At 37.2% G+C, this 59,134-nt stretch overlaps 7 protein-coding genes and 1 pseudogene across 9 annotated transcripts; 5 read left to right on the top strand and 3 right to left on the bottom strand.

Annotated features, from left to right (window-relative positions):
• The first annotated feature begins 23,442 nt into the window (after positions 1–23,442).
• LOC121266775 lies at positions 23,443–24,808 on the top strand (annotated as a pseudogene).
• A 1,565-nt stretch (positions 24,809–26,373) lies between these two features.
• On the top strand, positions 26,374–28,396 carry LOC121266909 (cytochrome P450 94A1-like). The gene has a single exon (XM_041170760.1). It carries the CDS (start codon positions 26,695–26,697, stop codon positions 28,201–28,203), a length of 1,509 nt encoding a protein of 502 aa, XP_041026694.1. The 5' UTR covers positions 26,374–26,694; the 3' UTR covers positions 28,204–28,396.
• A 518-nt stretch (positions 28,397–28,914) lies between these two features.
• On the top strand, positions 28,915–29,538 carry LOC121267950 (pre-mRNA-splicing factor 18-like). The gene has a single exon (XM_041172046.1). It carries the CDS (start codon positions 28,915–28,917, stop codon positions 29,536–29,538), a length of 624 nt encoding a protein of 207 aa, XP_041027980.1.
• LOC121268438 (exocyst complex component SEC15A-like) lies at positions 29,148–33,698 on the bottom strand. Of its 3 annotated transcripts, XM_041172717.1 has the most exons (3): positions 33,571–33,698; positions 30,341–32,768; positions 29,148–30,153 (listed from the first exon to the last, which is right to left on the bottom strand). In XM_041172717.1, exon 2 carries the CDS (start codon positions 32,738–32,740, stop codon positions 30,371–30,373), a length of 2,370 nt encoding a protein of 789 aa, XP_041028651.1. In that variant the 5' UTR covers positions 32,741–32,768; positions 33,571–33,698; the 3' UTR covers positions 29,148–30,153; positions 30,341–30,370. The 3 variants fall into 3 exon arrangements, with proteins under 3 accessions (XP_041028651.1, XP_041028650.1, XP_041028652.1); XM_041172716.1 differs by lacking the exon at positions 29,148–30,153 and having other exon boundaries at positions 30,168–32,768; XM_041172718.1 differs by lacking the exon at positions 29,148–30,153 and having other exon boundaries at positions 30,168–32,744.
• An 891-nt stretch (positions 33,699–34,589) lies between these two features.
• LOC121268584 (psbP domain-containing protein 6, chloroplastic) lies at positions 34,590–37,720 on the top strand. The gene is made up of 3 exons (XM_041172908.1): positions 34,590–34,951; positions 36,047–36,363; positions 37,461–37,720. Exons 1-3 carry the CDS (start codon positions 34,654–34,656, stop codon positions 37,629–37,631), a joined length of 786 nt encoding a protein of 261 aa, XP_041028842.1. The 5' UTR covers positions 34,590–34,653; the 3' UTR covers positions 37,632–37,720.
• Positions 37,721–40,759: 3,039 nt separating this feature from the next.
• LOC121267770 (bZIP transcription factor 17-like) lies at positions 40,760–44,073 on the bottom strand. The gene is made up of 2 exons (XM_041171826.1): positions 42,176–44,073; positions 40,760–41,374 (listed from the first exon to the last, which is right to left on the bottom strand). Exons 1-2 carry the CDS (start codon positions 43,995–43,997, stop codon positions 40,944–40,946), a joined length of 2,253 nt encoding a protein of 750 aa, XP_041027760.1. The 5' UTR covers positions 43,998–44,073; the 3' UTR covers positions 40,760–40,943.
• A 4,527-nt stretch (positions 44,074–48,600) lies between these two features.
• Positions 48,601–53,181, top strand: LOC121267715 (cAMP-regulated phosphoprotein 21-like). Its single transcript, XM_041171729.1, has 4 exons — positions 48,601–48,959; positions 50,624–51,248; positions 51,697–51,976; positions 52,922–53,181. Exons 1-4 carry the CDS (start codon positions 48,845–48,847, stop codon positions 52,970–52,972), a joined length of 1,071 nt encoding a protein of 356 aa, XP_041027663.1. The 5' UTR covers positions 48,601–48,844; the 3' UTR covers positions 52,973–53,181.
• A 1,903-nt stretch (positions 53,182–55,084) lies between these two features.
• On the bottom strand, positions 55,085–57,348 carry LOC121267714 (transcription factor MYBC1-like). Its single transcript, XM_041171728.1, has one exon. The coding sequence runs from the start codon at positions 56,922–56,924 to the stop codon at positions 55,971–55,973; it is 954 nt and encodes a 317-aa protein (XP_041027662.1). The 5' UTR covers positions 56,925–57,348; the 3' UTR covers positions 55,085–55,970.
• Between the last annotated feature and the right edge of the window lie 1,786 nt (positions 57,349–59,134).

The raw sequence follows: 59,134 nt of genomic DNA, 5'->3' as shown, positions 1-59,134 counted from the left end.
ATTTTGACTTTACACTTGATCATCCCATTAAGAATTAAATCTATTAATGCATGACATGCACATGAGATCAGGAATGTTGATATCTAAATTAATATTAATAGATAATTCATTTTTGTCCTTTAATATGTTATATGAACTTGTTTCTTTGTCAATTTCTAGAATTGGAGCTCTGTGGGTTTGGTTAGGAGGATTAAAGATGAGTGAAAGGTATTAAATTAGATAAGCAAGTTTTGGTGAATATTATAATTAATAAGATATGTTAGATGTGAATTGAGCATATGCAGCTTTTATTGATCTATTATAAAACACGTGTCACGCATCCAACGAATCTAATTATAATAGGAACTGCATCCAAACCAAACCTTTAGGCCGCCGAGAAAACCCATGCATTCCCTGCTATACAATTGATTATACTACAACCTCGTAATTATAATTATCGATCAATCAAAGTATATATTCATGACTTTATTATATATACGTAAATTAAACTTCAATATCATCCATACATGTCATCATGTGTTCATGAGTTTACACTTGCAGCTCTTTTTGAAAAACAAATGGAATATATCATGTACGTGCCTGTGATGATGATGATCAGTACGTATGAGCATGTCTCAACTATGGTCATGTATGATCATCATCAATTTCAACATTTTGATTTAATTTTTTTTTATATTGAAAAAATATAAAGAAAAAATAAAAATAAGTTTCCAAATTAATTAATTAAATCTGTTATTTTGCAGGCAACCACTTGCCCGAGATCATCACTCGAAAGTAGCCAGCTGATAAAAACACGTCTTTGATCAACTCTATAATTAACAAAAAGAAACAATCTACTTTATGAAATAGGCCCACTTTTGCACTCGTACGTGCAGTACTCGAAATGATCATGATCTTCTTCCTCTCTAGGAATTTCAAATCATCTTTTCGATGCACGATTTTCGTTCCTTCTTTAATTCCAGTCAAACTTATGTACATGAAATTAAGCAGAAAGACCCCCTTCTTTAATTAGTTCTCTATCATTTTTGCCAACCTTGCAGTCCACGATCGATTGAGGAACAAAAATCTGGCACTAATATTTCTAAATAATATATGTATGTATATATATATATATATATATGCATATCACTACAATAAAACTGCTTATTTGTGGCCAATTATTTCTTGTTAAAATGAGTGTTTTCATCGTAAATAGTCATTATCGTCACAAATAATCCGTCACGAATACTCGTTTTTCTTATAATATATATAAACTATTAATATTATTCTTTATAGCACTTGGCAGGTTTTAAAAAAAAAAAAGACGAAAATAAAAGGTTTTCTCCCTTTTATCCTGCACTAATATTACAAGGACTGATCTTTTCCACCCATACTGGCCGGCTGGCCTCTTTTTACGTCCTTGACTGAATAATGTCTCTCAATTTAGAGATCAGATTGAAACAAATGGAGGGTGTCAGTCTCTTGCGGCTAGCAAAGGTGATGATGTCCTTCAAAACATTAACATCGATCGCAAACTTTTCCATGCAAAAACTCCCATTTTCTTTTAAAAAAAGGTCTCAATTATAGAGATCACTTACTGATCTCCTGAAAGCACTGGTCGATCGGTCAAAGATTCATCATGCTGATTCGTCCAATCATGAAATCACTTAACCTTTATGAACAATCATCTAACCAATCAAAGTCTGTGCTTTAAGCCTTTTCATGTGTTAAATACAAAATCGTGCATGACTATATACTTTCCTTCAAAAAAAAAAAAAAAAAAAAGGAAGAAGAAGAAGAAGTCCATCATGCACTGGCTTTTTCCTCGAACGACGCCAAGTTTATAATTATTATCTAAAAGAGATCTAAAAACCCATTAATGAACATGAAAAAGTTATTCAACCACTGAAGAATATTGAAGCTGCTGATTGATCATCACCAGTTCTCTAATTCTTTTAATATATATCGCATAAAAGAAGAGGCACTACTTCTACTTAATTATCAAAAGCTATTGCTATTTGACGTCGATGATGATGGCGATCGTCTTTTTGGTCCGTGAAGTGTTACATGCACCATGAATATGATCGTTGGTGATTTTTTGTTCGAGTAGATCATCAGTACCGATGAAGAAACGCAAAAGCTAGCAGCTTTGAGAAGTTGGACCAAACTTATAATATAATTATTTATTTTCATGGACCACATCTTATTTGCATTCAGTGACATTGTAGATCGATGGTGATTAATTTAGATCTGATCATTAAGATCATCGTAATATCATTCCCATTAAATTCAATTTTGCCAGCAAATTATTAAACTGGTCCCGGCCAAGGAAAAGTAAAAAGAAAACGAAGTTAATTTGCCTGTAAACGAATGAATCAGGCTGATTGCACTTCGTAACTAAAGAATATATAGGACTTAATTAACTTGTAATTAATGATATGACTTTAAGAATAATGCTCGGTACAAGTCTTAGAAGTATATAAAGTCTCGTGCAAATTTTTTGTAAAAATATGGATCAGTACTCTGCCAGAATAAAGTGAACATGTTTTATATCTTTTCATGGTGAGGTCCATTTTTTTTTTTAAATGTCTACTAAGACTTGTATATTTTGAGTTATATAAATCATTACTCATGACTACAATAGTAAAGAAAAGTTAGGAGATTGTCCTTCATAAAAAGTGAGTGGAATCCACATAATTATCACCATGTCAATTATCACTAGCTACTTTATTTACCACCATCGAGCTGCTTAATTAAAGAAATATTTCAGTTTGTGCTAGCTGGTTTGTTTATCTATATATATTATATATAGGAATATGCCGACTGTTGGGGTATATGTGGAGACTAGTTTTGGAGCTGAAAATCAAGAAACCAAGTATTTACTTGATGTGCGCTCAACATGCACTCGACAATGGGCTCGAGCGAAGCTCAACCCATGAGTTCGCTCAAGTTCCGCGCGACAATGAGATCGAATGAGATACAAACCCTAGTGTTCGCTCAACCTCTGCTCGACACTTCACTCGAGCCAATATTGATTTGGTTGTTCGCTCAAGGTGCGCTCGACACACCGCTCGAGTGAATAGCGCAGATTTTGCCAATTAGATTTCTAGCGCCGTTTACTATATATTTATCATATTTGACTTGTGTTAGACAACTTTCAGCATATTTTGATAGAGAACAATTATCTAGTGAGTATATATTGTGTGAGAGAGTAAAAAGCTCTAGAGAATGTGAGTTTAGATTGAGTGATTGAAATCTCCTCTATTAATAAGATTTCTGCAGCTCTGTGGATATAGGCAATTTACCAAACTACGTATATTGTGTATTGTATGCTTGATTGTGATTTCTTTTACTTTATTTGTCATCTTTGATGTATATGTTTTGCACAACATTTCACAACACCAACAAATTCAGATTATTCTATGTCAGAAATAGTACAAATTTTGCATGTCAATGCTCATAATCACGGATCTTTACAATGCATGACAACATGGAATTAACCTTGTCTTTTTTAATTAGCTTTATGAGACAGCAACTAGTGCCACTTCGATTCATGGACAAAAGAAAACCCTTTTGCTATTCTATATTTTACCTGCTACCTTGGATTGTTCCTGTCTTCCTGATCACCTAACCCCAATAATAAAAAAGTTGTCACAGCTACATTTTTCCACATCTCACTAATTTTGGGTGGCCTAGTTTTAGTAAAAGCAATTTAAGCTAATGCTTAATTACTTTCGATCGATTCTCTCTCAAGTTTGTGTGTGTGCGCGCGCGCGTATGTATATAGTAGTTTTATTAGATGGTGTTTATGACTATATGTTCAAAACCACCTAGAATTTATGAAAATCAAATATACAAAAACATTCACCGCTCTTTTGCTTGGCTTTAATGGAACTATATCCGTAGTCCATACAAAATATCCTCGCACTACAAGAAAACTGTTTAATTGTGGCTAATTATTTCTTGTAAAAATGACTATTTCCTATCAAAATAAATATATTTTTATCGTGAATGATCATTCTCATAGTAATAATTCGTTACAAATACTTATTTTTCTTGTAATATTGAACTCTACTTAAAAATAACAATTCAAGAATTTGATATTAATGTTTCTAACTTCTCAAAAAAAAAAAAAAAATTGATCCATTATGTACCCAGAAAATGTAATGACATGATCTTTTTTTTCCCAATGTAATTGCGCATACCATTTGAAAATTTGAAGTGCACGTTTCTTCTAACTTCCTAATTCATTTGTGAAATGATATTCATGGCCCAACTAATATAGCACAAAAGAATCTTTTCTCCAGACATGTGTGCTTTCATGAATCACGTTCCCTGCTCATATATGAATGGTACGAGTTCTAATTTAGAATTGGACCTACCCTGTGTAAAGTCGAACACAATGATTTCTTTATCATGGCCCACTAAAACTGGAATGTGATTAACCCACACAAGAAATGCTCCTGGGCTTTCATGGCTTTCATGGTCTGACAATATAAAAGCCATGAGTTGCAATTTGGGAATGGGCCTTTGTTCCAAACCGCAAAGATTGGTAACCCTCAGACTTGCATTAGGCCCGAGTAGGGGTGTAAGAATTTCAGTTTGAACCGAAGAAATCGGTGAAAGAATTGGCCGATCTCAGTCCAACAAAGTAAAGAAATTCGACAAAATTTATTGTTGTTTAACACACACTTTTACACTAGAGAGCAAAGACTCTGGCCCTGATAAGGAGGAGTTGGAGATATTATTAAAGTTACAAGGGATTTGGGAGACACAGGTGGAGAAGAGAGGGAATCTATGCGTGTGGAGAGGGAGACCAGAAGAGTTCAAGTGGGGGTGGTAACCGTCCCTTTTTTTAGTAACAATGGAGTGGGTGTTACAATCTCTGGCGTACTCTCGTACCATCATGAAGACAATATATACAAATTAAAGTATGTTTGTTTTTACAGATAAGATGAGATTATATGAATTTTTTTATATATGTATAAATAATATTAAGATATTCCTATTGTCTCTTGCTGTAATTGTTGTGAGAGAGGACATGAAGAAAATTTGGAGCATGATCTAGGAAAATGGGAGTTTGCTATGGCTGTTTGGAGGAAGGTTTCGACTGAGTTGGGGGTTTAGTTTTATTCTCAGCAAAGTTGGAAGGAGCGGGTTCAAACTTGGTTTAACAGGACCTCTCGACAATCTCAAGTGGGGCTTCTAATGGGGTTGATTCCATGTATTGTGAGATGACGACTTTGGTGTAGGAGGTGCGCCGCAAGGATGGAAGGGAGAGGTGAGAGTTTAATGGAAGTTTGGAGCTCTATAAAACTCTAGGCACAGCAGGTGGCTAGTAGGATGCACAAGGTTCATAAACTCTGAGTATGTGATGAGCGCATTTTGAGGTCTTTAAACTTGCCGATTGTAGAGAAACAACAAATGACGGTGAAAAAGGTGTGATGGTTGAGGTCGTGTTCTGGTCGTTTAAAATTAAATCTCAATAGGAGTAGCTTTGGAAACCCGGGTCCAGCTGGGGGAGGTGGTGTGCTTTGGGATTCTGGTGTAAGTTGATTTTTAGGTTTTCTAAATTCTTTGGTTCTTGTTGTTCTTGTTCTAATAACGAAGCAGAGTTTCGAGTTGTGATAGAATGAATAAAATTATGCCATCAGTTGGGCCATCTATCCATAGATATTGAGTGCAACTCTTTGGTGGTGGTTTCTTGGATTTTAGCAAAAAAGTGTGCAGTTTGGTATCTTTGGGATTATTGGGATCAATTGATGTTGATGTTGACGGATTTTGATTTCTCTATTAAGCATTTGTATAGAAAAGGAAACTAAGTAGCGGATTCTTTGGCCAAAGGTGGGGCATTAGGGGAAAATAGGTTGTTTATAGATTGCCTTCAATTTCCTAGGTTGACTAGAGGGTTGTATAGATTGGATAAAATGGGCACTGCATATATTCGTTGCATTCGGTAATTATTTTATTGGTTAGAGGGAAGTTTTATTTGTTTTAAATTGGTTTGTTATGTTTGAAGGTTTTCCTCCGTTGTGAGGGGTAATAAAGTTTCTGATTTTATTAAAAAAAATATTAAGATATGTGAGTTAAGATTAGATGAGATGAATTTTAAAAATATATATATTTGTTTATAGAGATAAGATGAAATTATTTTGACTTTTTTGTAGTATTTGATAGGGTGAGACCCAACAATTATTGTTTTGTATTTTGGGTAATATTTTAACAAAACCCCATGTTCATGCAACTGGAAAGAGTTGAAAAAGAAAAAATTTGCATCTTTAGACCATTATGGTTTTGAGTCGGGCTACTTTGTGGCCCATAGCAGCTCGCTCAATTTGACCGCTAGGCCAAATGTGTATTTTTATTTTTTTTTCTCATTTTTTTTCATATTTTTTAACATATTTAAATATTTTTAAAAAATAAAAAAATACACCAATATATTAAAAACTAATTTCTTAATCACTAAGTAAAAAAAATAAAAAATAAATAAATGCACAAACAGTCAAAGTGAAGGGGTAAAGTGAAGGGACAAACTAACATTTTTTTATGATTTTTTCTATTGCTTACTTTTATTTCATACGTATATCCAATCATCCCCAGGCATATTTCACCTACCTACACTAGCTATGTGTAATTTTCTTTTCTTATTTTTTTAAATATTTTGCAAACTCTTTTAAACATTTGTAGAAATAAAAAAATCACAAACTCGTTAAAATCACAAATAATTCAGTCTAAAATCACGAAGAATCTACCATTTCTCATTAATATTCTATATAACTTTCCTTCCGATTACACACGTTATTTACTTTATAACACACGTTATTTACTTTATAACATGCACGTTATATATTTGTCATTCCAAAATCAAGTAGTGTAAAAAAATATCATGCAATTGAAAGTGCCAATCGTAGCAATATTAATAACAAGGGGATGTATGAAATATATATAGGAAAAATAACAAACTACACCATCACAACAAAAACTTCTTTTTTACAAATATGTGAGTTTTTAATTATACCATCAATGGCCACCCCTAGCTTTCCACATAGAAATGACAGTCTCATCTCTTATTATAGCCATAGCTTGGCTTCCTTCAGTCGTTATGTCCACATTACGAGATGAGGATGCCCCATAACCAACCTCACGCTCAATAACAAAGAGCTACACCCTACTGCAGTTCTAAAATAGCCAGTCATCGGGAGTCACCGTTCTAATGAAGTTATGCAGCGCACAACAAGCTGTAATAATAAGTCATTTCCTCACAACAGAATATGTAGGCATTAACTTCAAAATTTTAAAATGTTCTTTTAAAACACCAAAAGTGCGTTCTATGATATTACAAATTGTTGAATAGCGGTAATTAAAATAATCTTTATACCCCAAAAAATGGCGTTGGTTGTGACGATCACTCATGTGGTATCGTTCTCTTGGATAGGGGCAGAAATCATTTAATGCATGGGAAAGCAAAATCCACAAGATAATACTGACCTAGAGATCCATTTAAATCCAAATCACACAATTCAATATTTATAAAGGGAAAAACAAATTACTTCCAAGGGTAAATACTGCAAAAGGGAAGAACATAAGATGTTTACCCTCGAGCGACCATGGAAAATGGGCAGATGAATCATTGCACGCATGGTGGAAGACACGAGTGTCATGCGCTGATCTGGCCCATCCGGTGTATACAAATGTAAGTTTTATATCCAAATCAACTATACATAGTACATTTTGGGTAATTCGCCCCAACCAGTTTTTATATGCCTCACGTATCTCAACCGGTACAATCGCCTCCATCATGGTGTCATCCATTGCACCAATGCATCCCTATCAAGTCAGAAATAAAATTGTTAATAAAAAACTACCTTAGATGAAGTTAAGTCCAATTTTATTTTGGACTTAATAAGTTTGAATTTGATTTCTTACCCAAAATCAAGGAAAATTTCGGTAGTTGCTTGAGATATAGAGGTGCACGCTATCTTTGTGTGTTGGCACAATCAAATGTCTCTCAAGCTCACATAGTGTTTTTATCACCCTTCTCACATGTTTATTATTTGTTTGTGACGAATATTGAAACATGTCCTTAACAATGCATTGAACTTGGGCATGTGCATGACCCACAAGCACACAAAGCATAGCCAGTGATTTCTCACAGTCACTGATCTCTTAAAATCATGCAACAAGTGATTGGTACGTAACAATGCGCGGAATGTGGGTACCTCCATGCAGAACACCTCCTTACAGTTATAAGGATGTCCATTCAAAATTTGTATAATATATTAATCTCCGCGGAAGCCTATATTATGTTGTAGCATTAGGTGATTCCTTCCCCGTCAAGAGGACAGAACCCTAATTAGGTTAAAGATATCTATTGGATCCATAGGATCAAACCCATCATCACTATCACTCATTTCAATTCAAATATTGTCATTATCCATTCTCTGACACTGGAGCTTATACTGTTTGTAAACATAAGTAAAAAGTCATACATCGGCAATTTATTCATAGCATTAACAATTAACAAAAAAATAATAATATCATCATATCCAAATATAGATCAAACGGTAACAACTAAGATAATACCATCAGGTCTACTGAGTTTCAAATCAACATAGCAAATAGCAACATCAAATAAATATCTCTCAACACAAAGCCGTAAATAAAAAATAACATCTCAACATAGCAATTTATTCATAGGCTGCTGAATGGATAAGCAATATCTCTCAACCATGCATGGCCTATGCTCATCGATGCACATCATCCATGGCTAGAAATCTTCGCTGAACCATAGGATCAAGTAAGCGATCGAATGCACTGGAGAAAATCTCATCCGGCATTGGAGGCTGAAGTGCCTGTAACAATGTCATACAGTGAGCGAACGGATCCCAACCATCCTCGCTGTCCATGATGTGTCCTGATCCTCTGTTACACTTTTTCCCTGATGCTTCAACTCTACCCTCATAGCACTTCCACCATGCCTCATAGGATTATAAAGGTGCATATTAAATTATAAAGGTACAGATTAATTCTAGTGTGAACCTGTTGAATTTTAAGCAATAGATATAATCTCTCATTACTTGTTATTTGGTCTAATAAAGTAAATGTTTCCTATAAAAATATATATAAACTTGTAGGGGCAAAGGAATAAATGTTAAACTACCTACGATAAACAATATCACACACACACTTACATATATATATATATATCTATAAAAGGTGTGTTTTTCTCTAGAAAACCTTTGTTTAGAGAGAGTGACTCCTCATTCTCTCTAAAAACCACCACCAAATCAAAACTTGCTCAGACGGGGAAGGAGCTTCGGCTCCTCCCTCCCTCCTCTCTCCTCCCTCCCTACTTCCTCTCTCTCTAGTTTTCTTCTTTTCTATTTTTTTTAGTAGTTTTTTTTTTCAGGGCTAAGTATGGCAAAAAGCTGATTTCCTGCTCTCTGGTGTCCAGCGACCACCACGCGCCCTACCACAGGTTTCCCAAGGCACCGATCGTTCAGACGGGTGAAGTATTTCGCCGAACGGAGCTGCGATGTGCGTGACCCACATGTGCGGTCCAAAGTTGGCACATGAAATCCACGCGCCACCACTAAGGGTGCACTTCTGCCGCCACACGCAACTTTTCTAGATCCAGAACCACCAGTTACTTCATACCTGACTGACCGCCATACTCCTAGGGTGGCACGTGGCTCTGACGTGCCGTCACAGTCACTTTATTTGTTATTTTTTCCTCCAAAGTTGAAAATACAGATCTATATCTTTCTAAGATGTAATTCATTTTTTCTCATGTATCTTTAATTTCTGTTACGTTTTTTGTTGTAGAAAAAAAAAATAAAAAAAAAAACACATCGTCTCTTGGACTTCTATCCATAGAGTGTGTCTTTTACTCCGTCTTAGACAGAGTATGGAGTTTGTTAACTCTGTATTGGACAAAGTTGTGCTGTCTCTCAGGTGGTCTGAGAGAGGTTTATAGCATGGACTAGACCATGTCAGTCACAGTTGTGTATGGGGGAGCCATTAATGTTGTAGTTAGCTTGTAATGAATATTTCAGGTCAAAATTGTAATATCCGTTATTAATGAATGCAATTTGTTTAAAAAAAAAGGGCTGCATTTTCCAGGATTATAAGCTACAAATTAAGTATCCAGTAATTACTTAGGAGGTACAATGGGGGTGGCAAAGCAATGAAGATTTAAAATAAAGAATTATTTTATCAAGCAATAATGAAAGTTTACAATCATAGAACTAAAACGTTTAAAAATTGCTTTATTTGGTCGATTAGTAATTCAAATTTTTAATTGAGAATCGAGATTCTCATCAATTATTTTGTTTAAGTTGATAATTCAATATCAAGAGAAGTCAAAAAAAAAAAAAACCGATTTATTAAAGTTTTTATCGGAACTCAAAGGGTTCAAATGAAAAAGATAGACACATGAAATTAACTTTATAGTATTTATCAAATAATTAATATTGCTTAAAAGATTTGCGCATACAACAATAATACTATAGGACTAATTTCGTATGTTTATTTCTCTCACTTGAAGTCTTTAAATTAAAAAAGTCTTCTCGCTCTCGTCTGAAGCAGGTGATTTCGCTCTCGTCTGAAGCATGCTTTTTTGTGAAGTGAGAGAGTTAACTTCTACTCCCATGGGGTAGGAAGGTGGTGGTTTTCGCTACTCTGGTGGCGAGTGTGGAGGAGGATGGATGACATTGAGGAGATTTGTGACCAACTGAATCTCAATGAAGAAGAATCGAATCCGATTGAGATGAACATGTGCTATTTAGAGGAGTTGAAGAAGAAGGGGGATAGGAGCTTGGTGGGGAAAGTATGCGCGGAGAGAACTATTGGAAGAGACACTCTAAGATCAATGATGGAAAGGATCTGGTGTGTAAGCGAGAAAATGAAGTTTCATGAGATTGGAGCGAATTGTTTTGTCATCACGTTCGAGAAGCAGGGAGATAGAAATAGAGTTTTGAACGGCTGCCCTTGGCTTTTTGATAACTATCTTTTTGCACTTAAGGTGTTTGATGGAAGTACTCAGCCACATTTGTTTGACTTCTCCAGAGAAAATTTTTGGATTCAGATGTACAATTTGCCACTTGGAGGGATGAATAGTAGTATGGGAGAGTTGATTGAGAAATCGATTGGCAGAGTATGGGAAGTGGATGTGCGGGATGACCAAATGGCTTGGGGCCGATGTCTTAGAGTCAAGGTTGAATGTGATTTAATGAAGAAGCTGGCAAGAGGTAGAACAATCATGTTTGAAGGTCAGAGAATGTGGATCCCTTTTAAATACGAGAAGTTACCGAAAATTTGTTTCAAATGTGGTTGTATTCTACATAACAAATAAGGTTGTAATGGGGGAGATACATCTGGAGGGTCAGCTCAATTTGGGGCTTGGTTGAGAGCTCCTATTGATAATCGGAGAAAGACTGAGAGAATGAGGGATGTTAATAAGCAAGATGAGGAATATGATCCTAGTAATCTATCGAGAGAAGAATTTGGTGTGGAAATGGCTGCAAGGGTGGATAAAAAAATGAAAAAGTTCAAGAAAATGTTGGAGAGGGGAGGAAGGAAGAGAATGGAGGTGATAGGGAAAAATGAGGGGTATGTGAGGGATAGGGCAATATTGAAGGGGCGTTGATAGCAATACCTGTTGATCAAGCTTCCTCGATAATCAGATCTGTAGAGGTGGACGTAATGAAGGACACGGTTTGTAAAAATCCAGAGAGTGCTGATGAAGTAAATCTGAAGATCCAAATGCAGGTGGAAAAACAGAAGGGAAGTGTATGGAAGCAAAGAGCTCGAGGGAGGTGGGTTTCAGGTGAATCTCAAAACTCTGTGGCTTCTTTAAAAAGAGGTTTAGTGGATGTAGTTGATGGGGGTAAGGAGGAGATAGGTGAGGGAAGGAAAAAAAGGCCTAGGATGGAATCTGCTGTTGGTGAATTAATGGTAGTTGAGTTAAGGGCGGAGGCTGTGAAGCAGCCCTGCCAGTCATTATGAAACTACTAAGTTGGAACTGTCGAGAGCTTGGGAACTCTCAGACAGTTCAGGACCTTAGCAATCTGGTTAAGGAAAAGTCGCCCAATATTGTGTTTCTAATTGAGACCATGATAAAGAGTAGTAAATTGGAAAGTGTGAAATATAGATTGAGAATGGAGGGATGTTTTGATGTTGACCCGTTAGGGAGGAGAAGGGGATTGGGACTATTCTGGAAAGATAAGGAAGTGGTTGAGGTTCTGACTTACTCGCAGTAGCATGTGAGTGCCAGAGTCTACGAAAAAGATGGGAAAACCTGGGTGTTTACTGGTTTTTATGGGCATCCGGATACCACAAAAATAAATAAGTCATGGGAGCTCTTGTCAAGGCTAAAACCAGTTGATGATTCAGCTTGGTGTGTAGCAAAAGATTTTAATGAAATTTTGACTCAGCATGAGAAGGTGGGAGGGAGGTTGAGAGCTGAAAGCTAGATGGTACAGTTTCAGGAAGTTTTGGAGGGGAATGGATTGTTTGATGCAGGATGTGTAGGGAATCCTTTTACTTGGAGTAATGGTCCCACGGATGAGACTTTTACAAAGGAGAGACTTGACAGATTTGTAATGAATAATGGCTGAAAATTTTTTTTTAAAGAAGTAATAGTGGAGGGGACTGTGGTTGGATGCTCAGATCATAAGCCAATTATACTTACTGTCATGGGGGAATGGAATAAAAGGAGGAGGAGACAACATTTGTTTAGATTCGAGGCATGTTGGTTAAAGGAAAGGGATGTGAGAAGTTAATTGAGGCAGTGTGGACTGGTAGAAGGCAGTCTCATGAACCAATGAAGCAAATTCAGAATTTGTTAAAGGTGTGCAGTGAAACTTTGGTGAGAGGTTTCAGGAAGAAAGACAGGGAAAGAAACAGCAGTATAGATCAGATTTCAGCAAGAATAAAAGAGTTGCAAGAAGTGGAAGGGCCAGAAAATATAGTGGAAATTCATGAGTTGCAGCAAGAAGTGGGGAAGCTGTTGGAACAGGAAGATATAAGGTGGAGGCAAAAAGCAAAGAGAAATTGGTATAGTCTGGGGGATAAAAATACTAAATTTTTCCATGCATGTGCCAATCAAAGAAAGAGGAAAAATCAAATCTTATCAGTGTTTGATTCTCAATCAGAATTAAAAGAAGGTGATGAGGAGATAGCTAAGGCCTTTAGACTTCATTTCTCTGAAGTATATAGATCTGAAACTCCCGCTAGGGAGGTTATGGAGGAGTGTGTGCAGGCTTTGGAGGGGCAGGTCACTAGTAGGATGAATGAGGAATTGGAGAAAAGATTTACAAGGGATGAAGTGGAGGTAGCTTTAAAACAAATGGGGCCTTATAAATCTCCTAGACCAGATGCATATAATGCTTGTTTCTACCAAAATTTCTGGAGTATTATTGGAGATGATGTCAGTAATGTAGCCCTCAGCTTCTTAAATGGAGTCGTTTTAGAAAAATCTGTGAATTTCACTTACGTGGCCTTAATTCCAAAGGTTGCTGATCCAAAGAAGGTAGGGGATTTTCGGCCAATAAGTCTATGTAATATGATGTATAAGCTGATTTCTAAGACCTTGGCAAATAGGTTGAAGAAGGTGTTGCAAGATATTGTTTCTAAGAACCAAAGTGCCTTTATTCCTGGTAGACTGATTTCAGATAACATTATAGCTGCTTATGAGACATTGCATTCGATGAATTCGAGGTTGAGAAGGAAAGTGGGCAGTATGGCTTTGAAGCTTGATATCTCGAAAGCCTATGATAGAGTAGAATGGCCTTTTCTAAAATGTGTGATGGAGAAGTTGGGTTTTGGTGAAAGGTGGGTCAAGCTGATTATGGAGTGTGTTACTTCAGTTTCATATGCAGTGTTAGTTAATGGGGAGCCAGGGAAAGTGATCAATCCAACAAAAGGACTAAGGCAGGGGGATCCATTATCTCCATATCTTTTTCTTCTATGTGCTGAAGGCCTAAGTTCGTTAATAAATGGGGCAGCAGAAATGGGTGATTTAAAGGGGGTGGCTGTGGCAAGAGGAGGTGTAAAACTTACACATCTCTTTTTTGCTGATGACTGCATAATTTTTGGGAGAGCATGTTAGGGAGAATGGCAGAAAATAAATGGCATTTTGAAGTTGTATGAACAGGCATCAGGCCAATGCCTAAATAAACAGAAAACTTCCATCATGTTTAGCTCAAATGGAAGTAAGGAGGACTGGGACAAAATTGTGAAAGATTTGGGAGCTAGGGTGCAGAATAATTGTGAGAAGTATCTTGGGCTACCAACTATGGTGGGTAGATCTAAGTATAATTCCTTTAGAGGTATTAAAGATAAAGTTTGGCTCAATATTAGTAATTGAAAAAATCAATTCTTGTCAGCTGCGGGTAAGGAGATCTTGTTAAAGGCAGTTATCCAGTCAATTCCCACTTACTACATGAGTGTTTTCTGTCTACCAAAGAGATTGTGTAAGGAACTTGCAGGCTTAATATCAAAATTTTGGTGGGGCCATAAAGAAAATGATAAGAAGATAAAATGGATGAGTTGGGGGAAGATGGGGGCTTCAAAACATAATGGGGGTTTCGGGTTTAGAGAGCTTGAAAGTTTCAACAAAGCTTTATTAGCAAAACAATGTTGGAGGGTTCTTACTAATCCTAATTCTATTGCTGCAAGAGTTTTAAAAGACAAGTATTTTAGGCACACCAATGTGCTTGAAGCAAAAATGGGAAACAATCCTTCTTTGATTTGGAGGAGTTTATCGGGATCCATAGAGCTCTTGAAGGAAGGGTTAGTTTGGAGGGTGGGAAACAGGAAGAGTATCAAGATATGGAAAGATAGGTGGATTCCGAGCTTGTCCTCTTTCAAAGTTCAATCTCCAATGAAGTTGCTAGGGGAAGATGCAAGAGTGGAGCAGCTAATAGATGAAGGGTCGAGAAGGTGGAGGATTGATTTAGTGAAGGAAATTTTTAATGTAGATGAGGCTGAGTTAATATGCAGTATCCCTATAAGCCTTCTGAATATGGTTGACAAGCAAATCTAGGCGCCTTCAAAAAAAGGTCAGTTTAGTGTTAAAACTGCTTATCATTTTCAATTGAGTAAGAAGAGAAGAGTTGATGGGGAGTCTTCTTATAGTGATAATGCAGTTGAGGGGTGGAAAAGGCTCTGGAGGATGAATGTGGCGGGGGTGATTAAAATGTTTGTTTGGAAAGCTATTAACAACTGCCTACCAACAAAAGGGAATTTAAGAGGAAGGTTATTGAGAATCCCTTATGTCCTATATGTGAAAGAGCTGAGGAAACATGTGCTCATGTTTTGTAGAGTTGTCTTGCAGCGAGGGATGTTTGGGCAGAGAAGGGTAGTCCAGTACATAAATGGCCTTCGAGGGATGAGGATGTGGGGTTGGTATGGAGGAAGCTGGTTGAGAGACTAAATGAGGATGAAGTTGTTTTAACAGCTATTGTCATGAGAAATATTTGGATGAGGAGGAATAAATTTGTTTTTGAGAAGGTTTTCTCAAGTCTAGATACTATATTTACCCAAGCTAGACTCAATATTGCAGAATATCAGCAAACTCAATGCAATAAAGGTAGAAATGTGAAACAAACTCGAGTATGCCGAGAAAGGGTTAGATGGATGGCCCCAATGGAAGGTGCGGTAAAAATCAACTGAGATGCGGCTTATGACAGGAAAACAAGGAAAATGGGTGCAGGGGTGGTCATGCGTGATTCAGAGAGGGAAGTGCTAGTTTCCTTGTGTTTGCCAAATTCAGATATTGGTTCTGCTGCTATAGCAGAAACCACTGCTCTTTGGACAGCTTTAATACTTTGTGTGGAGCTCAATATAGGTGAAGCAATTTTTCAAGGGGATGCTTTGGGGATTATTAAAGTAGTCTGTAGTGAATATGATCATTGTGAATGGAATGGCCAATTGATTGATGATATTAGGAGGATGTTAGCAAATAGACCCTTGTGGACAGTTAAACACACGTATAGAGAAGGAAATAATGTAGTTTGCTCATACTGTAAATGGAGAGAAAGTGTGGATAGAAGATGGCCCTTTGGGCTATGATAGTTATATTTTACAGGACAAGTCATGTATTGAAAACAGATGATGAATATGAATACTGAGGTTTTGATTTAAGAAAAAAAGAAGTCTTTAAATTAAATGGGAATAAAGATTTTTTGAGATATTGATACAGAGAAATGAGTACGAAAATAAATAGTCCTGTGAGGTTTAAATTGTCTGAAAATCTTATACGGATAAAAATTAATATTATAAGACTTACACCATATATATATATATATATATATATATATATATACATATTTCTCCAAAATTAAATAATTCAATTCAGTCAAAGTACGCTTGGGGAGAATATCTCTATTAGCGAGAACTTCTTCATTATAATTGGCTCTAATAATTTAAACGAATTAGTTGAATCCTAATAAAAAAAATTATAATTAAAGTTGAACAAACCACTTCAGCTCGTCATCGCTGTCCATTGGTGAAGAATCCTCCGCCACCATGATCTTTTATTTATATGTAAAATCCAGTTTGGTTTGTTTTAAAACTAAAATTTTAAAAATCTCTTATTTAATTATTATATTTTTTTTTAAATTCTCACATAAAATAAAATAAACAATTTAATTTTTTTAAATTCTAAAAAAATAATATTAAAAAATATATTCTAATAATATTTTATTCAACTTTTTTATTTTAATTTTAACTCATCTCATTTACTCGATAAAAACAAACTAGCCCAGATTACAATAAATCTTTATGAGTCCTTATATATAGCATCCACTGTAGTGGGTGCACACAATGCACTCACTACGTGAATGCTTATGATTTTTTGTATTTTTTTTTTTTTAAATCAAAACCACATTTTGGTCGAATTGTAGCATTTTCATCCCATTCGAATTCATCCCACAAAAGTTCTGCTCCATCGCAACCCAGCTCCTCCCGGCAATGCCGTCTCTCTCGTCAGTGCCACCAAGCGGCGCTCCTCCGTCTGCCCAACGCCTCCACTGTCCTGCGAGCTCGTTGAGCGAAGCAAACAAGGTTTCAATCCCGTGAACCTCCTTCCTCGCCACGAACCAGCATCTGTCGGCTTCCTCTTGCCAGCGCCACCTCACGACAGCATCTCTCGGTTTAGGGCCAACTCGCGATGCTCGTTAATCTGCCTAGTGCCGCTGCTCCCCGCGAGCTGATTGAACAGACCAAACCAGAGATGGGACCGAGTGCTCTGTTCGCCAAATGGTTTGCTAGGTAAATATTGTACTACCATTTTCCCGTCCATACATGTTATGTTCTTTATGTGTACATCGAGATGTGATTTTTGTGTGTTTCTGGAATGGGTATGCTTAGGGCATGGATAATTTTCCAGAAAATTAGGGTCTCCCCCTCACCTCCGCAAATCCATTATAAAAAGCCCCCAACCCAAATGTCTGTCCGTATGAGGCGCACGAGCGTTTTGTAAACCAAAAGAGAAAAAAGAAAGAAAGAAAGAAAGAAACGTAATTGCCTCCAAACCTCTCTATAAATCCATCTCTCTCTCTCTCTCTCTCTCTCTCTCTCTCTCTCTCTCTATATATATATATATATATAGAATACCTGCTTCGAATCCATCTTGAGGTATCGCTAATAGCCTGCATTTGTTTTTGTTTTTTTTTTCTATCAAGCGCTAATGTAATTTATTGCATTGGTTGATTTAACTAAATCTGGGATTTTTATTTTTAGCAAACCATATGATTTCTTCTTGTTATATTCTATTTATTGGATCTTAAAATTGACGTTTCCGAGAATGTGGTTTAATTATACTTTTCATAGGTTATTGATGAGTTTTGTGGAAACTAGTGAGATTTGATACTGCAATTTGAGTACTATGCGTGCATGTATGAGTGTTTATATATACGCATATATACATGTTGCATTGCGAGTGTAAATGCACAATGATAAAACAAGTCGCAGTTGAGGTTTCTTGAGTTGCTTTATGGTGTCGTGACTCGTGAATCGTGATGCTGCTGAATTGGTGGTGATCCTTTTGTATTCTATGATGTTTAGGATGTATGGTGATACTGCTGAGTTGGCATTGATTGCTTTGTATTTGATGTTATTCGGGACATTGTGCCGCGCCGTATAGAATATAGAATTTGTTCAGTTCAACACAGGTACTTAAGCTGGTACCTAAGCTGAGCGTTTGGACTTTGAGTTAGACTTGACAACATCAGTTTGTAACGCTAATCTTTTGAATTGAATATTTTCAGATGAGTATTCGAATGTCCAAACTGGAATTCTGTTGCAACAGACCCACTCTTGTTGCCTTAATTGGTTTTGGCTTCGATTTACGCGGTATGAATCATATAGGAACTGCCTTAATAAAAAAACTTTTAGCTTAATTTTCATTAAATTGAACTGGCTTGATTCTGTTTAGTTACTAAAAGCAACAATTAGGATTCTGTTTTCATCAACTTTGCAATGCAAGTTCCTGTAAGATTTATTTTAGAAATCTCCTATTGCCATTTTCCTTCTCTTTTGTATTCATAGGAAAGATATCTACAATCTGCACCACAGCATTCTTGTTAATCTTAGTTCGTAGTCATTATTCAGCTAGAACATTTTTTTAAGTTTTTAAGAGCATATATGTTCTTATTTATCTAAGAAAATGGCTTATATCTCCTTTGCTAGATCTCTATCTCTATCTTATTCTGTAATATCTTATGTAAGCCCTTAAAATAATAGTAGTAATCATATTTATTAATTTAGAATGAAGTTGCATTGTTAGGAAAGAAAGTACTTGCGTCTCTTTTGAAGATCAGATCTCTTATTTGCCGTACTTATTACTGCAGTTATTACGGATTCAATAAAGAATGCAGTTGGTAGGCTCCCACTTTCCTCCAAATTCTGTACCTCTTTGTTTTAGTTATATGTGCCAGTGTTTTTCTCTTAAAATTTCCATTTGGTTTCATAACATTGTTAGCATTGTATGTCACATCCTCAACAACCACCTTAATGTAACTTTTTCAACGAATTGAATGAGGCATAAGCCAATTTTGTCCTCTTCATCATACATATACCCACTTTTTCCTCTTCATCATGCTTCCCTTTAATATTTTGAACCAAGCAGACAATTTTTCCCACCCCCATATGACGATAAAGGTATCCATCCTTTTATATTTTTTTTCTTTCAAGAAGTGATTCATTCTCATTGGAATTTCAAATTTTTTTTCTGAAGAATACTCTTGCTACCGGTGGTCTTGAAACATCAATAAAAGTTTTATGGTCTCACTTTTTTAATTGGCAAAAGTAAAGTTTGTTGAAACATAATGAAAAGGTTGCCCAATTACACAAAAAGTATATACAAGAACATACCTAATTGTAACAAAGGAACTAGAAAGTACACAGGAAGTTTTATAGTATCATTACATTCAATTAAAGGTATTGAATGTCTTCAGTGACATTCAAAGGATGTATGCTTCTCCAGGAAAAATAAATGCATGCATGCTTGTGTAAAATAATAAAATATTAGAAATTGAGGAATCGATGTATGGAGAAAAAATCTGCTTTTGTGTTGGGAATGAAAATAAAGAATGAATGTATGGGAACTCTTGCTACCCCACATACTGAAGAAGCAATCAAAGTTGTGGATAGAGTTGGAGACTTTGGGGGGTTGATTCAGAAATATGAGATGGATGGATTTCCTGCTTTAAAGGTGGACCTCTCACTCGACACTCCAATAACTTTTCACAGAAATCACACACTCACATATTGCAAGGTTTGTATTCGTCCTGCCTATTGTACTTCCTTTCAATTTGTTGGTTAGTTAATTTTGTTTTTGGTGAATATTCAATGCAGTGCAAGGTGTGCATGCAGACATTTATGTGCACCACTACGAAGGTGAAGTGCAGTGAGCATGCAGAAGGAAAGCACCCCAAATCTGATGTTTATACTTGCTTCCCTCATCTCAAAAAATGAATGAATGTGGAGATGGATTGAGAGTATCATCGTCATATATGTAAATCTTTCTATTATGAGGTGCTTACATCGTGGTTGCTTTATGCATGTTGTGGTACTGTCTGAATATTGATATATACTTGTTCTTTGTTCAAGTGGAAGTCGGTGTTCAATTATAATGAATATTGATGCCATTGGTGATGCAAGCTTATTTAATTGTGGTGAGAAATGCATTGATCATGAAAAACTGGTGGTCATTTTAATCATTTTCAATAACTAAGCAACCAATCTGGACATTTCCTGTATGAGAAATATTGTTCATGTTAAAATTTGTCATTCCCAAACACAATTGCCTTGTGGCATGTTTTACGGCTTATTGAAGTCATCAATGCATGAAAGTTACACAACAAAAGTCTTTGCATTACTTTTTAAAATTTCACAAAGTTTCATTCAACTAAACATTAGTCTTTGCATTAAGAACCCACACACAAAATTGACTGCCCACATTCAGTGAGAGGGAGCCATAAAAATTTATGGGTTTATAATACATATTCCAAATAGCGTGGCCTCTTGTTTGCTTACACACAGGACTCCATGGGATCAGCCTACTGTATGCGCATCCTGCCACTTTCTGTTGCCCTCACCTGAAAGAAATATGGATGTGCCTGCACCACCAATATCAGGGAAATATGGATAGAGAGATGAAAACTGAGCTGCATGTCAGGGAAAGCGCAGTCTGAAGATCCCAAACATCATCAAATTTATCTAAATCCAACCAAATATGGATGCATACTATTGCAAATTAGATTGAAATCCTTGTTGCAAGTAACCGCAGCAAATCAAAGTGATTTTTTTTTTCGAATGGAATATAGTTATATGATTTATTTATCCCAGCGACACATTTCAAAGGTACAAACAAACCATATCTTCTCTCAAAATTAAGAAATTACCCTACAAACTAATACTTAGAAGAACAGCCAAAACTTACCTAGCGTGAATGATCTTCACACTGGTTTTCATATTTGGTTGAGACCAGTTGTACGCAATCGAACCCGCTAGTCCGCTAAGCCACAGAGAACCTTTTTCAATATAAACAATGAAAAATCCAAATAAAAACCCTAAATAATAATAGAATATAGTTCATGTATCAATCAAAGCAAAAGATACCCTTCTCCTACATGAAACAAATTCAACTAATGAAAAAAAAACAGGAAACAAGTTTAGAGGTTTTGTGTTTCAGAATCGAAGATACATAAATCTTAACCAAAAACCCACGTGAGAGAACATCCCGGAAGCTAGAGAGTAAATACACGATAACAAGATTGAATCAAGGAAAATGAAGAGAAATATCAAATACCTTTGAGGAGGGGAAGATCAACTCAGAAGGTTAGAATCGTGACTGAGATGGAGGGAGAATGATTTTTATTTTTATTTTTATTTTTATTTTTATAACAGAATGTGTAGTGACTGCTGCCAAATAGCAGCTTCTCCCCAGAATTTTTCAATCTTTATTGATAGTTGGAGGAGATGGTTATAAATTAGGTAATATTTTACGTGCACTACACATGAGATTTGTGCTAAGTAAAGGAAGTAGCCTAGCTAGCTGTTGTCGAGTAGTACTCAGAAAGGGACAATACATGCAAATAAAAAATCTTTCTAATAAAAATTTAAAAAAAAATATTATTTTCTCATATATCCCCCTTAACTTAAAAGTTTTTATAACGTAAATAGTAATAAACAGTAGTTACTGTTTACGTTAAAGGGTAATGAACAGTAATTACTATTCACAGTAAAAGCAAGTGTATTAAGAGTAATTACTGATCATATTAAAAGCTAATAATAAACCGTAATTACTGTTCAAGAATTACTGTTTATGTTAAAAGTCAACAGTAATAAACAGTGATTGAAAAAATTAAGATTTTAAAGGCAGGTTTGGAGAGTGTTTAGAGAGTGGGATAAAAATTTTGTGTTTTGTTTGAGAGTTTAAAATATTATGTTTTAATATTATTATTATTTTGAGATTTAAAAAATGTGAATTGAGATTCGAAAAAGTTAAATTGTTTATTATATTTTGTATGAGGATTTGAAAAAAGTGTAATGATGAGATGAGATGAGAATTTTGTGTCTCATCCAACCCACCCCCCAAACCTGTCCTAAATCTCAACCCTTCATCTTGAATTTCCAGAATTGATCCAACAATAGAGGTTAAAACATTAAAAATAATATTTTTTAAGAGAATAAAATCATATAAATAATTAAAGTTTTTAATATAATTTAAATCTCATTATATTCTTAATTAACTAAAATCATTTTATCTAAATAATTTTTTTAGTACTCCCTGAGTCATTGAGTAGTATGATTAAATTCTACCATTCATATATTTTGTTAAAAAAATTATTACAAGAATATCTAAAATCTTTTAATTTTTATATTACTGTAACATTTTGTTATCATTATGATGTTTGTTAAAATTTATTTTTCCATTTCTGTATATTAAATTATTGACTAATTAATTTTATTTAAAAAAATATTATATTTATATTTTGTGAATATTAATCACTAGGAAAACATACATTACATGTCACTGACTACTAGTATATATATATATATATATATATATATATTTAGAAAACGAGCACAGTACCTCCATAAATTTTATTACATCCAGACGAACACATTAAACCTGAGAACAATCCGTAAACATTGTCACCCATCGCACCACGTCTAGTCGATCAGTCTGCTACTTAATGTATATTATTTTCTAATATATATATAGTTATAGAGTAATATTATATATAATTATAAAATATATAAATATTATACAATTATTTTTAAAAAAATAAAATTTATTATTAAAAAGTTAATTTTTTTTTATATACATCTTATATTTATTTATTTTTTTTAAAATAATTATACGATGTTTATATACTCACAATTATAACTATTATTTTTATAGTTGTATATATAAATTGTGATCGATTAATCTGCTCCCTTAACGTGAGTGGAGATTACTCTTTCTTAAATTTAGTGATACTGATAAGATTTCTGTTGATCCGTGCACAGTTAATTTATACTCTCCCTCGTGAGGGATTCTTTTGGTTTTGAGTAATTTTATCTATAATTGTAAGGGTGAGGTTACTATACCGTACCATATTGACAATTAGGTGTATCGTTCAGTGTAAAAAAAATTTTTCTTTTTATAAATTTTTTAATATATTTAAATATTTTTAAAAAATAAAAAAATATATCAATACACTTAAAATCACTTTTTTAATTATTAAATAAAAAAAAATTTGCCAAGCAGTTACAATAGATAGGTAAAGTAGTGTTTCTCTAATTGTAAAGTGTATATTTTTTGTATAATTATTTTGAAAAAAAAAATTTATTATTAAAAAATTAATTTATTTTATATAAATTCTATATATATATTTTTTAAAATTACTGTACAACAGCTATACAATTCAAAATTATAAATATAATTTCTCTTTGGTCAGGTATGGAAAAAACAATGTCATGTCATTATTATTATACTGACCCCAGTGCCCATGAGTTTTCTGTACTCTCTTCTGCTTTTTCTTCTCTTTCACCCGCATGATTTCTTTTCATTTGGCTTTTCTGGTTTAGTTCTGGTGTTTCCTAGTGAGACCGGATACTCTGACTTCTCCCCTTTAATTTCTTCGTTAATCCATTGGGTTTTCAAATATCTTCCTGGCCCTAATTCTGAATCTCCAGCACCATGGCTCCCAACCAGTCCATCGTTGAAGAGGTTACCGGCTGGCTGCGTGTTTTCGCTAATGGTACAGCCGACCGCACCTGGACCGGACCGCCCGAGGTTGAGTTCATTATGAAACCCGTTCCACCTCATCGAGAATTCATTGATGGAGTTGCAACTCACGACGTGGTGGTCGATACAAACAGCGGTCTCGCCGTTCGGATTTATATCCCGGAAAAGAACATGATCGATACCCAGGACAAGAACAAGCTTCCCCTCCTCCTTCAATTTCACGGGGGCGGCTTCTGCATCAGCCGTGCTGATTGGTTCATGTACTACCACTTCTATGCACGCCTCGTGCGCACGGCACGAGCCGTCTGTGTCTCTGTCTACCTTCCACTCGCTCCCGAGCACAGGCTCCCAGCTGCATGCGATGAAGCTTACGCTGCCTTCCGTTGGCTTCTTGCCGTGGCTCGAGACTTACGCTGATTTTGCACGAGTCTTTCTCGTCGGGGATAGCACAGGTGGGAATTTGGTGCATCAATTGGCGGCAAGAACAGGGGATACTGATACAGACACCGTCCATCTCTCGGGCGGTGTACTTTTACACCCGGGCTTTCTAAGAGCCGAACCGAGCAAGTCATTTTTGGAAACACCCGAAACGCCATTGCTAACACGTGAAATGGTGAATAAATTCATCGGCTTGGCATTGCCTATTGGGAGTACGAAGGATCACCCGATTACGTGCCCAATGGGCTCGCTGGCGCCGCCGCTCGCCGGCCTTAAGCTGCCTCCGTTTCTGGTTGTGGTGGCGGAGAATGACCTGCTTCGAGACTCGGAGTTGGAGTATTGTGAGGCCATGGAGGCGGCCTGCAAGGACGTGGAGGTTTTGATGAATCATGGGATGGGTCACAGCTTCTATTTCAACAAGTTAGCCATTGACATGGATCCGGAGACTGCGGCTAAAGCGGATAAGCTAATTGAAGCAATTACAAACTTCATTAGCAGGCATTAGTACGGCTTGAGGTCGGCCTTCTCGGATATGGTTTCCAAAGCATAAGGTATGAGAGAAATAGAGGCATAAAATGGAGCATTTAGTACTGTCATTATAAATATTCTGAGTAATATTAAATGAACAATTAATAATATTGTAATGCACACTTCATACGTTTATCTCTCTCATTGAGTATTTCTAGTGCTATGCTTCGATCCGTTCGTATGGCTAATTAGAATAAAATTTTTGTTACATAGTCATTTTTATATTTTTTTTTTACACTTTATTAATGTTATATTGACTAAAATAATTATTTTATATTAAAAAAAATGACGAATTCAATCACATTAATAGAGTGTATAAAGAATACATAAAAATAACAATACATAAAATATTGTTAGAATAAATCACTACAAATAAGTTTGTTTAGAGTTGAATTAGGAGCAAAACCTGGCCAGGTGGTAGTACTATTATCTAGCTCGCGCCCTTGGCTCCACACTTCCATATTGAGATTTAATCAGATATCTTTTGTAATTTCCACCGCAAGATCAATTAAGTAGTGCATGCCGACGCTAGCTAGATTGGATACATGATAAGAAATACTATGCATAGACATACATATATATTTATATGCTGTTGTTTAGTCTTATCATGTGAATGATTAAAAATCAACATTGAAATTAAAGCATATATATGAAGTTTCTTTTAAAAGCTCCACAAATGGCACTAAGTAGTACTCGATGGCCGGATCACTCTTATCAGATTTTGATAACAATGCTTTTAATTGCATGCTCCACTTCGATGATGCTGACCCACTTTTCATGTCAGTCGTCTCGTTTGTTTTTAGTAAAGTTTTCAACTCATTTTATCTATTCTCATCTAATTATTATAATTTTTTTAAATTTTAAAATAAAAAATAATATTAAAAAATATATATTTTAATAATATTTTATTTAACTTTTTAACTTTAATCTCAATTCATTTCATCTCATCTCATTTTATTTGTAAAACCAAACGAGACCGCTGGCTCTTCTTCTTCTTCCGGCTCATTTTCCACGATAAAGTGAAGCATGCACATGAATCTATCAAAGTTGCCTATTTCAACAACTCCGATCAATATATATGCGATCCTGACTTGGATAGGCGCTGGCTATGGTACTCACTACTCATTTTTCTCTCTTCTTGTTCTTTTCCAATCATGCATGACTAAGGAAAGTCTATTTGCATCAAACTATATATTACCTGCACAAATATTGTGTACGTACGAAGTACGAACCCATGATCGCTCATCCTTAAATCTGATGTGACTTTCATTCTATGGTATGATCTATTTTATTTTTGAGAAATACTATACAATGATCTTGGAATGTGTAATATTCGTGTATTTTCTTTAAAAAAATATAGATCGTTTTTAAAAAAAGTAATTTTTTTATGTGGGTATTAGATTTATTTATTTTTTTCCAAATAAAAGATGTTGAAATCATCAGTGCATATTTCAAAATTATAAATATCATTTTTCTTTACAAAATAGGTTGGTTTGAGTTTAGTTTTTTGAACAACCCTAGCTACGTACTTTAAGCACCACTCTTATTATATATACCAATAATTACTTCAGGATTAATTAATGGTACTAGTGTGCCTGCCGGTAGAAAACCTCATTCAAATTAAGGCCAAATCATCAGTACATACACAAGCGCTGAGGTTTGCAATCTTCCAAGTGAGCAATATCTAAGAAGAAGCTGGTACAAATTGAAACACATGCACAACCCTCGAACATTCTGATCACAATGCTCCAATTTCAGAGACATGTACGTACATGTTGTCTTACTGCAGTTAAGCTCAACTGCTATCTACAAGTGTTATATCTACTTTCCAAAAACAATTACCTGCTATCTTCTCCACCATAAATAATACACTAACCTTCGAAAACTCCTCTCCACGCATCCAATCCATTTCTTTATATATCATCCGGCCATTTCGCTCATATAACCCTAAAATCTCTCTCCTTCTCTCTCTGATCTCTCTCCCAGCTCTCTCTATTCGCTTATATATGGATCAGTTCTCTGTCCAATCTTTCTTCTTCTTCTTTCTTCTTTCCATCTATGTCTACCTCCTCTTTAAGTACACGTCCAAAAAGAAACCCATCCACAAAGGATTTAAAGTGTATCCTATACTCGGAACGCTGCCTGAATTATTGCAGAACCGACACCGTTTTCTTGACTGGACAACTGAAACTCTCGATAACTGCCTCACAAACACTTCTGTCTTTAGGCGTCCCGGCAAGATCCAGGGCGTCATCACCTCGAACCCGGCCAACGTTGAGCACGTGCTCAAGACCAACTTCGAGAACTATCCCAAAGGCGACTGCATCATAACGCTTCTAGGAGATTTTCTAGGCAGAGGAATCTTCAACTCCGACGGGGAACTCTGGATGGTCCAGAGGAAAACGGCTAGCTACGAATTCAACACCAAATCGCTCCGCAACTTCGTCATGGAAAACGTCAACGTGGAGACCAAGACGAGACTGGTTCCGATCTTATCAAAAGCCTCGGAAACAGCACGCGTCTTGGATTTTCAGGACATTTTGGAGCGTTTCGCATTCGACAACGTCTGCAAGCTGGCATTTAACGTCGACCCGTGTAGTCTTGGCGGCGATGGAACCGTCGGGGCCAAGTTCATGCGGGCTTTCGAGGATGCTGCCACGCTTAGCTCTGGGAGGTTCTTGTATGCCATCCCAATTTTGGGGAAGCTTAAAAAGTTTCTCAACATTGGATCAGAGCGAAGGCTAAGAGACGCAATCAAAACCGTCCATGAATTTGCAGATGATATTATACGGTCGAGATTGGAACAAAAGGTGGATAAAGATGCAGACCTACTCTCTCGTTTTATCGCAAATGAGGCAAACTCACCTGAATTTCTCCGAGATATCGTCATAAGCTTCATTCTTGCGGGTCGGGATACTACCTCTTCGGCTTTGAGCTGGTTCATTTGGCTCCTATGGTCGAAACCGGAGGTAGAGCGAAACATATTGAAGGAGCTTGAAAAAATCCAAGTTCATAGAGGAAAAAACCTCGGCGATTCGTATAGCTTTGATGAGCTCCGAGACATGCAGTATCTACATGCAGCAATCAAAGAAGCGATGAGACTGTACCCTCCCGTTCCGATCGATACTAAAGCGTGTCTGAACGATGATATCATGCCGGACGGCACATTTGTGAAGAAGGGTTGGATTGTGGCATACCACACATACGCGATGGGAAGGATGGAGAGCATTTGGGGAAAGAATTGTCGTGAGTTCCTGCCGGAAAGATGGCTGGAAAAAGGAGTGTGTCGGCAAGTGAGCCCGTATAAGTTTCCGGTGTTTCATGCCGGACCGAGAATGTGTCTGGGAAAAGAATTAGCATACATTCAGATGAAGTCGATTGCAGCATCAATGATCGAGAGGTTTGAAATAGATGTGGTAAATAAGAACAAGGGTCTTGAGCCATTAATGTCCTTGACTTTGAGGATCAAAGGCGGGTTGCCCGTAAAGGTGAGGAAGAGGTGTGGATGCCATTAATTCATGTATATAATCTGCAAATGTATAAAAGCTCTAGACGAAGGATTATGAGCATGCTGTATAAAAGCTCATGGGGGCATGGACTGTTAAAAGTGTGTGATCAATATGTGGTGTATATATATAAGTTGTATAATTTTATTCTTCTGATAGTAATATTTTAGAAATCGTACCATATATGTAATCTGTACCTATCTATCCACTCTTGTATGCTTTTTCGCGTGTGTTACAAATTCTATATGCATGGTATATGATATCATATATGCGATGCTGTCAACTGTCATTTTCGTGCACTGACATCACATGGTTTACCATAATCTTTTTTGAGAAGTGCTACAAGGATAAAAACATCCCACAAAAGTAAATTCATAACTGACGTAATTTTATATGATACGTTAGATCTATTTTATAATAAAAATAATTTTACAATCTAACGTATTACATTAAGGCACATCAATTTGTAAATTTACTTGTCTTTGTTCTTTTGGGTTATTAATAAAAATTATGTAATCATATGCATTAAGGATGAATGCAAGTGATACAAAGTAATAAGATGGCTTAAGGAATTGTCACAACTACTAATTAATATGCCTCGGTTCGATGATCAACAGTACATGATATGGGTTAATGATGAGTAGATCGAACTGTCTATACGTTCGAGACTAGTCCTCACAGTCCATGTATAACGGTACTGCAATTAATTATCAAGGATATATGGTGAAAGCCAATTTCGAGGACTTGTGTGTGGAGGATAAGATGCTAGTGTTCTTCAAGAGGCTGCTAAATGAGTGGAACCAGGAATTGGATGAGATGCCCGATGCCGCGCAAGAAGCGGACGGCCAAGGGGAAAAGTCCATGGTGACCACGTTTAAGCAGTGTGCTCGGTATCTGAATCCCTTTTTCAAGTTTTGCAGGAAGAAGGTTCTCCCGGATGATATTCGCCAAGCGTTGCTGGTGGTGGTTGAATGCTGCATGAAGCGAGACTACTTAGCTGCAATGGACCAATATATCAAGATGGCCATTGGAAATGCACCCTGGCCTATTGGTGTCACCATGGTTGGTATCCATGAACGGTCTGCCCGTGAGAAGATTTACACCAATAGTGTTGCCCACATCATGAATGATGAGACCACTCGTAAATACTTGCAATCAGTCAAGAGATTAATGACCTTTTGCCAACGAAGGTACCCTGCAATGCCCTCCAAAGCCGTTGAGTTCAACAGCCTGGCAAATGGTAGTGACTTGCAATCTCTGCTAGCGGAAGAGAGGGTTTCTGGGGGTAATGAAGCCTTTGAGGAGAGGCTTCGGATAATGCCTGCCCCGAAGGAGGGCTACTAGCTATGCATACTATGATCGGTTTGTTGGATAACATTATTTCAATTCATGTAGGGACGTGTGTGACATATCTGCTTGTATTGTGCTTTCTCAAACTCTCACAGAATGGGCGTTATGGTTTCTGCATCTTCCAAAAAAAAAAAAAAAAGGATATATTGTGAAAACCTATACCAGTTTTTAAGGGTGAAAGAGATGTTCTAGAATCCAGAAAACCCGAGGGTTTTATTCCTTTACATGGTGAAAACACGCTAGTCTGATTTTGGGTATCAAATAGATATGGTTGTCGATGTAGAATTGATTGAGAACCTAACCGAGTACTCTTAATACATCATTGATATGAAAGTCTAACACATCAGGTTACATAAAATAGTGTTGGTGCTTTGACACCCCCAGGCTCTTGCTAGCTTGCAACCATCTTGTCTTAGGCTTTTTTTTTTCTAATAATCTATCACCAGAACTAGAATTTATTGGGTTGAGGATTTGAGCATGGATCTATATGTAAAGGGAGGCAGGGGAATACAGAGCTGGCACCACGTCTATCGAGACCGTTAAAGCTACGCACGTACAAATGTTTTTCCCCACATCAGTTGACCATCTTCATTTCTTGGAAAAAGCAAGCTGCATAAAAGAAAGAAGTAGTAAACTTTTACATGACATTATTAAGTTGATCAGGAAGGGGAATGTGGGCAAATTCTATTATATGAATATAAATTGCAAGGAAAATTAAAGAATCCTACTCATTCTGACCATTAACAAGAACATTACAAAAGTTTATATTCGCAGGCCGCAGGGGAAAGAATCCTAATTCTGATGCAAACATATAACTTAAGCCTTATTAGTTGAAGTCCTTCAGTCTTTTCTTCAGCGTGTCCATGGATTTCTTCCGAGCACTTTGCTTTGTATTCCTGTTGGAAAGGCTTCCAAAGATCCCATCTGAAGAATCTTTGAATTTATCGCAGATGTTGGCCACCATCTTATAATCCAGTGTGTTATAGTTTTTCTGCCTTATCACTGGATTCATGAAGTTCTCTGGCTGGCTGCTCAATAAAAGATTTATCAATTGCCGTGCTTCTATTAAACAGCCCCTAAAACTACCTTCCTTGTATATTTCACTCAAGCCAGTGCTATGGAACCTCTCATCTGCGAAAGTCTCCAGCATCTTTAGATCATTGTTAATACCCATAACAGCATTTGCATTGAACCTCTTGACATTATCACTAAGAAAAACTGCGACTATTGAGTTGGATATATGCTCAAGAGCTCCACTCCCGACCTTGAAGAGAGCATCCATGGGTAAAATTTGCTGCGCTGTGGAAATAAGAGTGTCAAGGTAAATGATCACTTCATTCATATTCTCATTCCCATTCTGGGCTATTTCCTCTGAAGTCCAATTGATACTTTCTGTTAGTGTCATAAACTCGTTCAACTTGGTGTTCACCAAATTCAGCAAAGAAATATAGGCTTCATCCCTTGAAGTTTTCAGAACCACCTTTGCAGTTAAACTAGCTTGAGGCCTCTCGACCGTTCGCGCCGGGATACCACAAAGTTGGGCTGCATGTCGAAGAAAAAAATCACAAGCTCTTTCGAGAACAGATATATTCGCAGTAATCTGCATGGCCTGAGACACTCCAATGGTGCCACTGCTAATTGTATTCAGTATTGCTTCGTTTAAAACATCAATCAAAAGTTTGTCCACATATTTCTTCACAACATCGTAAAAATTAGAATGCACCCCGTGAGACAGGTAATCAACAGACCCTTTAATGAATGATCTTACAGTGCGGCAGACATCAGGTACCATGGAGGAGAATGGTGCAATATATGGAAAAGCTGGCATTATGTCCAAGTTCTGCAGATTATACGCCAAAACATTATTCTCATAGTCAGTATCCTTTTTCATTACCATCTGCTCATAGGTATCATTGGCAAGAATATTAACAATTTGTAGACGACACTCTTCCAAAAGAAGCTCATGGTATTTGTTCCGGCACCTGTCAAGAACCTCAACAAGTGGGCCAACTTCATACCCATATTGTCTAAGAGTAGACCCTAGAAGAGTGACATAATCCTTCACCAGGAGATGGTGAGTCGCAGAATCCATGTAAGAGAATTGCTCGTCCAACACTGATGTCATTTTTGCTATAGCAATTTCCCACATTGTCTCAACCTGATCAGCTGACAATAGCCCCCCAGCAGTCCTCAGGACACAATCCTCCACAATGAAGTAACCAGCAATTTGGGCCAAAAATGTCTGATAAGTCTCAACAAAAGGTTGTGTTGAAGATATTTGCAAGTCTGAACTGAGCTGCAATACTCGATTCTTATAATAATATTCACGAAACTGCTCTTGGACACCGAGGCAAGTGTGAATGTGATAAGCCCGATATAGAGGTGTCAGATCAAACTTCAATACAGAATCTTCATCAATTTCTTCAACATCTAACATATACGCAAAATCTCCTAAACTAAAAACACTCCGTTCCTCAGCTTTCCTCTGGCGTTCCAGCATTTCCTCATCCCTCTGGCGAGCTGATGCAGCATGACCTATTGCCGTCTGTCCAATATTCTTCGCAGAACTCCTTATGTGAGCTAACCATTCATTAAATTGACTACACACTTTCTTTTCAATGTGCAATTTTATCACTGGAATTCTTTTCTCAATCACCATTCTCAGTGCCTTGACAGGAATAGTCTGCAAGTAATTCTTTTCAATCAGATCCACAGTTTTTAATGCAGAGTAAAACTGGCTCTCAGAAATATGATTGTTACATTTGGCACAAAGATCCAACACCAGCACACATCTCTTAGACATTTTGATAGCTTCAGTCACATTCTTTTTTATCGAAAAAGATTCAAGAAGCTCCTCGAGCTTGATTAAAAGAGCACTGCCAACCTCTTGTAGTTTAAAATTATCACTTGAAAGTTCACCTTTCAATTCTTCCGCATCAACCAGCACGCCACGTAGTTCATCAACAGCAAGAATGAATTCCTCATAGTGGGTCTTGCAGAGCTCCTCTATTTCAACTTCCTTCTTCTTCACAACAGTCTTTAGCTGGTGAAGAAGCCCTTCGGGCCGTCCCATCTCAAGCGCATGCCTAACAAGAGGGCCCAGATCATCCCCATTCCCAATCAAAGTTGCAAGGACCAAGTCCTCCCCTGCATCCCCATTTTCTGTGGCAGCTCTCCTCTTTTGTTTTGCATCCATTTTTCTGATCAATCCCAGAAACCAAAACCTAAAAATGAATAGGGACATAAATATATCAAAGAAACCCACAATTTTTTCTGTTAGCTCTCTCAAAGCCTTGGAGAACTTTTTCCATTACCCATGTAGATATCCTAAACCACTCAAACGTCATTATATAACGGGTTGAAAGTTCATTGCCAGCAAATATTTAAATGGGCTTCTTTATTTTTTATTTTTTAAAAAGTTAGCATACCCAGGAGATGTGGAAAGTTATACACCGGGGGATACTCAAAATCCTAATATTTCATAAGATAATGCATCTACAAATCATGTTCACCCTAAGATTTCCATATACCACCACCCCCTCGCTCGGGAGGTCCAATTCCACAAACAAAATCATATTCTCTGTGTTAAGGAGAACGAGCTACCACATAAGTTATACCGTTTGGAGCCAGCGTCGACTATAGGCGTAGCTGTGAAGGCGGCTCAGGCTTATAGGGGGGTAAATGGAAAGAGAACGAAAAAGAAAAAAAGAATAAATATTTTGAATAGAATGTGAAGCTTTCTTGGAATGGGAATTTACAAATGGTCTTATATCAAACAAATCAATCGAAAATAGGTAATCACTAAAAGCATAACAAGAATGAGATATCAATAAAATGGAAATATGTGCTCCTTTTGGCCACCCACCATCAACAAATTAAGGAGACAAAAACAAGAAGCAATGCAAAAATCTTCCCCCACCGACGAAATGGGTGGAACAAGCAAATCATGGAAACGGAAAACGAAAACCATCAGAAGCCCAAATAAAATTCAGTGAAAGGAAAGCTACGATCATGACAGGGACTCACTGATAGATTGGAAGCTGCTACACCATCTGAAGGTCCTCTACGAAACTAACAAGGAAATGACATGCTCTGCACAAACCTTCCCCTTCCCTGTCTCGCTATTTAGTGGGAATTTTTTTTCCCGGATCACTTATGTTTGTCCGCGTCCTCTGCCGTGTTGCCACAAATTCCATCCTTGATTTCCACGTTAAGTATTTTTTCATTTATAAATAAAATTGTAAAAAAATTTACCATAAAAAATAAATAATAATATTCATGAGACTGAGAATAAATGATGTTAAAATTCAATAACTTTTTTTTACTGATACTAACAAAAAGAAAATTATTAATTATAATAAATGGATCAAAACGACCTACCTAAACAAGGATGTCCGATTCCGTTGGGTTGGGTTGGGTTGGGTTGGCAGAGCATTACCGTTGGACAACTTTAGCTTCAATCCAAAGAGTTAAAACCATCAAATATCAAGAGAAATACCTAGTCTACAATTTTCTTTTTTTATAAAAATAAATATATAGATATCTGACGTAATTTAATGTGACATGTGACTTGTCTATTAGCTTCAAAGCTGAATTCTATATACCTAATACCTACATAAATGCATATCATTATATTTATCTCTTTTTGAAATGTATAAGTTTTTTTAATAAAAAATAAAATAAAATTAAAAGCTCTTCATTCTGCAATGTATTTTTAAAAGAAATGATGATATATACAAATCTTAAATGTATAAGTTCCGCACAATAAAAGAGTGTAAAAAAATTACTTGTTTGCAAAAAACTTACGCAAGATTTGTACATTTAGAATTTGTTTTTAATATTACTTTTTTTTGTGCAATTTTGCGCACAAGAATAAAAATCAATTGATACAATTCCCTTAATTATTTGTCTCCACTATTTTAGAAAACTAAATTATAGAAATATTTAAAATTAAAATTATATTATTTATAAACAATATTATTAAATATTATAAGATTTACGTACTATCCATGCAAGTTGCAAAATGGATAAGAAGACGACCGATGGGGCCGTACTGAGGCAAATCCAATCACACACCTCAAAAACTCTCTAGATCTCGTCGTCTCGAAAATGGCGACTGCCTCTACAGCTGCATTCTACCCGATATTCTTGACCTCAAAATCTCCACTCAAAGCCACGCACAAGCACAAAACCACAGCCCCATTGCCTCTGAAGCAGATTAGCCAACCCTCACTCAGAAGAGACTTCTTGAAGGCTATTTCTCTGCTTCCTCTTCTCGACTTGAAGCGGCCTCCTCCTTCGGCGGCTAAAGAGATTGAGGTTGGCTCCTACCTCCCTCCTTCGCCTTCCGACCCTTCCTTCGTCCTCTTCAAGGCTTCTCCCAGAGACACCCCCGCTCTTCGCTCAGGTACACGATTCATGCTTTCTTTTTTTCTTTGAGCATTCATCGTACTTAAATTTGCTTATTTGAAAATGAGTGCTCGGAGGCTCATGCATTGGTGTTAGAAAGAAGGGTTGATGCTTTTTAGTTATTCGGGCTGATATTTTACTGTCTAATTCATTGCCTTAATGGCAGAAGGGTCCTATTAATTAGGAAATTGAGTTGGGGTGTATCATTCTCTCCGGCGACCTAATTTTGTGAGTCTGTGTCTGTTGTCTCTTCTTCAATAAGTAGTTCAATGCCTCATAAACGTCAAAATGGGTAAGCGAAGATGTCCCGCCGGCTTGTATGTTGATCGTTATTCTGATACTTGCTAATTTTATTAGCACCACTAGCGATAATCAGGGAAACTATATGCCTCTTTCTGGTAATTGGGTTAATAGCATGGTTTTGACGGAAATTGCTGGGCGCACTTGTGCTTCATAATCAATTACCACTTCCAGCATTTGGCCAACACCCTTGGCTTCCATCATCAATTGATCCATTACAATTTTGTAACAGCTATGCATCTATTGCCACTTCAGTCGACAATCATTGTCGCCAGAATAATACTGCTATAGATTCCAGGGCCAACACCATTTCTGACCAATCACCACTACCATCACGGTGGCCACCCCATTGACACCATCCCTTTCATGAACTGTTATAATTGTGCTCATTACGCCGGTCACAGTCACTCAATTGTTATCACTATCACCATTACAACTATCACTGTTATATGTCAGCTTGCTACGGCCTCTGATGTTGCTACCAAGTTGATGCCTTGCTTCTTTTGGTTGTTGTCACTTGTCACTGCCATCAACTGACTTAAACTCCGAGTTTTCTCTCAGTTAGTACTTGAAAACTAAAAATAAGTTGACCAAATACGTGATCAATCATTTACAAAAGACTTTACATGATATTGTGCGTGTCAAATGCTGTTGTAGTGATAAGTTTCTAACCATACAATTCATACTCTTTTTTCTACTTCAATATCATGTCCTACTTTTCTCAAGCAACTTTTTTTCCCAATTCTGTTTCTTTTATATATGCTAATGATACTTGAGATTTAGTTCTTTGCAGGAAATGTGCAACCCTACCAGTTTATCCTCCCTCCAACTTGGAAACAGACACGAGTAGCAAACATATTATCTGGTAATTACTGCCAACCAAAATGTGCAGAGCCTTGGGTGGAGGTGAAATTTGAAGATGAGAAACAGGGAAAAATCCAGGTAGTGGCTTCACCTTTGATACGCCTGACCAACAAACCCAATGCATCAATTGAAGAAATTGGGAGCCCTGAAAAGTTGATTGCTTCTCTTGGCCCTTTTGTTACTGGAAATACATATGACCCAGACGAACTCCTCGAGACATCAGTTGAAAAGGGTGGTGATCAGACGGTACAATTCTTATTACTATATGGCTTACCAGAAAAGATTTACTTTCGTAATTTCTCATGTTGTCTTTTAGACTCGTGTCCCCACCCTTTTCTTTTTGCTTAAAAGAAGGCAAAAAAAAAAAAAAAAAGGAAGAAGAAGAAGAACAGAAATAGGCTACACAGTATGTATGATTTGGTTGCACAAAAGCAGAGGAATTGAATCAGGATTTTTCTGGTGTTAGGAGATGCTATATGAGAATCTGAGATCACGACAAAATTAATGCTCAAAGTAGGGCAGCGGAAACAAATTATTTTTTGATAAGTGGCAACGGAAACAAAATCACCACCATTCTATCATTCCATGCTGTTCAAATATTACAACAGATAAATGCAACAACATTGACACTCTTGCTTCATATTCATATTCTGTGAAGTTTGCTTATGCATGAAGCCTATTGCATTCTTGTCATCACATATATGTGGGCAAGAATGTGATAAGTTTAGTCTTCAGTGCATGTTTTTTTAAGTAATAAGATGCCATTTGAAGGCGCAATCCAAATACATGGGAATATACAAAATGTATACCTATCTAGAAGGGGAGTTAGAAATAAGGAATAAGGAAATCATGAAAGTTAAGCTCATTAAGGTCTATCGAGGCTGCCCAAAGGAACAGAGTTTTGAAGAAGACGGTTTTGAACTCCTCTAGAATCTTCAGTGCATGTTGGCAGGAGAGTATCAAAAGCTAGAGTAATATTTATGATGATGTCTGGAGGGTGATCAGGGGAGAGTGATTCACTACGAAATAATTTTGTCTTTGAGGAATTAAGAAGTGTATGTCTCAGTTTCATATTTAATCATGATGATATATGTCACAATGGATTGCTCTTAAAGAGTAGTACTTAATACCTTTTAAGTGTACCCATATGTTTAAATGTAAACAGACGCCCGCGGGCATACACATATTTGTGTACATATGCCTATATACAGATGTTGATTTTTCTTTTATTACCCATCTTGCTTTTTTTTTCTTTTGTTAGTGTTATCCATCTTGCTTTTACTACTCGTCTTCTTGTTCTTCATTGTTCATAATCTTAACTTTTCTTATTATGGTGTTTACAGTATTACAAATACGAGCTTGAAACTCCCTTTGCTTTGACGGGTTCACACAATCTTGCAAAGGCAACAGCAAAGGGAAACACTGTTGTCTTATTTGTAGCAAGTGCAAGTGATAAACAGTGGCAAACTTCTGAGAAAATTCTGAAAGCCATGCTTGATTCCTTTCAGGTGTAGCTTTGTCCTTGATTTGTTTACTTGACTTTTACATGTACAACATCACTCAACCGGGAAGCATTTCATCAATTTTTGATATTTTTGATTCTTGATTTGGTCTCCAACCCACTTCTCCTGTATGAAAAATTAATACTCTAGATAGAACTGTAGCATTTGATCAGTGTTTATGTGGAGGATTGAGTTTACACACACACACACACAAGATATATAACCATTTTGCAAGCATATTACAAGTATCTCGTTCTACTTTTGGCCGAATGCTTTAATCAAAGCTTCAAAATGGCGTGTACCATTTGTAGAAAGAATTCTGGGAATCTTGACTGCCAAGTAACTCTGCTTGTTACATTTGTTATACCATATTATATGATCCAAACTTTCGTAGTTCTAACCTAGAGACATGGTTTGAGGCTAGAAGAAACCAGTTCCCAACATGTACAACTTGTGCCAAATTCATGCGCAAGTTGCAAGGATCAAAGTTCCAAGGAACAGAGAGGTTTCAATCCGATTAAGTTCCTCTGTAATTTGTGGACTCAAATATTTTTAATAAATCAGAGAATCATTCACCCAAACATTTTTTACAATGTAGAGAGACAATTCGTGGATTGCATAAACTTTAAATGCTATTTATAGATCCCGACATTAGATTCAAATGTTCTTCTTCTTTCTCCAAATTGTAGAAAGGAACGTGTATTCTAAATATACACTTTTTCCAAAGGTGTTGAAAGAAGCCATGCAAGACGAGTAATTTGCATATTGACAGGTGAAGATTTCTTAAATTAGTTTCTGCGCTAGAAACAAAGGATGACTGGCCAGGATCTACACCATTGGCCTATAATGAAATATCATTTTCTCCATTTTTTTTTTCTTTGCTGGGGTAAGGAATGGCATATCATATGAGAAATACTTGGGCTGCCCTCAGTGGTGGGAAAGAATAAAGCCAAGACTTTTAAAGGAATTTTGGACAACATTAGATCAAAAGTCAGTAATCATAGGGTCAACATGCTGTCTCAAGCTAGGAAAGAGATCTTTATCAAAGTAGTTATCCAAATTCTTCTTACCTATACAATGTCTGTTTTTAAACTCCCTAATTCCTTGCTCAAAGACATCAACAGGGTCATCAACAACTTCTGGTGGGGGCAGCATGGCAGTGAACACAGGATTCATTGGATTTCATGGAAAAATATGGGAAAGGCTAAATCAGAAGGGGGTATGGGCCTAAGGAACTTTGAAGCTTTCAATAAAGTAATGTTGGAGACTGATCCAAATTCCCGATTCCCTTGCTGCTCAGGTGATCAAGACCAAGTATTATCCAAACTCCACCTTTCAAGAGGCAAAATTAGGCTCGAAACCCTCTTATATCTAGAGAAGCTTCTTAGCAGCTAGGCCATTAGTAGAGGCAGGATCCTATTGGAGGATAGGAAATGGTCATAATGTTCAGGTTTGAAAGGATAAATGGATATACTCTCCTAATCCTAGCAAGGCCCAGAGCAATGTTAGTGTGCTGGAGAATAATGCAACAATTTCATCCTTAATTGATCCTACCACTCAGCAGTGGAAACATGCACTAGTGCAACAGATTTTCAATCACAGAGAAGCTGAGTCCATAATCAAAACCCCCATAAGCTGCCTCAACAGCAGAGATAGACTTATGTGGCAAGGCACAAAAAATGGTGAAATTTCAGTTAGAAGTGCCTACCATAAGGAAATTGAAAGAAGCCTTCATGTTTCTAGTCAAGCATCAAGTAGCTCTTCCCTCAAAGGTTTTTGGCTGCAGCTATGGCAGTTAAAGGTTCAGCCTAGAGTTAAGGTTTTCCTCTGGAGATCCTATCAAGAGGCTCTTCCAACCCAAACCAATCTTCAAGAAGAAAGTAGTAGAACACCCCCTCTACCCTATATACAACATGGAGGAAGAAGACTCAATTCATGCCATATGGAGGTGTGAGTTAGCTAAGGATGTGTGGAGTCAATGTTCTAAAAGGTTACAGAAATGCCATCTACCATACATTTCTATGCTACATCTTCTCGAAGCCTTATTTCAGACCATGGAAAGCAAGATCATTCAAGAGTTTGATGTAGTGGCCAGTAAGATTTGGTGGAGCTTTTAGCCAGTAAGATTTGGCAATCAGGTTTGGGGGGTGGAATGAGAATTTTGTATTTTGTTTGAAAATTTAAAATATTGTGTTTTAGTATTATTATTGTTTTGGGATTTGAAAAAGGTGAATTGAGATTTGAAAAAGTTGAATTGTTTATTATATTTTATATGAGGATTTGAAAAATGTGTAATGATGAGATGAGATGATATAAGAATTTTGTGTCTCATCCCACCCCCCAAACCTGCTTGGTGTTTTTGCTCATCCGAAGGTAATTGTGCAAGAGGCAAGAAGTATCTTGGATATGCTGAACGAGGAGGCATCCAATCAGGGTTGTAGCTCCAGTAAGATTTGTACCTCAGTTGATGTTTGGCAAGCTCCACCATCAAACTGGCTTAAGATGAACTGGGACAGTGCAGTTGATAAGGCTAGAGGTATCATCGGAGTGGGAGTGGCAATTAGGGACAGCATAGGCAGAATCATTGCAACCATGAGGACTAAGAAACATCTCTTACCTGACCCATTACTAGCTGAGGTTTTTGGAGCTCTTAAAACAGTGCAATTTGGACTGGAGCTTGGTCTAACACAGGTAATTATTGAAGGGGATTCCCTACAAGTCATCAACAATCTGAGAGGGGACAAAGAATGCTATAACAGTGCAATGTGAAGCAAAACAGCTCTTAGAAAACTTTGCTAAGTGGGAGGTTTCTCATGTAAGGAGAAATGGCAACTCTATAGCTCACTTGTTAGCAAAAGATACTCTTTTCAATTATGATCATATTGTAACGTTGGAGGACCTCCCTCCTTGTATCTCTTTGGTTTGATTGAATGGAAATGAGTTATTAAAAAAAAAAAAGTCATTTCCTCCTGCTTTTTAAATAACACCAAATAACTTCTCAGTAACTGGACGTGACTTCCGAACCCCGATGCATGCCGACTATCTATCTAGAAATGATAAATATGTCTCCTTGAAAATGGTACCTCGGGACACACTAGAGAGAGAACAGACACAAATTCATATAGAAGACAAGTAAAATGGTAAGGTACTGAATCTCAACTGAAGAACATTACCGTATAACATAACAAGTCGAGGTTAGTAAAGTATTGAATTCCGAGTAGAAATTCTGCTATAGATGCTGCTAATTATTCTGTTATATACAAAACTGGGAGCTGGAGTTGGATTGGACTAGTGTTCCGTATCTCCAAAAGCTAATATCCACTTTCAAGTTGTCATTAGATGAGGAACAGCTCGTGGAAGCACACACGAGTAAGTGACATACTTTACGCTGTCCAAAAGCACGACGACAAAAATCCGAGAAAGAGACTTGGGTTTGATCATGCCATCGACTTCATCGTCACCGGCCTGTCTGGGATCAACAAGCACAGAAACTATCACAGGTGAAGTAGATTTATTGCCTTGAAAGCCTTCCTTCTGTGATTTTTTTCCATTGTGCTCTTCAGTAAAGTTAGAATTGGATCCTGCCAAGGGTGCTGGAAGACTGTTAAGGATCCTTCTATTCCGCCCCCTGTTAACGCGAGTAGCATTCCACCGATTGGAAACTGAGGATGCTGGAACTACAGCCCCTGCAGTGGAAGCTGGCGAGACATCAAACTGGAACACCTCGGTGCACATGCCGGAGCTCAACATCGGCCCTGTAAAAGGAAAAATAACAAGCACTTAACAAGGTGTTCAATTATTGCCAAGCACAACGGGCTGCCAATTTCCAAAACCAGTTTTAATCGAAACAACATGCGCAGACATGAGAAACGTGAGAGCAAATGTCACCCATCAACCCAGCACACAGACACCAGAAATGAAAACCAATATAACCTTAACCGGGTAAATAATTTTTCAAAAGAAAGGGAGGCTAAAATTAATGATTTGCCTGCAACGAATTAAATTTAGTCAGACGTGATGAGAAATGTTCTCCTGAAATCAAACTAGAGCTCCAATTGAGTTTCCCTATATGGCACATGGCAGCTGGAGAACGTCACCGATTTAGGCTAGAGGGTCTCAATTCACGTGTCTCAAAGGTTGTTATCCAATGCACTGACTGGATAAAGATGTTGACCCTAGATTAGAATCCATGTGTGCACTTGTTACAGCGGCTAGGAATGCAAAGAGAAAACATCAATTGTCCCTTCAAATATACATAAACTTGAGTGCAGTTAAAACCCGAATCAAACAACTTGAATTTGGTGATCATATCCGTTTCCTCAATTACTAAAGCCAGACAGAAGGTAGCCAACTTTCCTCAATATGTCATGAAAGAAAAGAAGAAGAACCAAAAGGTGACCTAAACCAAGCCCATCACTATAATTATCATTGCTTAGGGGAAGAAAACAGTCACGGAACTTTTCCCCAAGCATGCAACATATCAGCCATGCACCACAATCCTAAATACATACATAAAGGGTCTAGGGGGATAGGCAAACTGAGAGAACAATTATTACCTGCAAGGCCTTCACGGAACCATTGTTGTAGTTTGCCATCTGCTGCAGTCGGCTTCAAATGGTCTTTCAACGTATCAGAAGAACCGGAGGCAAGGGCCTTCTGTCCTCCAGTGGGATTTTTATACGAATGAGATTGTCTCCCTCTATTCTCTCCAACTTCAGGAATTGCAAATGCAGGAGCCAAATCTCCAGGAATTGCTAAACCCGTTTCTCTATTATTCTTCTTTCTAAATGTATCTTGAAATGCCATAGCTTTCTCGCTGGCCAGAACAGAATAAATTATCAAGTTGCCATCAATCTTCACAAGCTTATCGTTCCTCGGCACATATAAAGAAGCAACAAGAGGCTCGCTAACGTTTCCGAGACGAACAGATTCATCTGAACGTGGTAAAGGCTGTTGTTGCTGTCCTTTCCGTTCAAGTTCCCACTCATTCCCTTGTAGGCGACCTCTCTCATAAGTTACTCTGTTATAAGTATCAGATTCCCCACTAGAAAATCCAACTGCCACGCTTTCCACAGATCCATTCGAATCTGTGTTAACACTCAAAACCCTACCACGGTGTTGACCAAAGAACCTATAATTAACATTGCCCAATCCTCCAGGAACTTTGCCCCCCACTTCTCCATATCTAACATTCAAAAAAGGAACCAGCCCACCAAAGAGCAAGATAAAAAACAATAAACCCAGAAAACTAATACTCGCAACCTTCTTAGTTTTCACCTCATTCTTCTTAGTCTCCGACTTCTTCGTCTTTAGCGCCGATACGGGCTGCTTTGGTTTCAGTCTCGGTATCGGAACCAACGGAACCTGAGACCCCGGTGGTTTCACCACATAGGGCGGATATGGCACCCACGGATAACCCATGGGCGCCATCGCGGGATGGAGGAACATTCCCGATTGCGGTGCGCCCATTCCAACATGGGCGCCACCACTCAATTGCTGGCGCAAAGTGGCATTCTCAGCCATAATAAAAGATAACTTACAATTCAATTCGGAAACACTGGAATGCATAGACCTCAACTTATCCTCCAGATCCTCCACGTAGTGCTTCTTCCTCTGCCTCGACAGCTGTGCACTCTCGCGGTTCCTCATCAGCCTCGTCGTCTTCTTCTTCTCTTCCTCGCCATTCGCCGTCCCATTGGAATCCGCATTATCCAACGACCTCAGGTACTTTGTGGTCCTCGAATCCTTGGCGTTCCCTTCGTTCTGCTGTTTCTTCCTCTTGGACGAGCAATTTTTCGACCCCCTATCGTCCTCCACCTTAATCTTCTGATCGACGACAATCACGTCGGGCGAAGGAGGACGGTACCCTGAACCCTGCGAAGATACCGAGCCACCCGAGAACTCGTGGTCGCAACCGCCAGAGTCTAGAGACTGAACATTCAAAACGAAATTATCAGAAAAAACACGAGGAGAAGACTCGAGGCCGCAGCGGTCAGACTCGGACGCTGAGGAATTCAGGAATCTAGCAACTTCGGAGCCCCGATCTCCGGAAATTCCGGAAGCGCCCGAGTCCTGCGACGAAGAATTCGAGAGCTGAACTGGTTGAACAGCGGCAGAACTGGGCAGTTGAAGCGCATCAATACCGTCGGAGATGAGGATTTGTTCTGTTTCATAGGGGAGGTAGAGATCTTCCAGATCGTCAAAAGTGAAATCGAAATCTGCATTCTCATTCAACCCCAACTCCATCCCCAGATCCGACATGTATGTCTCGGAGCTCATGACGTTGTTGTTTTCCTCGGAGGTGAACATAGAATCAAGAGGTGGAATTGGAATGGAATCGAATGCAGACGATAAACTCTGAAAGTCACGGTCAGCCATTGTTAGGATTTTCGGGACGAAGAGGGTTTAGACCCGTATTCTTTGGGGTCTTCTCTTCTCCTAAGTCAAGTCTCCATGCTAATTAAGTGGAAATAGTCCGATCGGAGTGAATTTGCTTCCCCAAGTGAGTGCATCGCGCGTGACATAACGCGCCTAATCTTGGCTATGTTTACTTCCTTGGTTACTGGGAACTAGTGGGAAGAGGCCCTACGCACACCCTCCATATATGTTTTTTATCTTTAATTTTATACACTACAATACTATTTTATTTTTATCTCATTATATAAGATATGATGTATTTATGATCATTCAATAATATTTTATTAAATAATTCTTTATCATCTAATAATAATAAAAATATTATATATTAGATAATAACATAAAAGTAAGATAGTGGTATTATATAATTTTTTTCTTTTTTTTTCTTTTAAATTATTATTTTAAAACAAGATGGGTTCGATAATTTATATGAATGAATTTAATAATTTACTTTATCCCAAATCCATGTTAGACTCTCCCGAGAGTTATGCACTGACTATTCTAATCATTAGGTGTCCTGTCAACTTTCTATAATTAGAAATGGATAATTTGATGGATTAATGCACATATGATTGACTGATATTCCTATATATAATATAATAAGTCTACGAAATATTACATCCCTTTTTGCTCTCCAAGAGTATGTATGTATAACTCTGTTGCTATATTTTTTTGCAAAATTTTTAAATTGAAAAAGCTAACTCATTGTTAGTGATATTGCACGTCATTCCAAGTACAAAACATCTTAACCATGTGTTAAAATAACTTAGAAATGTGTGGCACATATCTATAGTAATGAGAAATCGTGATTTAGTGAGAACTTTTCAAAATAAAATTCGGTGTTTTCCTTTAAAGACGTTGATGCGAATAAAAGGAAAACAGAATAAAGAAAGAGAGAATAACAGGATCTAAAAAATGATGGGAGAATGTCACACATTTCACAATTCTAAATAATACATGTTATAAGGAGATTTTCTCTCCTATTGGTACTTAAAGTAGGTCCACGAGAGACCCATAGGAAAGTAAGTTAAAGAGTTCAACCAAGCTCAACAACCCTCCACTAAAAGGAGTCAATGGGCCTCTGCCGAATGCTCGACCCATGAATAACACTCACCTACAAAGCAACACACGCATAGGGAAAGCAGACGGCAAGGGTAGATAGGACTCGCCATCCTGACATTACTCTAATGACACCCTATCATCGAGAACTTGCGCAGGCAAATGGACAATAAATATGGAGAATCATTGATCCCCTGACAAAAGGCATAGATGGGCTTAACATGGAACGTCTACAGGGCAAAGTAAGTCAGGGAGTCACGCCGCATTAATGGCGCTATTCCTAGGACTTTACACAGCATTAATGACGCCACCTCAAAATCTACATCTCATTAAAGAATTCTGATTAAACGAACAATGGAAATGACATAGGCTCCTCAAAGTCAGGTATGAGTTGTCCCCATCAGAAACCTCGTATAAAATTAGATCTCCAAGTATGAAGAACTCTCTCTAATTCCTCTAAATTTACGCACAAACTATTAAGAATATATATTGACTTTAGTATCGGAGACTCACAGGCCACCACTAAGGCCCCCTACTCTCCGTGTTTGCTTAAGTATGCAGGTAAAAGACCTAAGATCCAAGTTGCTAGAACCCAGTCTAAAGATGTACGAATTACGATATTAACACATGCTTTGGCTTTAAGTATTTTTTATATACAATTTTTAAACTTGTACAAAATATATATATATATATCCTATTTGTGAGTTTTTTATAATTCCTTTGCAAGGTCGTTTTAATATTTTCGAAAATCAAAGGGATGAGTTTACGTGTTTGCATTCAATATGGGTTTACTTTCAAAAAAAAAAAATCAATATGGGTTTGGGCTTAAAAAATGTCTAGCATTGACCTTTCACTGTATGGTGTAAGCTTGATCTATGATGAGGGCGGCTTGGCCATGGGCTTGATGGTACTCGCATGAGTCGCATGCAAAGGCATGGGCCGGGCCAGCTGGTGTGGTTCTGTTGTCCAATACAATGCGACCTGATCGGTAGTATCATTGTGGCATAGCTGGCTTCGTTTATATAGTTATACAGATGGGTTGAAAAATCTGTAAATAATAATAAAATAATTTGTAAATAGTTATAAAGTGGTTTGAATTAAAAAAAATTTTTATGTAGTTTTGAAAAATGAGAGAGAAAAAATTGAATAAAAAAATTATAAAGTTAAAAGAAGATTATAATATTTTTTTTATTTTGTGATTTGAAAAAGTTGAATTATTTTTATATTTTATTTATAAATTTAGAAAAGTTGTAATGAGTAGGTAATGATTAAATGAAAAAGTTTAAAATTTGAAAATAAAAAATGTTTGTGTTTAAATGGTGATTGGATGTTGAGATTAGATGGAATGAGATGCTTTGAAATGTTTGTGAAACTAAACTAGGCCTTACATAACATTCTTACTTTACAAGACGAGGTCCATTGGGCATGGAATCAATGTAGTTGGGCTTGTTAAAATCTCGTAAGGCCCAAATTCCTTTTTTGTTTTTAAAATGTAAATTGAAACGTTAAAATCTACTCCGAATCTAAATTTTAATATATCTAACAAATAATCCAAATCTTAAATACCCAAATTTAGCAATTCAAATGCAATTGTTAATGATGTGTTTCACACACCAATTATCGAGCACAATCACCTACAACATAAGGAAAGTGGAGGTTTGAGATTGATGAAATATCTCTTATGTCTAAGTTAATACTCTGCTATTTAGAGATAATTTTTATATATGAGAGTACGTAAGAAAATAATTCTAATCTGGTGCTCGGCTTTTATACTGTCTACCGAGGCAATCCTCATACAAGATACTATCTTCTTGTCTTTAATGCGGCGAGGCCTTCCCGGACAACGTCATTGTGGCAAGTTAATGGGTGCAGCCACCTTCTATGCGTTCTATCAAGGACAGGGGTTTGTGTTGTGCACTCTGACAGGGATAGGGGTTCATGTCATTCACTCTGTTAGGGACAGAAGGCCTTACTGTGATCCCTATTTGCATTTTGTATATCTCCTTATGAGCAGTGTCGCCCCATGACTACTCGCGTGCAGATGTCAAAAATGTTGGCGTCCCATCATTCTACATCTACTTTCCTCCTCGTGGGCCCTGGGCCTCTTTCCCCTTGCTCTGACTCGTAGTCTGACTATGTTTTGGTCATTGGACCTCCTGGAATAAGTTATAGGCCCATCCGATAAGAAATCTAAACATACATTCTGGCAACATTAGAATGTTTGGCCAATCCAAATTTAATTTGATATATGTTAATAGTTCCAGGTATATTATATATATATATTATTTATCATTCTCTTAACCATCATCTCTTTACGTATTACGAAAATATTAGAATATAAATAAGAAAAGTACTTAAGCTACCGAGTACCGACCCATTCTCCAAGTAAATTCTACCGATTTTAGTTTTTTCTTACTTAATATTTAAGGAAATGTTTTTTTAATGAATTTGTGATTATTTTTATATTTAAAAAATGATCAAAGTGATTTAAAAATGCATGAAAGAAACCGTACAAAATAAAAAAGTTTATTTTATACCTATCAGTGGGAGTTATCGGGATACCTCTCGGTGGCCCTAGTAGTTCCTTACAAATAAATGATAATGAATAATTTTATAACCGTAGAGATGAAATCAACAATCTATAATTTAATTTTTAAATAAAACAAAAAATTAAGTTAAGAAATAAGGTTAAGAATAAATAAGGAAAGACATTCATAAAGGGAAAGTAACTCAGACTCTTAAAATAAAAGAGATTCGAATTTTTAAAAGGAAAATACTTCACAAGTGATAAGATAAATTGGACTCAATTACTCCAAAGAAATAAATTTCTATATAAGAAGGAGATCTCCACAAATTTAAGAGGCTCTCCAAAGAAGTTCCATAGGCTCAAACTTCACCACACATAGTGACTTCAAATGATCTTTTATAAATTCTTCTATTGAATTAAAAGATTGTAAAATCATCCATTATAGTAGATTTTATCCCAAACAACTCATGGACATATGTTTTTATGCTGGACTACATAAATCTCTGTATTTCTTTATATTTATTTTTATTTTCTTATTTATTATTTACTTTCATGAATGAATGTGAAGAGTATCGTATCGAAGCCTGAATCATTATTGTGGATCGAGAATTATTATTTCTTTCCTTCTAGTTAGTATGCAAATTTACGCTTTAACAATAATCATTTGCATTAATTGACAGTGCGAGAAAGATAATTAAATTTAAAAAGATGATGAAAAAACTTAATCCCGAATGTTACTTACAACCCTCACGGCGGAATAAATTCATAGAATTTCCTTTATTAAGGAAGGAAGTCCATTAAGGAATGCGCTTACAGAACATGGGACCCATGACGAGTCCAATATGGGGATCCCACGTTATACGTACATTGTCCAATATTACATGATACAGTCCTCCGAGGCAAAACCGTAGAGAAACAAATCGTACCGTAAACGGATAATGTAAAAGGAGGATAGAGCTGCGGCTCCCGAAAAAGTAAAGAAAAGATAATATTTGGATTACTTTTTGTCTTTTGGGTTTTCACATCCACGAAGAAGAAGATTTTGGCACATAAAAATCTCGTCCTTTGCCTTCCATCCTTCTCTCTTCGTTGGTGGGATAAGAAAGGAAAGGGTTCCTTCCTCTCTTCCTGAATGCTTCGAAGGCAATAACCTTTTCTTTCTTCTTCTCTTGAAGAAGGAGAAGAGGAATCTTTTTGGAGAGGTTTTGGACAGAGAGACGTCATGGCCATGGACGCCTCTGCTACCAGTGGTGGCCTTGTTGGGCTCAAAGATAAGGAGTCAATGGTGGACCCCTTCCTGGTTGAGGCTCTCCATAACCCTCGTCACCGTCTCACCGGTCGGTACTTTTGTTTTAATTTGAAATCGCACTTTTTTTACGCTGTCCCAAATCTCATCTTGCAAACCCGAATTTGGTTCCGGCGTTTATGGGGGCTGGGTGTTCTATAATTCTTGGGTTTCTGATTATCATTTTTACAATTCTTTTGGCCTTGTGGTTTATGGGTCTTGGTTGTTTTGATTGGATAGGATTGGGTTTAGGGTTTGGGTCGATGGTAGTTGGATCTAGTTCTGTTGGGTTTGTGATTTTTTTCTGATATGGGTTTGATTTGGGGGTTACCTTTTGCTTTGTAGCTGGAAAAAACTAATGCAAAACGATAGAGAATAAGACTATCAATCTGTTTGTTTATGGTTTTATGCAAAATTGGTTTGTGGGATTTGAAAGTATATGCTCAATGTAGGAAATGGGTGGTGTATGAGGGTCAGTTGACTCATTTCAGTAGAGCTTTGGGTTAACCTTATCTTTTATACTTCTATTGAGTAATTTTGTTCTAGACTCACTGCTGCATAATGAATATAAGATGTTAATTTGTATTCATGCCTCATACATCTAATACAATCCCTATAAAAAAACATTTAATACAATCAATTTTTATGATCTATAAAGTAAATGAATGCTGCTAGTATCTCTTAAATGCATTGTGCTTTGTAGCCTTTGTTAAACTGTGATATAATTGAAGGAGTTGATTCCAATTCCGAATATATGGAACTTGTATTTTAGAATTTATTTCTGCCAGTCTTAGTAGGATGTGAAAGATCAGGTGTTCTAGCCTGGTGGAACCTAGTTGTTACCGGCCTAGTCACTCATTTTCTTTGTCAAGTTACGATAGAAATTGGTGGGCCATTGGACCATGCATCACATCACCTTGGCCAAACTTTGTTCTGACAATTGACTTATTAAGTAAACCTTGTATTGGCATGGTTCAAAATGCATCTTCATCCTACAATTAAAAAAGAACAATTTATCTTCATCCCAGCACATAAAATTAAGCAAGCTTGAAACATATCTAAATTTTATGAACTGAATCTGGAATTAAGAAAATTATATATAGATAATCTTGTTGTGGTATACCTTCTGTTACTGAGTAGTCAATGGGTTATGCAGAAATGGCTTTAGAAGTTTGTCCTTGGCTGTTAAGATCCCAGTAGAGAACTATAGGCGGTTCTGATACATATTGTAAGTAGATTCAATCTGCAGATGTTGGAGTATTACTGACTTGTTTAGTTAACTTTCTAAGTTCTGACATTCTGATTGAAGCCACGATATTCCTTTGACGGTGCTTCACATATTGTGACTATAGGTGTGGCAATTATTTAATTTCAGCTCTGATGTAGCTTTGGATTTAATTTTGGCAAGGAAAAAATAGATCCTCGATATAAGTCTGATCGGGCCATCATTTCACTTGTGGAGTGATGAATCTATGTTGCTCGAGAATGAAGATGTTCTTGAATGAGTGGCTACGGATAAATCATGATTTTAAGTTAGCTGAGTCTTCTACTGCATTTTGTTATATCTGCCGAGCTTGTTTGTTGTTCTCTTTAAGAGATTTTTGTTGACTCTTGATTGTTATTTTCATGGTAATTTATTTTCTTTTTCTTTTTCTTTTTTTTATAGTTTTTTTTTTTTATAAAAATGAAGTTTGTTGCACTATCTGTCTGTTTCAGTTTTACGAATGGAACTCGATATCCAGAGGTTTCTGAGCGTTCCTGATCAGCAGCAATTTGAGTTCCCACATTTTCCTACTTCCTACCTTCGACTCGCTGCACATCGTGTTGCTCAACACTATGGCCTGCAAACTATGGCTCAGGATATTGGCTTAGATGGTCAGGGAAATCGAATTTTGGTGAGGAAAATAGGAGAAAGCAGATACCCTGCTATCTGTTTATCTGAAATACCTGCAAATGAGCCAGAAAATGATAAATCTGAGAAGATTAAAATTGCCATCAGGCTTAGGCCAAACAGAGCATCTGCAAATGGAGCTAATGATGTTGGGCACAGACGAAGTCCTGTTAGAAGTGTGGAAGAGAGGAAGGAGGAGTATGACAGGGCACGGGCCCGCATCTTCAGGTGTCCTAGCAGTCCTGACTCAGATGATACATTCTCTCAGATCCCAACTGATGGAAAAAATATTTGTTTGAGCAAGGATGAGACTGAAGGTAGCAGGAACTCTACGATTTATCAAGAAAAGAACACTTATGTCAAGGATGCTGGTTCTTCTTCTCGAGTTGCCATTTTTAGAGATAGGGAAAAGGATCGTACTGATCCAGACTATGATCGTAGTTATGAGAGGTATGGTCCTGTTGTTTCTATTGGGTTTGCGATCATGAAGCCATTTAGATTATGAATGTTTATGTAGGAAGGACATAGCTGTCTTAGCTGTTTTGGCAGTGTTGTACATCTGAGTTACACTGTTGCTGCAGACCTTTTACAGCACTAGCCTGGATGCAGACCTTACTCAGTCTGCCTTTTCTAGAATTTTATTTTCAAGTTTTTGCCCTCTCTGTCTAGCGTGTTGGCCCCCCTCCCTGTATTTTGGGGGTTAGTGATTTGGTTATGGGATGTTTGGAAAAAGGAATTAATTTTGTACACTCCATATACAGGATGTTTTGTTACGTCTCCTGTTGTCTTCTTCGAGTCCAATCCTAGCATTTACGATATCTATTTTGGTGCTTTCTTTCCATCTTTGTTGTCCAACATGCATTCCTCTATTGTGAAATGCTCTCTCGTACTGATGCAGGTATGTTAGGAACCTTCCAGCCAATCAAAGCTATAACTTAGTGCCTTTCAATATGCAAAAGGGCCAACATCCATTTGTGCAGTACAATACTGGTTTTTCTCAGTTGGGTCAGATGCCAAGGACACTCAACTACAGGCCTCCAATGAACCCCGTTATGAGCCCTTTTTGTGCCATGGGATCGAATCAGACGTCTGGAGATGCTGCATACATGATGCAGTGGCCGAATGCTGTAATGATGTATGCACAGTCATATGAGCCATTTAGACAAGCTGTTTTCCAGGTAGACCACTGTCCCTTGATATTCTTATTGATTATGATTTTAGGACTATAAAGAGGATGCATTAGTTATAGTGCACAATTGTACGGATGCTCCGTTCATCCTGGCCAAAGGTTTATGGGTCTATCTGGTTTTCTGATAACTGCCACAAGGGGATCTTGTACGGACTGTTGAGTTATACATGATCTTATTCTCTATGGAAATTTCCAGTTATCATGTCATGGCTTTGCTGTTGAAATGATCTGTTTTTAACTCAAAATGCATTGGTAATTTAATACGGAGTGTTGATGTGATTACGAGTGGCAAGAATTGGTGGAAAATAGTTGGTGAGTGTGTGCACTTTTTTTTTAGGTTATTTTCAAAATTGTGTTTGTGATCTGCAATTAGCTTCTGCCTTGGTATGATCATCGTGCTTACCTTGCAATTTTCATATAAATGGTCTTGTGTCGCACAAATAAAAACAGAGATAGATATAGCTAGTGCATTTGGACTAATAAAAAGTGGGTTGCTTAAAAAAAGGTTGGCAGACCATGTTAATCGACTACGTATTGTAAAAGTGTTTAACTAGTGCTCACATGCCTTGTCATTTATGGTGAGAATACTGAATACTGGCCCTTTTTTTTTTTTTCTCTGCTGATTCACAAATTATATTTGGGAAATTACATCTTTTTTATTTATATTGAGAATGCTGTCAAAACCTGTGTTTACAATACAACGGTTTGGGTTTATTGATACCAATTCTGAATAGAAAACAGTGGAGTTCTCTTGATTTGTTGGAGGCTACTTTGAAGGGATTCTGATTAGACCGGCTGGCACATGCTCTTCTCCTTATTTACTTTCCAAGTTGGGGGTATCTGTGTTTCATAGTTTCTATGCATGCACAAGTGATTATGCCATTGTTCAATGTCTTTCAAATCTGATTTACTTTTTTTTTTTTAAACTTTGCAGGCTCCACTCTGTCAGCAGCCACTGACCTTTGAATATGCACAGAATCATTGAGTACCAATTATGTGGTGATTGCCCTGCTGCTGCTGATTCACATGCAGACCTCATTATAATTAGGTTTATGGATTTTGAGACTCTTTTGCAATTTCTAGCTTGTTTCTTTTTCTTTTCTTTCTCAAAATTTTGGATTATAATATTGGTAGTGGGTTGTAATGGTTTTACTATAAAACGATTATCCTTCTGTAGTGGAACCACGCTTTTCATTTGGTGCTCTTCTTTTAATATTGCTTATTTTATTTTGTTGTCTTTCTTGGGGAGAGAGACATTGCTTTAGGAAGTGACAAATCTTGTGTTCGAATTATGCCCAACACTCTATAATGCTTAGGAAGTGACAAATATTGTATTCAGTCGCATCTTGAGTTTGTCGACTCCTAAAATGAAGGCAATAATGTCACATGGGGGTGAGTTTCTTGGACTTTATAAATAATTAATTTTAATTAGAATTCTTTTGGGATATTAATATAGCCAGGACTAGTGCTTTCCTTCTAATGTCACGAGGATGAATGATGAGCTGGTGACAAGGGAAAAAAGATTTCATCCTCTGAACTGCAGATGTCAGATGAAAATCAAGCCTTTTGAAGTCTGAAAGCCACGAAACGAAAAAAGATAAAATAGTACTTGGTTCTTTAGTGCACAATTATTAGGTGAGATCCCCAGGGTGTCTTCCACCAGCTTGCATGCAAATTAATTGTATGTGCGCTCCAGACCAGAGCCTTGAAGTAGAAGAGATGAAAAGGCTCACTTCAATAAAAGAAATATAAGAAAAGAAAAGAAAAATGCCGCAACTTTGATGGGGCGCATGTGAGGCATGCGTGCTAAAAGCGGAGACATGCCAAAATAAGCATCATTACAAATGTAAAAGTCCCAACTCCTGTCTGTTATCTATTATTGGGTTCAAATGGATGCCTTTTACTTCTTATTTGAGTTCAACACCAGGACTTTTGCTTCACAACACATAATTTGCTTTCCAGAAAAACATGAAATATAGGAAATTGCGAAAAGGTAGGAACTCTCACTTATAAATTGACGTTTTGATACAACTCATTTATTGGGTTCGTTACAAATCGAGAGAATATATTTGTCACACAAGCCAAGGCTACTGTATATGAAAAGCACCAACAGTCATTTCAAAGCAAACAAGTTTAGTAGTATTGCCGACTTCAGATTGCCAAGCTAGTAGAGTATGATTGTGATATATGCTGGCATCTGCTGCTTGAAAGAATGCGGAAAAATGTCTGACAACTACCGGGAAGATTATATCTTGCATATTGTCGTGAGTGCGCAAATGCTATACAGCCATTTGGAAAAGTTATTGCACTGCGCTTGCCCACTCACGACTATAACTATTATTTCTCTTATCTCCCTCTATATGTTGGTATCCAATCATTAGGATAAAGTCAATCAGTAGGAATTTTGCAGTCAACCCTTTTATGTAGAAAGGCAAATCATCCCTCCATGTGGTAGGATAATAATGAATTAGACAGATCAACCAACTTCCAAATGCTTGATTTATGAATCCAAGGAGGTTGAAGCAGAAAATATGATCAAGTATATGCTTTGCAGAAGTAATAGGAAAAGAATTGTGAGACTTCAAACATCACAACAATCATTTCAACTGCAACCTGCCATGAATGCTTGGAGGTGTTCTGTAATTTCCTTACATTTACTTGGAAAACAATAGACCATAATGCAACTTCAGGCCAAATTCCTGCTGGAGTATTGAGAGAAAAACTGAAGCATGTTATAATCAGATGCAGAACAAATTAAAACCCATCACATATAGAAAGTGCAAACAATTTGGACTTTATCACACTCCAAATAAATGTAAATTCATCCCGGGAACTGAAAGAAAACCTTTCTCCTGTTATATTTTTTAATACATGATGAGTCGATAAACTTGGACTACGGAAGCAAAATGCAGACTCATTTCAAACAGAATGGATGTTTCATATGTAGGAATTGTAACTGGAAAACTGTGCATCCCAAACTGACAATGGAGGAAAATTCTAATCTATCCGGGAAATCTAAAACAACTTATGTCAGAATTGAAATATTGGAAGTGATGCAGAAAAATTAACCAAAAAAAATAAATATCAGAGAACTAAGTTATTTAATATTCTTGGAGCATTAAATAGAACCAACAATGTAATAACCATCAGACTTTTTTAAGAGGCCTCCTTGCATCAGGGGTTTTAAGTCTTCTACAGAGTCACACAATGTACGAAAAAGTACAACTCTACATGAAATTAGGCCAATTAACATGAGGTCGGTCTTACATACACGAGATTCCTGCATATTGCTTAGAAACTCGGTACCTTAAACCCCATTTTGAGATTTCTAGAGAGACATTTCAGCACTTTCCAGCATTATTTATCCTCACCTCAATCTCAATGGTTCGTCAATTGAATGCTTCAGCTCTGCATACCTTGGAAATAAGAACCTTTCACCAGTGAGGAGACCATGAGAGGTAGAAAACCAGCCGATTCCCAGACTATCATGGGATATATCTAAGACATCCCAAATAAATCCTTAGCATGGCACCATAATAGTTGCTGTCATAGAGGAGCTTAGAAACATAATTGCCGCCCAGAGTGACATCATGATCGATATCCGTCACCAGAAGCTCAAAGAAGACATATAAAACCACTAAAATAATGTAATTATACACTTAGCAGTCCACAGAACTGAGGGACGCCATGACTGAACCGATCCCCCAAGGTTAACCTCACAAAGGGTGATGAAAGACATCCAGCTGTCAACAGAAGCTTAATTAACCCAAATTATTGGACCCAGAATTTCGGATTCCAATGGAAGCCCAATACCACTTACTACGACCAGTATAACTAAGGCCAACTAACACAATAATAACAACAAAGAGTCTAAGCTAAACAAAAATCTAATAAATACCACCAGACACCAATGTCACAAAGACCCAGAAACGGAATCAAACGATAACTTCGACGTTAAAGACGGCATCAACAATTACCAAAACTCAATCATCCCCAGTTGGAAATAGAGTAAGAACCTTCCTCCCTCCTGTCCCATTAGCCGATTCCAAGTCCTCCACATACCCCGGTACTAAATTGTGCACTGGGGTTCCCATCCTATGCAACGGCTGTGACTGCCTACTCAGAAATGGATGTTCAAATTGCCCACTTGGTGGCGACCCGAAATGCCCCACCTGCCTGTGATACTGCTGTTGCAGCTGCGGGTGGGCTGCCGCCGCTGCGACCACCGCCATCTGTTGCTGCTGTTGCTGGTGATGATGGTGCTGCAAGGCAGCCACCGGAACAAATGGCAAGAAGTCCGAATTGGGTCGACCAGGATGCAGAAAATGCGGCGGCACGGGGGAGCTCGCGAACAAATGGTCAGTGGCGGGGTCAGCTGTGGCAGCCAATCCACCGGCGCCACCCCCGCCACCTGCTCCACCGCTCCCGGCAGATAGTCCCTGCATTCGCTTGAGATAAAGACGGTACTTTTGCAAATGGCTGGCGACGTTCTCCCTAGTTAGCCCATCCACACTCATCAGCTGCATTATGGTCTTGGGCACAGCATTCTTGATCCCCAAGTGCGCCACAGCGTCAACAAAGCGCTTGTGCAGCTGTGGCGTCCATACAAGCCGAGGCCGCTTAAGCGTGCGGGCTGGCTCCTCGCCACCGGGCCCAGATCCCAACTCGGCGGAATCGGAAGCGAATTCCGCTGAGTTGGGATGGGGAGGAGTGGTGGCCGAAGCGGGCAAAGGATTCGAAGGAGAGGGTTGAGGCTGGGATTGGGGTGGGGCTTGTGGTTGGGTGGGGGTGTTACTGTTGATGTTATTGGGGCTTCGGATATCAAAAGCCAAAGCAAGATCAGGGGTGATTAGGGTTTGGGAGAGGGGCATGAGCTCTTCAGGGGATGGGAGCTCTTCTTCCCATCTGGAGAACCAATTCGAGTCCTCCTCCCTCATACTACTCCTCAAATCTGGCTCTTTCTCACACCCAATTCACAGTTTCTTTTACTTGGACCCTTCCTTTAGTTCTGAGCTAATTCCGGCAGAACAATAGTAAGGAAAGCCAATAAGGGTGGTAGTGATGGTGGCTAGAAAGAGAGACACACACAAAACTCGTATACAAAGAAACCTTTCTCCTCCCAACCCAAATGGATTTGAGCAAAGAGCACGAAGGAAAGAGAGGGAGAGAACAGAGAAAGACAGTGCTGTTGTGAAGGTGATGATAGTGGAGAGATTGGGAGAAGAGGAGAGATGGAGGGACAGGGAGGGAGGGTTGGAGAGGGGTTCGAGGTGGATCTTGTTTCTTTCTTTCCAGCTTCCTACTGTTGCTGATGCTTTTCTTACGGATTTTTATTTTATTTTATTGCTATATTTTTTTATATATTTTTCCCCAGGATATGAGGGTCTCTCTTATTATTATTTTTGTACTCGAGAGTGTGGCCGAGTGTTAACAAGATCTAAAGATTTATCTTTTAACTTTTCCATCCTTTGTAATTAATATTTGTGGTGGCGCGTGAGGGTGACGCCCCGCCTCTGCTCACTACACCAGATGGATAGGGCCAGCCGGTGCGATTGTGTTACCGAATAAGGAGAGCTACAAATGGCAAGAGAAGGTGGGCAATGGGCAGGGACAAATGTACTTCGGAAATGACGCTTACAGAGTTTGGATATGATGATTCATTTATATTCCCAAAGTTGTCTCTTTTTTCTGTACGGAAAAATGGGGGAGTTGGGTAGGATTAGGAGGGATGGTATTAAAGTCTGATCACTTTTTGAGATTCTTCTTTAACGTTGTTGGTGGGAAATCAACTAGCTAAGGTTTGATAAATTTTTTTTTTTTTTTATTGCATATTTTTTTTTAATTTGTTTTTTTATTTTATTTTTTTTAAATTTATTAAATTCTTCTATTTATCATTTATATATTATATATTTAATAAATAAAAAAATATATAATATATAGTATGTGAAGATGATAATATAAATTATTATTATTATTTTTTATGTTTTGTTTTTGTTGATGGGTTCCTTTTGAATAGGAACAGTTCAGTGCAAGCACCAGCTATAATTAATTAGGGTTGACTTTAATGTAAATCAGATTCCAAGCTTTCAATGTAAATCAGATTTTTGTGATTATTTTTGTGTGGTTTCATCGGCAGAAAAGTTGAGAAATTAAATATAAAAAAATTCCCCCAATGAAAATAGGACAAATTATCTCCCATAGGTTGGAACTAAAGGTCACAAAGTGCCAAGAAGATAATACTTTGCTTGTTGGGTCCGAAACATACACTTGGACCAATCAATTTTAAGCATCTTTGAATATAAAGATAGTTTCATCTTATTTTTCATTTAATTATTATAATTTTTTTAAATTTTTATATAAAATATAATAAATTTTTTCAAATCTCAAAATAATAATAATATTAAAAAATAATATTCTAATAATATTTTATTCAACTCTTCTAAAACTATCTCATCTCATTTTATCTCATTTCACTATCCAAACCACATCAGTAATAGAAAATTGGAAATTGGTATGGTTGTTGTCTTCAACCTTCATAGAGAACATGCTATGAATAATGTTGCACAGACCAAGAGAATCAATTGACATTGAAAGGAATTGATGGGTCATGTGATAATCATGTGCCACTTGATTTCTCAGAACGGTTTGTATTAAACTTCCAAGAAGGTGTGAAGAAGGTGTTGAGATCCAATCATTCTTCATATGGAAAATCAATCAGCAATTGTTTTTTTACCTCTCCCTTGACTGCTCAGTTTCAAGTTTCAAAATCCAATCACAATGCTGTATAAAATAAATTTAAACAAAATAAAAAAGATGACATGAAAATGATGGGATAATTATTATTAATTCATTCATCCAACTCATTTAACTATGCTGTTGAAGATCAAATTCATTACTATGAGATTTCTCTACAAGATATAGGCCAAAATCTAGAAACTCAGCCGTGTAGACTCAAAAAAAAGTCCTAGTCCAAAGAGGTTGAGTGCTTTTTGGCCAACCTCACTAAAAGGCGTCAATGCCATGGAACCTTCATTTCAGCCATCATGGTTTCCATGGTAGGTCGAATGCCATCGTTAAAATCTCAAAAAGTCTTCCATATCCGCTTGTGTAGCAATTATCCACAAAAAAGGTAGAACCGCACAAACCT

The sequence above is a fragment of the Juglans microcarpa x Juglans regia genome, chromosome 5S, assembly GCF_004785595.1.
Source record: "Juglans microcarpa x Juglans regia isolate MS1-56 chromosome 5S, Jm3101_v1.0, whole genome shotgun sequence".
NCBI lineage: Eukaryota > Viridiplantae > Streptophyta > Magnoliopsida > Fagales > Juglandaceae > Juglans > Juglans microcarpa x Juglans regia.
Note: the sequence above shows the minus strand (reverse complement) of the source record. Positions and strands in the feature narration are given on the sequence as shown.

Coding starts and splice junctions, on each gene's coding strand:
- LOC121266909 (XM_041170760.1), top strand. CDS start 26,695: ATGGATCAGTTCTCTGTCCAATCTTTCTTCTTCTTCTTTCTTCTTTCC.
- LOC121267950 (XM_041172046.1), top strand. CDS start 28,915: ATGGTGAAAGCCAATTTCGAGGACTTGTGTGTGGAGGATAAGATGCTA.
- LOC121268438 (XM_041172717.1), bottom strand. CDS start 32,740: ATGGATGCAAAACAAAAGAGGAGAGCTGCCACAGAAAATGGGGATGCA.
- LOC121268584 (XM_041172908.1), top strand. CDS start 34,654: ATGGCGACTGCCTCTACAGCTGCATTCTACCCGATATTCTTGACCTCA. Junction 34,952..36,046: donor CACCCCCGCTCTTCGCTCAG/GTACACGATTCA, acceptor AGTTCTTTGCAG/GAAATGTGCAACCCTACCAG. Junction 36,364..37,460: donor AAAAGGGTGGTGATCAGACG/GTACAATTCTTA, acceptor TGGTGTTTACAG/TATTACAAATACGAGCTTGA.
- LOC121267770 (XM_041171826.1), bottom strand. CDS start 43,997: ATGGCTGACCGTGACTTTCAGAGTTTATCGTCTGCATTCGATTCCATT. Junction 41,375..42,175: donor GTTCCGTGAAGGCCTTGCAG/GTAATAATTGTT, acceptor TTCCTTTTACAG/GGCCGATGTTGAGCTCCGGC.
- LOC121267715 (XM_041171729.1), top strand. CDS start 48,845: ATGGCCATGGACGCCTCTGCTACCAGTGGTGGCCTTGTTGGGCTCAAA. Junction 48,960..50,623: donor CCCTCGTCACCGTCTCACCG/GTCGGTACTTTT, acceptor TGTCTGTTTCAG/TTTTACGAATGGAACTCGAT. Junction 51,977..52,921: donor TTAGACAAGCTGTTTTCCAG/GTAGACCACTGT, acceptor TAAACTTTGCAG/GCTCCACTCTGTCAGCAGCC.
- LOC121267714 (XM_041171728.1), bottom strand. CDS start 56,924: ATGAGGGAGGAGGACTCGAATTGGTTCTCCAGATGGGAAGAAGAGCTC.